General features: G+C 38.5%; 2 protein-coding genes across 2 annotated transcripts; one reads left to right on the top strand and one right to left on the bottom strand.

Annotated features, from left to right (window-relative positions):
* Positions 1-3,809: 3,809 nt before the first annotated feature.
* On the top strand, positions 3,810-26,727 carry LOC133654093 (cyclic nucleotide-gated channel cone photoreceptor subunit alpha-like). The gene is made up of 8 exons (XM_062054100.1): positions 3,810-4,024; positions 20,235-20,288; positions 20,394-20,477; positions 20,585-20,641; positions 23,135-23,311; positions 23,652-23,753; positions 23,832-23,938; positions 24,015-26,727. The coding sequence occupies exons 2-8, from the start codon at positions 20,239-20,241 to the stop codon at positions 25,361-25,363; spliced, it is 1,926 nt and encodes a 641-aa protein (XP_061910084.1). The 5' UTR covers positions 3,810-4,024; positions 20,235-20,238; the 3' UTR covers positions 25,364-26,727.
* Positions 25,827-57,298, bottom strand: ube3a (ubiquitin protein ligase E3A). The gene is made up of 11 exons (XM_062054099.1): positions 56,995-57,298; positions 56,353-56,397; positions 49,227-49,531; positions 41,720-42,969; positions 41,494-41,638; positions 37,415-37,620; positions 37,145-37,309; positions 36,911-37,066; positions 27,664-27,737; positions 27,444-27,587; positions 25,827-27,339 (listed from the first exon to the last, which is right to left on the bottom strand). Exons 1-11 carry the CDS (start codon positions 57,069-57,071, stop codon positions 27,219-27,221), a joined length of 2,688 nt encoding a protein of 895 aa, XP_061910083.1. The 5' UTR covers positions 57,072-57,298; the 3' UTR covers positions 25,827-27,218.
* Between the last annotated feature and the right edge of the window lie 6,470 nt (positions 57,299-63,768).

The following is a 63,768-nucleotide window of genomic DNA, read 5'->3' as shown; positions in this document are numbered from 1 at the left end:
GTTCAAAAGTTTGGGGTCACATTGAAATGTCCTTATTTTTGAAGGAAAAGCACTGTACTTTTCAATGAAGATAACTTTAAACTAGTCTTATCTTTAAAGAAATACACTCTATACATTGCTAATGTGGTAAATGACTATTCTAGCTGCAAATGTCTGGTTTTTGGTACAATATCTACATAGGTGTATAGAGGCCCATTTCCAGCAACTATCACTCCAGTGTTCTAATGGTACAATGTGTTTGCTCATTGGCTCAGAAGGCTAATTGATGATTAGAAAACCCTTGTGCAATCGTGTTCACACATCTGAAAACAGTTTAGCTCGTTACAGAAGCTACAAAACTGACCTTCCTTTTAGCAGATTGAGTTTCTGGAGCATCACATTTGTGGGGTCAATTAAATGCTCAAAATGGCCAGAAAAAGAGAATTTTCATCTGAAACTCGACAGTCTATTCTTGTTCTTAGAAATGAAGGCTATTCCACAAAATTGTTTGGGTGACCCCAAACTTTTGAACGGTAGTGTATATATATATATATATATATATATATATATATATATATATATATATATATATATATATATATATATATATATATATATATATATATACATATATATATATATATATATATATATAAATATTAATATATATATATATATAAATATTAATATATATATATATATATATATATATATATATATATATATATATATATATATATATATATATATATATATATATATATATATATATCACTGCGTTCGCACTTGATGTCGCATTAAAAATGGGAAAATGCATTTTTAGACAATATGATTTGCCTGAGCGGCTAGGAGACCCCAAGAGTAACAAGCGGTAGAAAATGGATTGATGAATGGGCGAGAAAGGACATATTGAAAAATAATAATAATTTTAAAAAATTAAAAAATGAATAAATAAATAAATAAATATATATATATATATATATATATATATATATATATATATATATATATATATATATATATAATATATATATATATATATATATAAATATATATATATATATATATATATATATATATATATATATATATATATATATATATATATATATATATATATATATATATATATATATATATATATATATATATATATATATATATATATATATATATATATATATATATATATATATATATATATATATATATATATATATATAATTTGTTTTAACTTGGGACTTCCCGCTGGCCAGATTTTGGACGCTGGTGTGCCGCAGACCAAAATGGCTGACAACCGGAGAGTCTTACTGTTTATGGTCTTTGATGATTTCTGTGCTTCCTGTCATGATGAACATGTCGACAAATTTCTTGCAAGATATAGCAAGTTCCGAGTGTGCTTAAGCCCTCAGAAAGGTTTCAGTTGGCAGAATAATATTATTGGTAAAATATCTCAAGCGGGTTATATTAGATTTTACACTAATTTGCGTGGTTACCTACAACACAAAGCTAAGTTGTGGATGTTTTTGTGGTAATCTGAAATTCCTTGCTCAAACTGTTTTGTCTGCACACCTGTTCACTCTCTCTCTCATCCACAGTGCGGGGTGAAGCTGGCGGAGGCAGCAGCACACACCTGAGGACATTTAAGTGGCAGCCTATTTAAAGGCCTACTGAAACCCACTACTACCGACCACGCAGTCTGATAGTTTATATATCAATGATGAAATCTTAACATTGAAACACATGCCAATACGGCCGGGTTAACTTATAAAGTGCAATTTTAAAATTCCCGCCACACTTCCGGTTGAAAACTCCTTTGGATATGATTTATGCGCATGACGTCACAAAATCCACGGAAGTGGTTGGACACCATCTGATCCGACATAAAAACCTCTTGTTTTCTTCGACAAAATTCCACAGTATCCTGGACATCTGTGTTGGTGAATCTTTTGCAATTTGTTTAATGAACAATGGAGGCTGCAAAGAAGAACGTTGTAGGTGGGATCGATCGGTGTATTAGCGGCTAAGTACAATACTTACAGCAACACAACAAGGACTACTTACTACGCCTAGCCGATGCTTGCCGCCAAACCCACGGATGAAGTCCTTCGTCCCGCCGTCGATCGCTGGAACGCAGGTGAGCACGGCTGTTGATGGGAAGATGAGGGCTGGCTGGCGTAGGTGGAGCGCTAATGTTTTTATCATAGTTCTGTGAGGTCCGGTTGCTAAGTTGCTAAATTAGCCTTAGCGTCGTTAGCAACAGCACTGTTAAGCCTTACCAGGCTGAGAATTTTTAACCGTGTAGTTACATGTACATGGTTTAATAGTATTGTTGACCTTCTGTCTATCCTTCCAGTCAGGGGTTTATTTATTTTGTTTCTATCTTCATTTGAGAACGATGCTATCACGTTAGCTCAGTAGCTAAGTATGTCACCGATGTATTGTCGTGGAGATAAAAGTCACTTTAAATGTCCATTTCGCATGCTCGACTCTCATTTTCAAGAGGATATAGTATCCGAGGTGGTTTAAAATACAAATCCGTGATCCACAATAGAAAAAGGAGAGAGTGTGGAATCCAATGAGCCAGCTTGTACCTAAGTTACGGTCAGAGCGAAAAAAGATACGTCCATCACTGCCTCTCTAGTCCTTCACTGTAACGTTCCTCATCTACGAATCTTTCATCCTCGCTCAAATTAATGGGGTAATCGTCGCTTTGTCGCTCCGAATCTCTCTCGCTCCATTGTAAACAAAGGAAAATTATGAGGAATATTACCTCCTGGGGCGTCACGCTACTTCCGGTACAGGCAACGCTTTTTTTTATCAGCGAGCAAAAGTTGCGAACTTTATCGTCGATTTTCTCTACTAAATCCTTTTCAATAAAAATATGGCAATATCGCGAAATGATCAATACGACACATAGAATGGATCTGCTATTCCCGTTTAAATAAATAAAAATATTTTCAGTAGGCCTTTAACCTGGCTGCTGACAACATGTGAGCACTGGAACTTCGTCTACTGCTTTCAACAGATGCACATGTCAGTGATCTTGCCAGAGAACTTCCTAGTTCGTCTTGTGCCCATCTTTTCAGGTTTGCTAGCGTTTTTATTTCTACTTTGTTATTTTCTGTTTTACTTCTTTCATGAAGTATTTTTTCCTAGCCTCGTCTAGCGCTTTCGGTTTTTGGGATATCGTATCTTTTAGTAGTTTTTTTGCATGGTGTGTTTTTTGCATTTTCCACCATCGCTTTGTTTTTGCTATTTTGTGCTACCTCTTGAATAAAGAGAAGAACTCTTGACAGCACGCTATACGTCTCTGCATCCTTTGGATCCACTCACCTATTCCTAACAGTTTTGTTCTGATAGTTAAGCACCAATTGAATGACATTGTATTGGTTTTAGTATCTTAAAAAATGTATCAAGTGGCCCCCGCATCCCTTGGTTTTTCTGAATACAGTCCTTGCTGGGAAAAGTTTGAACAACCCCGGGCCAGATAGTAGGCTTATTGTTATTTTTGGGTGAAATTAAAATTGTAGTTCATCCCAATTTTGTAAATTACATATTTTGTTACTTATCTGTTCCAAAATGTCTGACCAAGGCTGTATACTAAAACAACTCTTCCCTTTGGAAAAACATTCTGTTAAAAACCGAATCATACCAAAAGTGGGGCGTATGAAAACTGAGGTACCACTGTATCTATATTAGTTTTATTGAAAGCTGAGAAGTCTATCAGTAAAGATAAACAAAATGGTTCCAATATGTTGTTTATCCTCTTTGGTGTTCAGTCTCCTCCCCCTCCCTGCTGCTTCCTCCACACATTGTTGGCTGCTGGCAAGCAATGCAGAGCGCATGATCATAAGGGGACAAATCAACAGCAAGAGAGGGAAGATTTTTTTCATCTGCTCTATTATATAGCGATACATCATAACAACCCATCCTCATATCTAATGTGACTGAGGTCACTCGGCGCTTACGGTAAATGGAAGTATTGCAGGTCGCACTTTGACCCGTCACATTGGGACTGCTCCTTTTTGTATCTAAAATACAGGTAAAGTTATGCACTTCATTTTCTGTTCACTTGTATATTACCTTTGAAGACAAAAGCTACTTTTGAGAATGGAATGCAAAATGCAAGACACCAATTCTAATTTTAGACCTAATCTTGGTGAAGAGGATCTGAACTGAACTAACCGTGATAAACATAGGCTGTGTCTCAATTCGTACACTTTTTAATTTACACTTAAGCTGTGTCTCAAATCAAATCATTTACAGGTGAAATTCCGAACATTTGAATATCAAGCAAAGGTTTGTTTATTCCAGCAATTATTTAGAAGATTAAACTAATATATTACACAGGCCAATGCAACTTAAGATATTTCAAGCCTTCTTTTTATATAATGTCAATATTATGGTTCACAGTTTATTCATCCATTTTGTACCGCTTGTCCCTTTCGGGGTCGTGAGGGGTGCTGGAGCCTCTCAGCTGCATTCGGGCGGATCCAACACAGACAGACAACATTCACAACCTCAAATTGAAAATCTCAGAAAATGTGGGGTTTTCAAAAACTGTATGATCACCAAAATTATAACAAAGGCTTGAATTATCTCACTTTGTATGTAATTAGTTTATCACATTAGTTTCACGTTTAAAGTTGAATTGCTGACATGAATGCTTTTGCACGATATTAAAATGTTTTGAGTTTCACCTGTATTGGGGATGTAACTATAAATGTTAACTGTGCTAAAACTCCAGAGGGTTAGTATTACCGTAAAAAAAAAAAAAAAAAATTAACTGTGACTGATAACTGTACTTTCATGAACTCCCAGACTGACTGGTGCCAGCTTGCTAGCTTAAATCATAACATGAGTAAAAAAAGAGAAATCAATCTTTTTTCCCATTAAGAAACGACAGACCACAATCTCAATTTATATAAACACATTACTATCACAGCAACTAAGCTATTTAATTGTCCACAATAAACCTACAAGGTGTTTTATGGCGTGTCAAGGACTGTTGAAAAGAGTAGGATACCACAACTCCTGCCAGAAATAATAAATAATGCATATAGATTTAATATAATACATATAGATTTAATTTGTTTTTCACTTTTCATTTAAATTCATCTTAGTTTTACAGTACAAACCTATGTTCAAAACAAAAACAGTTTAGCCATTAAAACTGATAAAATACTAAGAATAAAACACTATCAGTGAAGCATAAGAAACAACACAGGCAAAATAGTTTTATGTTTGCAAAACTATTTATCTTAGCTATTTTGTTTTTAAAATAACTTTGCCAATGTGTGCATATATACTTTTAGAGCACATAGCAATACTGTGATAATAATTATAACCATGACATGAAATCCCTTTCCTGTATAGATATTGTCAGGTTCAAACACTGATGACATCTATTAAACAAGACAAGAAGCAAGGAATTAAACAGAGACATAATTAAATTTGGCTCAGTGAGGAGAAACGCATACATATGTACCCTTGTAAAGTGTCACTACGCTCTGCCGAAAGATTGTACGCCTCCTCTTTTATTTGGACATTCCCTGATTACATGGCAACAGCTGTTTCTAAAGGGACGGGAGTCGTAAACAGCCATTGCCTTTGATTACAAAACAGTTCAAAGAAAAGGTTGGTTCAAAGAAAAGGTCGTAAAAGAGTTCAAAGAAGAGGTCGTAAAACAGTTCAAAGAAGAGGTCCCTGGAGGGGAGTCAGGCCCTGCTTCCTCTCCGCTTTGTAGTTCGGGGGTCAAAACAAAATCTTTCTGTGGATTACAATACATCAAAGAAACAGAACACCTTCATGTTGCTTCCCATCCTACACAGTGGAGTTTTACAAGCCTTCTTCTTGGTAGGTTCAAAGACAGCTTTTGTCTTCTCGCCGGGAACTCATGGAAACACAAAGTTTTGTGATAACTTAGATACAATTATTCTGACAGATATATACACACATGCACGCAAACACACGCAAGCAAACACACACACACACAGAGGAACTCTTCAAAACGATATAAATGAGGTACGAAAAAATGTCAACAATCTCCATGAACAGATTATCAATGGTGTACAAAAAGATGTCGCAGATCTCCAAGAACAGGGGCCGTACTTATCAAGCTTCTTAGAATTACTCCTAAGAAGTCTGCTAAGAGTTGACTTAAGAGTAAATAAATTCTTCGCTGAAAGCTGCACTTAAAAGTTAGTTATCAAGCGTCTTACTCACACTTTCAGCGAAGTGTAGGACTGAATATTAAGTGTCACACTCAGAGCTGAATTACGACATTATTATGTGCCGTAAACGGAATTTTAGGTGACGTAATTTCTGTGTCCATAGAAATGACCAATCACGGAAGGGAATCCGTTGTCTAAGAATAAAGAAATATCTTGGAAATATTTAAGTGGACAATGGGAGTGTATATTTTGACAATAAACTACAAAATAATACAAAACAAACTAGTCCCCGCCGGCACTCACGCTACCGCTCCCTCTCTTCTATCGCCCACACACTCACTGACGTCACTCACCTCACGGCCACACACATACGCTACTGTCATAACATTTTCTTTCCAATTCATTAATTAGGCAACTAATTTGAAACTGGTGTGGGTGGCTCTATATATACTAGCCCACTGCAGACATATGCAGAAATCAACAAGGAATCGAAAAGTATTAAATCTGTGACAAAAATAATATCCGCTCTGTCTAAACAATACCGTTTGATCAGCTGCTCGTCATCAAAAAAAAAAAACATTGTTCCGTTCCCTGAACGTTCGCGCACGTCTCTCTCGCCTCAGTGCCATCCCCTGCTGGCAACTCCTAACCACTTAAGACACCTCTGAAGGTCTCTTAAATATTGTGGAGAGTAGGAGTGATTCTTAGACTTAAGAACATTGATAAAAAGCTTTTATCTTAAGTTTGAGAGTAGGACTAAATTTCGCAAATTCTCAGGACTTAAGTGTAAAATGGCACTCTAAGAAGCTTGATAAGTACGGCCCCTGGTTTTCAGAGAGACAAGAGAATCTTGTGATCATATGATGGAATTTAGAAAGTTCAGAGAAGAAATTAAGATTCTCAGTGAAGACTACACAGCATTAAAAGGGCAGGTGGAGAAACTGAAAGAGGAGAATGCAACATTGTGCCAACAGTAGAGTCCCAAGCATCCATACAACACCCTTTGGGACCACAGCAGTGTTGTTGAGAACATTAAAATGGAGATAGAAGCATGCGCCAACAGCTGCAACTAAATAACACTGAATTTAAAAATATTTTAGGGAGGAGATGGCTGCATTGACACAACAGCTCAATGGCAAACAACCAGATATCACCAATCTGGGAAATATCAGTGTTTTGGAAAACATCAATGAGGAAATGGATCAGTTTACACGAAAGAATGACTTCATCATTGCAGGACTACGTATCAATCCTCGATCCTATGCAAGAGCAGTTGACATTAGAGAAGAACCAGATGACATGGACGCTGCTTCAACGGAGCAACAGGTGGTCAACTTTCTGCAATCAAACGAAATTGATGTCGATATTAACACCATTGATGCGTGCATTTCACTGAATAGAAGAGGCAACAACACCACGCCAGTCGTCATCTTGAAGCTTGCCAAGAGGAAATCCAAAATGGCATTGCTGACACAGGGAAAAAAGCTGAAGGGTACATGAACAAACACCTCACTAAACGCAATGCTGAAATCACGAATATTGAAACTTCCAGAGCGACCCAAAACAACAACGATAATGGAGTCTGACGGAAAACGAACATCGACATTCAACTACAAAATTACAACACTCCAAGGGATTACCGAACAAGAAGATATGTAGTCAGGTGCAGATTCATTTACACTTATGAATATTCATAGAGCAACACATAGATTACTGGACAGGAAAGTATGAAACTGAAAACCTTCAGCAGCATAGATTACAATAGTCCAGAATTAGATAAGGATATAGATCCAGATACAATTTTTTTGTTTCATACAAGCAATAATTGTTTTTATTATACAGACGAACAATGTAACGGAAGCATTAAAATCGACAACAAACTGTCGATTATTCATTTAAACATCAAATGTTTTTATGCTAACTACAACAATTTGAAGCATTTTTGGAACAATTCAATAAACCCTTCAAAGTGATCGCTATCTCAGAAATATGGATAGATGCTAAAAAGGAATGGATTTTGACCTGAAAGAATATGAACTAAATTATATCAACAGAACCAACAAAAATGGAGGGTAGTAACTGTGTGCGCGATGAAGGACTTAAAACTACAAAGTGGTAAAAAATATGTCATTGGCTATTGATAATATCTTCGAATGTATAACCATTGAAATATATAATGAAAAAAACAAGAACATATTAAATCACCTAAGTCAAACATTGATATGTTTGAGAACTGGATTAAGGTAACTTTCACTGAAATCAGTCAAAAAAACTTTCTTATGTAGAGACTTCAACATTGACCTCTTGAACCCTAACAAACAAAAGTCGATAAATGACTATAGACACAATGTATAGCCTGAATTTACATTCTAAAACCACAAGACCAAGCAGAATCTCAGGACACAGCGCCACACTTACTGATAATATTTTTTACTAATGATTTTGATAATACCACAAGTGGCCTGCTAATATCTGATATCAGTGATCATCTGCCAGTTTTCATAATCTACGACGGAAACTACAAGAAGAGGAACATTGATGACAAAAATACATTTCTAAGAATTTGCACAGAAAAAAGTATGACAGTTTTCAAGAATGATCTGAGAAATCAAAGTTGGGACAATGTCCACAGTGAAAATGATGTAGATGATGCAGGTGGTAATTTTTTTAATACTTTTGAGATGCTTTATGACAAACATTGTCCATTGAAACAACTTAGTAAGAAGCAAAAGAAAAACAATCAACCGTGGAAAACAAAAGGGTTGAAAAATGCTTGCAAAAAGAAGAATACTTAATACAGAGCATTTATAACAAAGATCTACAAAGACAGAAAACAAGTACAAAACGTATACAAACAAGCTAAGGAAAGAATATAACAGTCAGTTGTTAGACCGGAACAAAAACAACATGAGAGCATCCTAAATAGCATTATTATAAATGGTGCTAGAAAGATTATCCTAAATACTTCTTAGATGGAAATGTAAAAAATGACAAAATGAACAAAGTTTACTTTGTAAACGTTGGAGCAAATCTGGAGGAAAAGATTCCAGATCCCGAGTCAGTTGAGGACTTGAATGACACTATAGACAGAAATCCCAACTCTATGTTCCTAGGAGTGACATAAAAGGAAATTATTAATATGGTGAAAAAAAGTAAATCCAAGACCTCAACTGATTGTAACGGATTTGACATGGAAACGATAAAAAAAAGGTTATTGAAGAGATTTCAGAACCTTTAACATATATCAGCAACCTATCATTTCAAAGAAGCACATTACCAGATCAAATGAAAATAGCAAAAGTCGTACCAATTTATAAGACTGGAGACAAACACAAGTTTACAAACTACATACCTGTTTCTCTACTTCCACATTATCCACTAAAATTATTGAAAAACTGTTTAACAACAGATTTGGACAAATTCATAAATTAAAAGGAAACACTCACAGGCAACCAATGCAAATAAAGAGCCAACATCTTAACATCAATGGCATTAATCAAAATAACAGAAGAGATCACCAATGATATAGATAACAAAACATGTGCTGCTGCAGTGTTTATGGATTTAACAAAAGTATTTGACACAATTAATCATAATATCTTAATAAACAAATCAGAACGGTATGACATCAGAGGGTTGGTCTTGAACTGGGTAACAAGCTACTTACCCAACAGGAAGCAATACGTGAAGATAGGCGAACACACTTCTACAGAGCTGGAAATATCTTGTGGCATCTCTCAGGGATCAATACTCGGACCAAAATTGTTCAATCTTTATATAAGATAGATAGATAGATAGTACTTTATTATATAAACGACATTTGTAAAGTTACAAAGGACTTAACGTTAGTATTATTTGCAGATGATACAACTGTGTTTTGTTTAGGAGAGAACACACAGAAGCTAATGCAAATAATAACAGAAGAAATTAACAAATTAAAAAGATGGTTTGACAAAAACAGACTATCTTTGAATCTCAGTAAAACTAAAATAATGCTATTTGGTAACAGTAGAAGAGAAAGATATAGATGGACCTGGAGCACATCGAGGCTTGCCACCCACTGCCCATGAGGAACCAGAGACCACCAGCTGTCATCATGAGATTCACAAACAGGAAAAAGAAAATCGCACTATTGAAGCAAGGACGCAAACTGAAAGGTACAGATGTTTTCATAAATGAACATTTGACAAAGAAAAATGCTGACATCGCAAGGATCGCACGACAACTTAAAAGGCAAAGCAAGATTCAACAAACCTGGGTAACGAACTGTAAGATCTTCATCAAACTAAATGGGACGCCAGAGGAAGCAAAAGTCTTGGTGGTGAAGAAAGTATTGACATTGATGCAGTACTTGGTATCAATGTAGCTTTGTGACTTCTACATCATCTCAATGCTACCCACACCAAGAACACAGACCACACCAAGTATTGATATGGACATGTTACAGAAGATTTTTTAGACATCTTTACTTCCCTGCATAATAAACATTGCCCTGTAAAAGAATATTTTATAAAAGGAAAAAATAAAAATAGCCCTTGGATCACAAAAGGGATAATTAATGCCTGTAAAAAGAAAAACAATCTGTACAAACTTTTCATCAAAATAAAAACAAAAGAAGTTGAACAACGATACAAGTACAAAAATAAATTAACTGATATTATAAGAACAGGCAAACGGTTATATTATCAAAAAAAAACTATATGAAAACAAAAACAATATAAAAGGAACATGGGATGTTTTAAATAGTCTAATCAAACAAGGATATTCAAAGTTGACCTATCCGGATTACTTTATTGATGAAAACGGTGAAGATTATAATATGAGTAATGTAGTGAATAAGTTCAATAGTTTTTTTTGTAAATGTTGGTCCTAAATTGGGTGTTGATATCCCACACAATGGAGTTACAAAATCAACTATTGAACAGAATTCTTCGTCATTCTTCCTCTCAGCTACAAATAAGCAGGAAGTGGCAAACATTGTGCGGAAGTGTAAAAGTAGGTGCTCCACTGACTGCCATGATATCAACATGATATTGGTTCAAAAAGTTATACTGAATATTGTAAAACACTTAACTTATATATGTAACCTATCATTCCAGACTGGCTGCTTTCCAAGTCAAATGAAAATCACTAAGTTAACTCTGCTCTTTAAAAGTGACAACAAACACGCTTTCACCAATTACAGACCAATCTATCTTTTGCCTCAGTTCTCAAAAATCTTAGAGGAACTATTTAACTCTAGACTTGAATCTTTTCTTGAGAAGCATCATATAATGAATGACGGTCAGTATGGCTTTAGGTCCAAACGAACAACCTCAATGGCGATAACTGAAGCTATTGAAGAAATTACTAATGCACTGGAGCATAAAAGATATGCAGTTGGTATTTTTATTTATCTAAAGAAAGCCTTTGATACCATTAATCATTCAATTCTACTAGATAAAATGGAAAGATATGGAATTAGGGGGCTGGCTGGTGACTGGTTAAAAAGTTATTTAACGGGGAGGGTACAGTTTGTAAAAATGGGTACATTTTTATCTGATACTCTTGGCATTGCTTGTGGTGTCCACCAAGGGTCCGTGTTGGGGCCAAAACTGTTTAATGTATGTATTAATGATATGTTTAATACATCCAAAGTACTGAAATTTATACTGTTTGCAGACGACACAAATATATTCTACAGTAGTGATGATTATAATGAGCTCATAAATACAGTAAACATAGAACTAAACATAGTAAAAAAATGGATGGACACAAATCAATTATCTTTTAATATAAATAAAATTAAGATAGGGATGTTTGGAAATCGCAACATAACGTCTGAACAGAAAATAAGTATTGATGGTACCCAAATTGAAATCGTAAATGAGAATACATTTTTGGGAGTATTAATTGATAGTAAACTATCATGGAAACCTCACGTCAGACACATTAAAACAAAAATCTCAAAAAGCCTCTCAATTATAAACAAAGCAAAACTATACCTCAATGAAAATGCACTCCGTACTCAATACTGCACCTTGGTACTCCTATTCCTTACATACTGTGTTGAAGTATGGGGGGGATACTTACCACAACACAATTCATCCTCTGATCGTATTACAGAAAAGAGCAGTGCGGATCATTCACAACGTTGGTTATTTAGAACATACTCATAATCTGTTTATGCAATCAAAGTTGCTCAAATTTGATGACCTTGTTAAATATAATACATTAATAATCGTATATAAAGCATTTAACTAATTATTGCCGCCTAATCTACAAAGTTTTTTTTATAAGACGAGTGCAGGCTCATAACTTGAGAGGCTTTGGATATTTCTTATTGCCGAGAGCTCAAACCACTCGTAAATGTTTTTGTGTGTCTGTATGCGGAGTAAAACTATGGAACAAACTGGACTTACAACACAAGCAATGCCAAACTATTAATCGATTTAAACTATTATACAAACATGGGGTCTGGTTCAAATATAGAGATGAGGGTCTTTCATTTGACCTGCTGTTGTACTCTGTCTCAAAGTGTTAACATGTGCTCAATGTTTCCTTACCATTATTGCTATGTTGTCTATTACCATTGTTGGTATATTCATTATTCCTACATTGTTGATACAAATTATTGTTACAGTGTAATAATTATTGTTACCTGTGGTAATGCCACTATGATACAACATCTGTATTATAATCCTTCAACAAAGTAACAGTGAAACTCATGTGAATAATCACTGAATGGAGAACTGGGTGGGATTAAATAAATTATCTTCTTCCCACTCCCTTTCAGGCAAAACTGGACAATCATGCATTACATACTATACATTACCTTTTTCACTATATTAATTTATATTATTATGTGTTGTCAACTTTGTACTTTTTTATGTCATTGCCTGAAATAAAAAAATAAATGAATGAAAAATGAAAAGTCAAACACAAATACGGATAGACGGAGTAGATATTGAAAGGATAAAAGAAAATACATTTTGGGTGTAATAATAGATGACAAAATGAACTGGAAACCTCATGTAATAAATATACAACATAAAGCAGCGAGAAACACATCAATAATTAATAAAGCGCTTCATTCACTACTGTGTTACAAAAAAGATCAATTAGAATAATACATAATGTTGGATATAAAGAACATACAAACTCTTTATTGAATCACAAATATTAAAATTAACGACTTAGTGCATTTGCAAACAGCTAAAATTATGTACAAAGCAAACTATAACCTGCTACCTAAGAATTTACAACAATTCTTCTCAACAAAAGAGGAAAAATATAACCTTAGAGAAAAATCTAATTTCAAACATTTGTATGCACGTACGACTCTTAAAACCTTTAGCATATCAGTATGTGGAATTAAATTATGGAATGGATTAAGCAAGGGAATCAAACAATGCACTAATATGACCAGGAGGTAAGACATCACACTTAAGAGACTGTTCAAAATACAAGTGTTCACAAAGTACAAAGAAGAACAATTATCGTAAAAAGCTTGATTTTTTTTTTTTTTAAAGGAGATAATTATTTTTGTGTTTAATATTTGTTTTACTTACTTGTGGTATATTTATTTATTCACTGTTCTGTTACAATCAGAGAACAAAGAAATGGTATAAAACTGTCATGATCCGATGCCTGGATGATGGCTTGATTTATGTTTTGTGGATTTTGTCCTATGTTAGTCTGTTTCCATGCTCTAACATCTTTCCTTTTGTTTACTTTTGGTTTCCGTGGAAACAAGTTCTCCACACCTTCCCTTGTTTCAGTAGTTAGTGTTCCCACCATCTGTTGTGGTTAATCACTACCCTTTATATTATTCAGTCACCCAGCACAAGTCGCTGGGTCAACGCTCGCTCCTCGCAACGTTTAGTCTTGTGTTCACCACGCTCAAGTGTTTTCCCTTCTTATATACTTTCTCGCTGTTCACACTTGGCAACTATTTGTTTTTTTGGCTTCACGCTTTATTAGCGTCTGAGTTTTTGTATTTTCGTTCTGCGTCAAAGAATTAAAACAGACTCCTCCCTGCTTGTCCTTCTGCATTCGAGAGAACACAACCATCGCAGCCATGCATTTCAAAACCTAACAAAAACTGCTATGGTATGAAAAGGGGTAGGGTTAATTAAATAAGCTCTGCTTCTTCCTACTGCTTTTCAGACGTGCTCTAATGAAACAAGTGGAAATATGTGATGCATTACATTGTAATTGTATTGTATGCATGTTCGAAATAAACTGAAACTGGTCAGTTAGAATAATACGTAATGTTGGTTATAGAGAACATTCAGAACAGTTTTTATTGAATCATAAATATAAAAATTCAATGAGTTGGTGCATTTACGAACAAATAAAATTATGCACAAAGCAAATTTTAATCTGCTACCTAAGAATGTAAAAAAAAATATATATATATCCTCAACAAGAGAAAAAAATATAACGTTAAAATTAAACTGAAAACATTTGTATGCATGTACAACACTTAAAACCTTTAGCATATTTCCATTTCACTTTTTTTAAAATGTATTCAAGGTCAAAACAAAAAAAACAATCAACATATCATTGAAATAAATCCTGAATGAAAAGGAGCAGAAAGAAGTATAAACTTATATCAGCTCCTATTCACACAGTTACATTTGTTGTTCAACTCGGAAAACTTATGGCAATATTTCTATTTCATAACATACAACAAAATAAACAAACATGAAAACTCGAAATTACTTCAAATCATACCTATTACATCATCATGATTTTTTTTTTTTAATATAGAAATATATTTACTTCATATTATTCCACTGTCCAGTTTGTTCCACCTTTGACTGAAATTATTATGTCCATTGTCGCCGTTCTCAATATCAATTTACTAAACATCTCAATTCCTTTTAAATTATAGTTACTTTCTCTTTGAACAAATCTCTTAGAATCTTGTTTGGTAGAAATTTTGTATGTGCTTTGTACATGATTTTGAAGATATTATACGCTACCAATTTGTTACATTTCAATACGTTTACTGTTTGAATATTGGGTTTGTGGGTTTCCTGTATGCATTTCCAGTAATTATTATTATAGCTCTCTTTTGTAAAAGGAAAATTGGATTTAAATACTGTATGTTTTACAGGCAATCGAGGAATTATACAAAATATACAATGCTTTTTGATTTAGCAATTCCTTCACTTAGAATAAAATAGCAATAGATTTAGACATTTTACCTTTGTATCATTTATATTTTCAGCAATCATAACACCCAAAAACTTGATCTCCTTTGTTCTTTGAATCTCAACTCCTTCAATGTATAATGAGACATCCGCAATTTTCTACTACTACAAAAAAACCATAAACTTAGTTTTACCAGTATACAAGGACAGCCTATTAACATCAAACCATCTTTTTATTTTGATAAATTCATCTAACCTCTAACACATCTTCAATATGTTGTCCTGGATAAAATAAGGTTGTGTTGTCCCTAAATAAATCACACTTAAACAATTTGGAAACCATAGTAATATCATACAGTACATGAGAAACAGTATTGGTCCAAGGACCGATCCTTGTGGCACTCCACAAATAATATTATGTAAGGCAGATTTCTTATTATTAACTTCCACACACTTTCAGGTAACTTTTGACCCACTCATGTGCCACTCCTCTTATTACATATTTGTACAATTTGACCAATAATAACTTATGATCGAGCGTATCAAATGCTATTTGAAGGCCTACAAATAGGCCTTTTTATCTATTGCAGTTGAAATTTCTTCTGCCATGTCAGTTATTGCTGTTGCAGCTGAGTGATTAGGATGAATCCCATATTGATTGCTTAAAAAATATATATTAAATAAATGTATTTAACCTGATGGCAAACAATTTCTCTATGACCTTTGAGAACTATGGAAGCAGTGATATTGGCCTGTAATTGGAGTACACGTGTTTGTTTCCACCTTTGTAAAGTGGTATCACCTTTGTAAAGTGGTATTATTTTAGCAGTTTTCATATGGTCGGGAATACAACAGAGCAACGCCAGAGAACATTTAACAAGTAGATCATCCAGTGTTGCCATGACAACACTTTTCCTCTCCATTGATGAATCAACTGCAGTATTTCAGAACTGAGTGTTTAGGTTAAGAAAGGTATTAATAGATTTAACTTCATATTTGGTTGTTTGTGTTTAAAGCCATTGAATCCACAAAATGTTTGACGCTCAGCACTGACACAACGACAGCACTAATAGACTCAATAGAAGTGCAAAAGCTGGTCTTCCAGCATCCACGTGCACATGGGAAAATAGATACTATATATATGCAGATTAAGTACTATAAATGGGCAAATGAGGTACTATACATATGTACATATACAAACCCTGTTTCCATATGAGTTGGGAAATTGGGTTAGATGTAAATATAAACGGAATACAATGATTTACAAATCATTTTCAACCCATATTACGCATATTAGGTACTATATACAGTATGTGCATATTAGGTACTATATATGTGCAAATAAGGTACTATATACTGTAGATAGATAGTACTTTATTGATTCCTTCAGGAGAGTTCCCTCAGGAAAATTACAATTCCAGCAGCAGTGTACAGAGTTGAGATCGAATTTAAAAAGTAAAAAGTAAATAATGGGGGTATAAATGGAAACAAAATAGAAAAATATTACAATAGAATAAAAATTAAAAGCAACAATGAGAAAAAAAATATAACAGTAAAATAAGAATATAACAAGACAAACTAGACCGTAGTGACCATGTTATGAAAAATTATTGCACTGTTATTGTTTTGCATCCCCTGTCATCCTAGTAACCCCCCTACCCCCAGAGAGGAGTTGTACAGTCTAATGGCATGTGGGACAAAGGAGTTTTTTAGACTATTAGTCCTGCACTTAGGATGAAGCAGTCTAGCACTGAACAGGCTCCTCTGGCTACTGACAAAGGTATGCAGAGGGTGACTGGCATCATCCAGGATGCTCACTAGTTTTTCCACAGTCCTCTTCTCTGCCACGTCACCAGTGAGTCCAGTTTTATTCCGATCGTAGAACCGGCCCGCCTGATCAGTTTCTCCAGTCTGGAGCTGTCCTTCTTAGATGTACTGCCCCCCCAGCACACTACGATGTAGTACAGAACACTGGCAACGACAGACTGGTAGTACATCAACATATATGTGCATATTAGGTACTACATACAGTATGTGGCATGTGCATATTAGGTACTATATATGTGCAAATTAGGTACTATATATGTGCATATTAAGTACGATGTACAATATGTCCATATTAGGTACTATATATGTGCATATTACGTACTATTTATGGGTAAATGAGGTACTATGTATATGTACATATTAGGTACTATATACATACAGTATGTGCATATTATGTACAAATCCTGTTTCCATATGAGTTGGGAAATTGTGTTAGATGTAAATATAAATGGAATACAATGATTTGCAAATCTTTTTCAACCCATATTCAGTTGAATATGCTACAAAGACAACATATTTGATGTTCAAACTGATAAACATTTTTTTTTTTGCAAATAATCATTAACTTTAGAATTTGATGCCAGCAACACGTGACAAAAAAGTTGGGAAAGGTGGCAATAAATACTGATAAAGTTGAGGAATGCTCATCAAACACTTATTTGGAACAACAGGCAAATTGGGAACAGGTGGGTGCCATGATTGGGTATAAAAGTAGATTCCATGAAATGCTCAGTCATTCACAAACAAGGATGGGGCGAGGGTCACCACTTTGTCAACAAATGCGTGAGCAAATTGTTGAACAGTTTAAGAAAAACCTTTCTCAACCAGCTATTGCAAAGAATTTAGGGATTTCACCATCTACGGTCCGTAATATCATCAAAGGGTTCAGAGAATCTGGAGAAATCACTGCACGTAAGCAGCTAAGCCCGTGACCTTCGATCACTCAGGCTGTACTGCATCAACAAGCGACATCAGTGTGTAAAGGATATCACCACATGGGCTCAGGAACACTTCAGAAACCCACTGTCAGTAACTACAGTTGGTCGCTACATCTGTAAGTGCAAGTTAAAACTCTCCTATGCAAGGCGAAAACCGTTTATCAACAACACCCAGAAACGCCGTCGACTTTGCTGGGCCTGAGCTCATCTAAGATGGACTGATACAAAGTGGATAAGTGTTCTGTGGTCGGATGAGTCCACATTTCAAATTGTTTTTGGAAACTGTGGACGTTGTGTCCTCCGGACAAAAGAGGAAAAGAACCATCTGGATTGTTATAGGCGCTAAGTTGAAAAGCCAGCATCTGTGATGGTATGGGGGTGTATTAGTGCCCAAGACATGGGTAACTTACACATCTGTGAAGGCGCCATTAATGCTGAAAGGTACATACAGGTTTTGGAGCAACATATGTTGCCATCTAAGCAACGCTACCATGGATGCCCCTGCTTATTTCAGCAAGACAATGCCAAGCCACGTGTTACATCAACGTGGCTTCATAGTAAAAGAGTGCGGGTACTAGACTGGCCTGCCTGTAGTCCAGACCTGTCTCCCATTGAAAATGTGTGGCGCATTATGAAGCCTAAAATACCACTGTAGTGGATTGTCCGAAGCTTAAACAGGCAACAAAAGTAGTTTAGTACAACAAATTTATTTACCCATTATCAGAAGAGCAGGTTGAATTAAGTTGGCCGTGCAGACAGACCACATGTTACTCCGGAGTAAACAAGACACACACAAGCCAAAATCACTGTCGAGTTCCGGTCTTCTGCCATTTTTTATATGTCTCTTGTGCGTCATTGTTTGTTATCTAATGCGTCATGATTGTTTTGTTTTGGTTTTGTCTGTTCCAAAACAACCTTGTATCTCTTAGTCATATTTGGAAATTCTAAACATTCTGTAGACAGGTTGGCACAACTCCATATTCACCTTTGTCCCACTGGCACAGAATAGAAGAGAAATTAAATGAGCGTACATTCTTGACAGACATGCAATATAGGTCAAAGGTCAGAAATTCTACTACACCGCAACGGAGACCCCCGGACTGTTGAACAACTTAAGCTGTACATCAAGCAAGAATGGGAAATAATTCCACCTGAGAAGCTTAAAAAATGTGTCTCCTCAGTTCCCAAACGTTTACTGAGTGTTGTTAAAAGGAAAGGCCATGTAACACAGTGGTGAACATGCCCTTTCCCAACTACTTTGGCACGTGTTGCAGCCATGAAATTCTAAGTTAATTATTATTTGCACAAAAAAAATAAAGTTTATGAGTTTGAACATCAAATATCTTGCCTTTGTAGTGCATTCAATTGAATATGGGTTGAAAATGATTTGCAAATCATTGTATTCCGTTTATATTTACATCTAACACAATTTCCCAACTCCTATGGAAACGGGGTTTGTACTATAAATGTACATATTTGGTACTATGTATGTACACATTAGGTACTAAATATGTGCATATTAGGTCAATCAATCAATCAAAGATTATTTGTATAGCCCTTCATCACAGATGTCTCAAAGAGCTGCACAAAACACAATGACATGTACTATATACTGTATGTGCATATTAGATAAGGGCAAGACCAAAGATCCTCAGTCAAAAGATCAAAGAGCTACAAAAAGGTTAGAATACAAGACCATTTCCAAGAAGCTAAAATAATACTGAGTCAATGCCCTCACTGTGGAGCTCTTGGGGAAGGGATGATTCTAAGAAGGTTGAGTGGTAAGCTTAGAATTACACAGGAGTTTATGATCTCAAACTGCGAGCTGAGACCACATGAATAAGTCAGACAGGTCTAAGGTAAATGTGATGTGGTGACATAAGAGCATATTTGAGGTCTTTGGCATTAACTCAACTCTAACATCATCCCGACAGTCACACATACAGGTAGAAACCTTCTCCTTTGGGGTTATAGCGCCAAGTACTAAGTCATGTTTTGCTAAGGGATCAAATACTTTTTTTGATTTATAGACTTCAAACGAAAAAATATTTTTGTTGGTAATCTGTTTCACTCTGTTAAAATGAACCTAGCAAAAGAATATGGACTGTTCATGTGTTTGTTGTAAATTATTTCCCACACTGTTCAAAAAAAGTCACTGACACCTTTTTTCTCAGGGCGATGGACATTCAGAATCCGCACACCTTTTCGGAAACAGGACTGCTATACAGGTAAGTTTGGGCTCACGTAGTAGCAACTACTACTATTCGTAAAAACACTAAGCAAAACTGAAGTCCATATACATTGTGTTTCCCTCATGTGTTCTCTTTTGCAAGATTGGCTCACATAATGCACTCTGGTCATAACCGGCAAAGACCTCCAGAGTTCAACCGGCGCCACCGTAGAACAAAGAACATGAAGTGAGCTTTTTGGAAGACCACATTGGACACCTTTGGTGTAATTAATTGTTTAAATAATTTTAAAAAAGAATTACTTATTTTAATTAACATATTTGTTGTTCTTCTAGCAACTCTCTGTGGCCTTTGGCTGAACAAAACATGAACAACTGCAACAACAACGACGGGTACGATTACATTGATATATAACAATATACAATCGTGGTCAAAAGTTTACATACCGGTACACTTGTAAATAACATAATGTCATGGCTGTCTTGAGTTTTCAATATTTTCTACAACTCTTATTTTTTTGTGATAGAGTGATTGGAGCACATACTTGTTGTTCACAAAACATTCATGAAGTTTGGTTCTTTTATAAATTTATTATGAGTCTACAGAAAATGTGACCAAATCTGAGTCAAAAGTATACATACAGCAATGTTAATATTTGGTTACATGTCCCTTGGCAAGTTTCACTGCAATAAGACACTTTTGGTAGCCATCCACAAGATTCTGGTAAGCTTCTGGTTGAATTTTTGACCACTCCTCTTGACAAAATTGGTGCAGTTCAGCTACATTTGTTGGTTTTCTGACATGGACTTGTTTCTTCAGCATTGTCCACACGTTTAAATCAGGACTTTGGGAAGGCCATTCTAAAACGTTCATTCTTGCCTGATTTAGCCACTTTTGACGTGTGTTTGGGTCATTGTCCTGTTGGAACACCCAATTGCGTCCAAGACAAAACCTGATGATTTTAGGTTGTTCTGAAGAATTTGGAGGTAATACACCTTTTTCATTGTCCCATTTAATCTCTGTAAAGCACCAGTTCCATTTGCAGCAAATCAGGCCCAGAGCATAATACTACCACCACCATGCATGACGGTAGGAATGGTGTTCCTGGGATTAAAGGCCTCATCTTTTCTCCTCCAAACATATTGCTGGGTATTGTGGCCAAACAGCTACATTTTTGTTTCATCTGACCACAGAACTTTCCTCCAGAATGTCTTATCTTTGTCCATGTTATGTCAGATGAAACACAAATTGAGCTGTTTTATCAATAAAACATCACATTTTATACAGAAATTAGGCTATTTTCAGGAAGAAGTACGTCATGCATAGTACAATATCACAACAAATGGCAATTATATGGTTATTGTCAGTACTATCAGAAAACAAAGACTAAAACGAACTACAACCAATGCTAGCAATGGTTATACTGGTGAAAATAAGTAGAGCATGCTTAGCAGCCTAATGTACGCCCAAAACTAAAGAGGTCTTGAGCCAAGACCCGAAGGCCACATCTAGCCTCCTTATCATTTTAAAAGCCTGGAAGTAATACATTCACTTTCTGTTCTTACTAAAAAGTATTCTTTCTTTACATTTTGACCGAAAAAACTGAGGGCTGTCAAACAGAACTAGTTCAATGGTGCGATTAATCACAAAAATGACTGCATCAATCATGTGTATACTCAGATTTATCACGCATTAATTGCATTTGTGTAAAAATATTGGGGTCTTTTCTTGAGTTAATTTCAATTATGAAATCAAGTAATAACCTGCAGTTAATCAATATTAATATGATTGAAAAATACTCATTTCACAGCAGTAAACAAATCCATAATACTTCTTGCAATTGCATACCTTTTAAACTTTAATATTATCTAATATGCAACAAATATAAAATATGTACAGTACAGGCCAAAGGTTTGGACACACCTTCTCATTCAATACATTTTCTTTATTTTCATGACTATTTATAGATTGTCACTGAAGGCATCAACACTATGAATGAACAACATGTGGAGTTATGTACTTAACAAAAAAAGGTGAAATAACTGAAAACACGTTTTATATTCTAGTTTCTTCAAAATAGGCACCCTTTGCACACTCTCGATGAGCTTCAAGCACACCCGTGAAATGAAAACCATTTCAGGTGACTACCTCTTGAAGCTCATCGAGAGAATGCCAAGAGCGTGCAAAGCGGCAATCAGAGCAAAGGGTCGCTATTTTGAAGAAACTAGAATATAAAATATGTTTTCAATTATTTCACCTTTTTTTGTTAAGTACATAACTCCACATTCATAGTTTTGATGCCTTTAGTGACAATCTACAATGTAAATAGTCATGAAAATAATGAAAACACATTGAATGGAGAGAAGGTGTGTCCAAACTTTTGGCCTGTACTGTACATCATACATTCAGAAAATGTTTTGTTAAATTAAAAATAAATATTTAAATATCAGCCTGACTCATAATTTCAAAGCAAGTTCTCCATCAAATTGTACAATTGTAAAAATGTCAACAGATTTTACGGTGGAAACCCACAGCTCCTTCACCAGAGCTTTAGCGTTTATTCTTATTTTTAAAATTGAGATTTTTTTTTTTTTGCAATGAATTTACAAAAAGTCTAACATTTTCGAATGTGTAGGCAATTGTGCAATAATATCATGAGGCCAATCATGATACATCTATTATCATATATTATTCACTGTTACAACCATTCTGAGTGGAGCCATAACTGCAATGTGGCCTCAATGGTTTCCATTGTAAATAGTAAGTGGGTAAATAGGACACGTTAAATAGTGTGTGCTGTTACAGTGCCCCCTTCAGGACACCAGAGCTATTGTAAAACAAAACAACCTTACTATGCAGCTAATTATTACAACTTTCTTCTTCAGCAAACAAAACGACAAGCAAGGCGAGAAGAAGGAAGATCCAAAGAAAGATGACAAGGACAAGCAAGACGAGAAGAAGGAAGATCCAAAGAAAGATGACAAGGAAAAGAAAGACGATAAAAAAGATGACAAGAAAGACGATAAAAAAGATGACAAGAAGGATGATAAAAAGGAAGAACCGTAGGTTACGCAGGAATTTTTCCATTCTAGAAAATCTGATTCTATTCTGACCAATTTCAAAAATATAGCCTTAGCCAAACTGACTACGTGACTTCATTCAAGTGTCGTTAAAGTTTGTACAGTTAAAAATTCTGATTCATCAAGTATAACATAACCTTTAACATTGATGTGTGTACCAGATGGCATGTTCACTCACAAGGTGACTGAACAACAGGTTGACAGCCTAGAGCTTTTAGCTCAAAGCCGAGTGCAGCTGGGATAGGCTCCATTAGATTATCCAAAGAACGACGGTAGTTCTGCTAAGTTATAAATATTAAAATGGTGATGGTTATTTCTTCAGAAAGGAGGTGTGGATCATGGACCCTGCCACGGATACATACTATTACTGGTTAAGCACCATCTCCATCCCGGTCTTCTATAATCTGATGTTCCTGGTGGCCAGGTCTGGACTGATTTCGCATGAAGTAATGAAGGTATAGTTTCAATTTCACAACTTATTCAATGTGTTGGTGCACTACAGGTCCTGCTTCAATGAGCTGCAGAACACTAACATAGTGTTGTGGATGGTGTTGGACTACACCTCAGATGTCCTTTACTGTGCAGACACTTTTGTGCGAGCAAGAACAGGTTTGTGAACTTGGCTGATTGTCTGCAGTTCTTACAAGGACCTTGATAGTAATAATCAAGCTCTGGTTTCTCATAGGTTTCTTGGAGCAAGGGCTGCTTGTTCGGGATCCAAAGGTACTGAAGGAAAAGTACATGAAAACACGCCAGTTCCAACTGGACATTGTATCCATGATTCCCACTGATGTTGTCTTTTTCCAAATTGGAGTCAACAATCCAGAGTGGAGGTTCAATCGCCTCTTTAGGTTGGCTCGGCTTTTTGAATTTTTTGACAGAACTGAGACTCGCACCAACTTCCCAAATATTTTTCGAATTGGCAATCTTGTACTTTACATTATCATAATTATCCACTGGAATGCTTGCCTCTATTTTGCAATCTCCAAGGTTCTGGGATTTGGATCGGACACATGGGTTTATCCTGGAACAAAAAATGCTGACTTCCAACGTCTCGCCAGGCAGTACATATACTGCTTCTATTGGTCCACATTGACCCTGACCACCATTGGGGAGACACCACCTCCAGTTCGTGACATCGAGTACTTCTTTGTTGTGGTCGACTTTCTCACTGGGGTTTTGATCTTTGCTACAATTGTAGGCAATGTTGGTGCCATGATATCTAACATGAACGCCGCTCGTGTGGAGTTCCAGGCCAAGATAGATTCTATCAAGCAATACATGCAGTTTCGGAAGGTCACCAAAGACCTGGAAGTCAGAGTGGTCAAGTGGTTCGATTACTTGTGGACGGAGGAGAAAACTTGCGATGAAAAGCAGGTGCTTAAAAACCTTCCAGATAAGCTCAAGGCCGAGATCGCCATCAACGTTCATCTGGAAACACTGAGTAAAGTACGCATTTTTCAAGACTGTGAGGCAGGTTTGCTTGTTGAGTTAGTCCTCAAATTGCAACCCCAAGTTTTTAGTCCGGGTGACTACATTTGTAAAAAGGGGGACATTGGAAGGGAAATGTACATTATTAAGGAAGGTAAGCTAGCGGTTGTGGCGGATGATGGGGTGACCCAGTTCGTGGTCCTTAGTGATGGCGCTTACTTTGGAGAGATCAGCATTTTGGGCATCAAGGGGAGTAAGGCTGGAAATCGAAGAACAGCCAACATTCGAAGTGTGGGCTACTCAGACCTATTTGCCTTATCTAAAGACGACCTGATGGAGGCGCTCACCGAGTACCCTGACGCTAAGAACGCTTTGGAAGATAAAGGTCGGGCTATTCTGATGAAGGACAACCTCATAGATGAGTCACTTGTCACAGCGAGAGACGCCAAAGATTTGGAAGAAAAAGTGAACGGAGTTGAGGCTAGCTTGGATGTCATGACGCTCAAATTTAAAAAGCTGACAGGTCATTACGAATCGTCCCAGCGAAAACTCAAACAACGACTTACTAATTTGACAAATCAAGTCACAACCCTCAGTCGCTGATGACTAGCATGCGTTTGGGAGTTGGTCTTCTTAGCAATTCTTCTTCAGATGGGTTCTGTTTTGGAGATAGTCATCTTCAGTTCGCTATGTTAATAAAGACTATCATTTTAATATGCACGTGACAAGCTTGTTTTCTTAACTCGCTCGAGACGGATGGCCATCCCACACTGCCTGGGTTTTATCTGAGGGTTTTTTTCTCATTGGGGGAGAGTTTCCTTGCTCTCCGTCACCAAGTGCTAGATCATGTGGGTTTCAGTTGGGTCTTTCATTTTGTTGCTCATGGCACAGGTCTGGGACCAGACAACTCTGCTACTTTTGGAAGGTTGATCACTTGAGCACAATGTGTGCTTGTGAAGTTTTGACATGTTCCAAATAAAAATGAAATTGAAACACGACACATTATGCAAACTATGTATTCTCCTATTTATATGTACACACACATCTATCAATCATCAACATTTTATGGGAGGGGCATCGTACACTGCAAGTTCTTGCTACAGGGTGATCAACAAGACAGCCTGCAGCGTTTGCTTTGTTTAGTGCGCAAGAAGAGGTGAGAGTTGGGGCAGGACAACGCCATGCTGGAGCAACCTTACTCACCTGACCTGGCACCACGTGATTTTTCTCCTCTTTTCCAAATTCAAAGGAGTCATCAAGAGGATCCGTTTTGGAGTGTCGGACAACATGAAGATTGCCGTGACAAAGGAGCTGCGGAGAATCCCTGAAAATTGTTCCACGTGTGAAGGTGTGGCAGCGAAGACTGGGGAAGTGATAGACTCTAGGGTGGAAAGTTTACTTTGTATTTGAAATATATTTTAATTGACAAACTCAAATGTTGCCATACTTCTTAGTGTGGATGTATTTAAGCACTCACATGATTAAAAGCAAGTAATGGCACAAATTAAACCTACTCAAGAGTTGAATGAACTCATTCAAATCAGTTTCCTCTCTCAGGCTAAATCAACTCAAAAGTTTGCAGCGAAACCTAAGACTTTGCTGAACTACCTTTGTCAAAAAGGGAACAGGTGTTCTTCTCCGAATAAAGTTTTTCAGAAATACACAACACAATGGGCTTTACGGATTTGAGCTAATCAGCAAACTGTATTGTGTTCATAGGGCCAAATATCATATCCAAAGTGTCATCATATATAAATATTGTTTTGTTTTTATTTAAGTATCGTCAACACAGGAAGACATGGAAACAAAAAATGCTTCAGACAATCGTGGCAACCTGTGGGCCCCCCACAAAAAACATTCTGAAAAAAGTCTAAGTGCACTTACACAGCTCGGTCTAATGATGCCCTCCCATAAGATTGAAAAGAGAGAATTGGAGCAAAAAACTGTTGCTTTGCAATTGGAATTGTGAGCGTTTTCCTGTTTTTTTTAAGAGTAGCTAATGCTACTCTTAAAAAAAAACTAACTTCGAAAGATAACTTTATGTTCAGTAATGCCAGACAAAAGCAATTGGTTATAGTGCTTTGTCCCAGATTTGCATTGATTGATTAGTATTAAACTTTTTACCATGTTCTGTTTCACTGAGGATGAAAAACCCAGGTTTAACTTCAAATAAATAATTACATAAATGATTTTTTCTTTACATCAAAAAGAAAGGTGGGAGGCAGCAGCACATCCCATGTAGATGAGTACTTTGATCAGGACATCTCTGTGCTTACACGGACTGATAATGTTGCTTGACTATGTAGGCTCAGTGGAGGGACTACCATTTTTTCCCCCTCTGCCGCCGCTTACATCTTGCCGGATTAAAAAAAGAAGGGCGGGACCAAATGGGCAGACAAAGAGTCTATTTGCAGTGCATTAGGGACATGTGGTGGTAAAAGTTGTACCGGGCAGGGCCTCAGAGCATGCCAAACCCTTTGGCATAGGTGATGGCTTTCAGCAGTCGCTCAGTCAGCTTCTCCTTGCTGCTGTACTCTGGCAGCAGTAGCACATTAAAGCAAGTATGAGATGTTGGTAGTCTGTTGCAGAGTGGAGGGAGAGGGGAGTGGACATAGACATGGATGATTATGATTATTATTGCATCATCATTGCATAAAGAAAAATGCACGGCACTGAGGCTCACCGCTCTGTGTCAGGCCCATTCTTGGCGATAATCATCTTCAGTTTGCCAAGCCCACCCACTGGCGCTCTATCAGTGCCAGTGGTGAACTGCAGGAAGAGGCGCTTCTGCTCCTCGCTAAAAGAGTGCAACGTTTCCCAGAATTCTCTAAAAAAATATAAAAAAAATAAAAGGTGAGAGCGTCTGTGTCAAGGTCTCCAAGCACCTTACTTTTTTTGCTTACTTGATGATTCGAGAATCTTTGTTGTAGCCTCCATCATATTCTGTAGTTTCTTCTAGTGCCAGGAAGTCAAGGTTCTGGACAATAAACAAATCAAGTTGATATACAATGAGCCTACTGAGCAGATGTTTAAAATAGAAGTGTATAGACAGGAGTGCCTGACGGATGGCTAATCAAAATGTAACATATTCAAACTCTTTTAAGATCAAATAGTCATTGATGGCATGTCCGCAAGGCAAACAAGTTGTCAAACCATCTCAGTGGCCTAGTTGTTAGAGTGTCCGCCCTGAGATCGGTAGGTTGGAGTTCAAATCCCAGCCGAGTCATACCAAAGACTATAAAAATGGGACCCATTACCTCCCTGCTTGGCACTCAGCAGCACGGGTTGGAGTTGGGGGTTAAATCACCAAAATGATTCCCAGGCGCGGCGCCGCTGCTGCCCACTGCTCCCCAAGGGGATGGGTCAAATGCAGAGGACAAATTTCACCACATCTAGTGTGTGTGTGACAATCATTGGTACTTTAATCTTGAATCTATAAAACGTGATGATCTCTACTACTTTAAATAATGACAGTATAGGATTTAACAACTCACTTGAACAAGGGGATGGGTCAAATGCAGAGGACAAATTTCACCACACCTAGTGTGTGTGTGACAATCATTGGTACTTTAACTTTAACTTTTAACTTATTGTGCAGCTGTATGCCTAAAATTGCTCATTGGCATAGTTTTACTTTGGCCCATGGAGGCAAAAAGTTTGGTCACCCCTGCTATAGACCAGGAAAATATCCTACTCTAATTTTGAAATTCCTTTCTGTAAAAAAAAAAAAAAAGACAAAAAAAAGGCAGACAAGAAAATAAAACAGATTCAATACATCACAAAGTGAGGCACAGGAATGATAAGCAGCCATTACTGTAGATTATTGGGCCAAAATGAGCCCCGTCCAATGTTTGTCAGTTTTACTCTTGTACTTACAGTATGAATATTTAAGTAATCAGAATCAGAAGATATTGTTTATCGCCGCCACGATTGTGCAGTGTCTCGTGGTCGTTGTGTTTTTCCTCATTTCTTGCATTGAACAGAGAGTGCCAAGTCAAAATCCTTGTGTGTTACATACTTGGCCAATAAAGATGATTTTGATATAACCTGCACTTATTTATTAACACACAATGTTTTTGTCCATTTTACCACCGCTAGGAGGTTATGTATTCACTGGAGTTTGTTTGTTAGCAACATAACTCAAAGATTTTTGGCCAAATTTTGATGAAACTTTCAGGAAATTAAGAAATAGGAAACAGGGGATTATGGGGGATCCGGATCACTTTCTGGATTCAGAATTTATTTTTTAAAAGGGTTCTTTACTATTCGGAGATTGGGCCTGGCAGAACTGCACTCTCTGAGTGCTGCTCTAATTCATCATTTATTTATTTAACTTATTTATAAGGGTGCACGTTAAATATCGGACAGATAATTATCAAGCCAGTATGAGGACTTATGAAGTCATATTGATAAATCTGATAAAAAAAATAGCACCAAAAAATGAGGACAGATTACCCGAACAGTGCTTTAGGTGGGTTGTGGTGAGCAAATCAAGCGCTCCTTCTCTCTAACTGTGCCATTCTGTAAAAGTCCCCTGACCTCACTGTAAACAAACATGGTGTCAAGCATGTGGGATTTCTTAATTATTTCAGAAGAAGACTTTGCACGTGCTAATTGCACCAAATATTCTGCAAACATTCCACGAAGAGGGGAAAAAATATCAAGCTTAAACACATTAAATCTTAACAGCCACATGGAACGCTAGAATCGGTAAGACAGTGTTTTGAAAGCCTACAAAGACGCCGCGCTGCTACTTCCAACACTAAAAACTACCCATTTTTTCCCAATTTGTTTTTTTTTGTTTAGCAATCTGGGATTTTTTGGCTTAAATTGGAAAAAAAGTCAAACCCAAAGTAAACGTGAAGCTGTCATTGTTGAACTATTTAGAGAATTGATATGAGTCTAGGCTTTTTTGAAAGCTAATATGTTAAGTTGCTGTCCTCAACAGTCAGAATTGTGCTAAAAATGCTATTGACACTGAAGAATACACTTGAGAATAAATATTTTTTCTTTCTGAAAATGCCTTTAAAATAGCTCAATTGATGCTATAGACTTGAAAACACAATGGGGCCATTGATTTATCTCTTACCAAATCCCATTTCAAATTTTACAACAATATTACAAAAAATTAGTATTTAACACAGATTTTCCGAAAGAAAAAAGGTGTGAATTTGGAGACACTTAGTCAAAGTTTTTCATTAACTCTACACATACAAAACTCCATGTCTTTCTGACATACAGTATACATTGTCTTGCAATATTTTTGTCATAGCTAGTTGCAAAATAAAGACAGAAAAAAAACGTCAGAAGCACAACGTCATTGTACAGTTCACATAGTCCACTTTTCCATTTTTACCTTTAAGCACAACTTTTAATGCTATTACATTATCTGCTGCTAAGCCCACCCCTTTTGCGTGAACGTGTTCATGACAAGATTAGACAGTGCTGACTTGACTAATAAAATTGTTAACCAGCTTCTTAGAAAGGCACTTCCCACATCTTCAATATTTGGCATAGTTAAGCCAGAAAACAAAGAAAAAATCCTGGGTAACTTCAATTTGAATTGTAGCACAGTCTTCCTCTGTCTTCTACGTTTGTTTACCTGCAAGGCTGCATCTTCGTAAAACAACTTCATTATTTGATTCAATTAATAGATATAAAATAAGAAAAAAAAGTTCTTAATTTTGTTTTACTTCAAAAAACAAATTATGAAAAAACAGGTCATTATAATTTGTTTTGTGTTGGTTTCAACTGAAAAAGCAAATGAACAGATACACAGATTTTCTTTTCACTCCTTTTCTGACATTGTGATTTGTGTAAACATACGTACTTTTATGTAACTTAAACCTGAATTATGCTAGTGTCACGCCGCTTGCTCTTCTTGCTCCAAACCTTCCGCCGGAGCTTGATATGCGCCTCTAAAAACGTCTAACCTCTCGTCAAAGGCAAAGTGGACCGCAGGACTGTAATTGATCGGCTTTATTAATACACCATTTTTAGTATGTAGCTTTCCCAGTTTGCGAAAGTGCCCTTTTCAAATCCGCCTTCATCTCCGGTTTCTAAGCAAGATGCACAAAAAAAGTGACTGATATTTCACATCCATTAGTTCCAGTTCCAACAACAATCTGGATGGATCTTTAGTTCTCCAATAATATGCAATGTTGCAATCTATTTACGCAAATTCTATCAATTACCAACCAAATTATGCGCAGCTTTGCAACTTGGCCCAAAGCCAAAACATGTAAAATAAAACAGTACTTATTTGTACTTTTTTTATTGTCTAGAGCAGTGGTTCTCAACCTTTTTTCAGTGATGTACCCGCTGTGAATTTTTTTTAAATTAAAGTACCCCCTAATCAGAGCAAAGCATTTTTGGTTGAAAAAAAGAGATAAAGAAGTAAAATACAGCACTATGTCATCAGTTTGTGATTTACTAAATTGTATAACAGTGCAAAATATTGCTCATTTGTTGTGGTCTTTCTTGAACTATTTGGAAAAAAAAACAAACTAAAAACTTGTTGAAAAATAAACAAATGATTCAATTATAAATAAAGATTTCTACACATTGAAGTAATCATCAACTTAAAGTGACCTCTTTGGGGATTGTAATAGAGATCCATCTGGATTCATGAACTTAATTCTAAACATTTCTTCACAAAAAAATAAATCTTTAACATCAATATTTATGGAACATGTCCACAAAAAATCTAGCTGTCAACACTGAATATTGCATTGTTGCATTTCTTTTCAGTGTTCTTTTTGACAGACGTTTAAAAAAAATCTCACGTACCCCTTGGCATACCTTCAAGTACCCCCAGGGGTACGTGTACCCCCATTTGAGAACCACTGGTCCCCAAATTGTTTGTAACAACGCTCGAAAATGTGTCCCATGGACCGGGGAGGGGGGGGTGTATGTTTTTTTTTTTGGTCATAAAAAAATACAATCATGTGTGCTTACGGACTGTATCCCTGATCTACATTGATGTATAATATAGGAACCAGAAATAATAACATTAATACATTGTTTTTATATATACAGTATATATATATTTTTTTTTCCTTGTGTGGCCCGGTACCAATCGATCCATGGACCGGTACCGGGCCGTGGCCCGGTGGTTGGGGACCACTGGTCTAGCGCACTAAGCCTTCCGGCTAAAGTATAGAGATCAACCGATATGTTTTTTTGCAGGACCGATACCAATTATTAGTAGTCAAGGAGGACAATAACTGATATTTGGAACAGATATTCATTTGCAGTAAAAGTTCTTTAAACAATATTACCGTATTTTTCGGACTATAAATCGCAGTTTTTTTAATAGGTGCGACCTATACTCAGGAGCGACTTATGTGTGAAATTATTAACACCCATCCATCCATCCATCCATCTTCTTCCGCTTATCCGAGGTTGGGTCGCGGGGGCAGCAGCCTAAGCAGGGAAGGCCAGACTTCCCTCTCCCCAGCCACTTTATCCAGCTCTTCCCGGGGGATCCCGAGGCGTTCTCAGGACAGCCGGGAGACATAGTCTTCCCAACGTGTCCTGGGTCGGGTAGCATCCTGACCAGATGCCCGAACCACCTCATCTGGCTCCTCTCGATGTGGAGGAGCAGCGGCTTTACTTTGAGCTCCCCCCGGATGACAGAGCTTCTCACCCTATCTCTAAGGGAGAGCCCCGCCACCCGGCGGAGGAAACTCATTCCGGCCGCTTGTACCCGTGATCTTGTCCTTTCGGTCATAACCCAAAGTTCATGACCATAGGTGAGGATGGGAACGTAGATCGACCGGTAAATTGAGAGCTTTGCCTTCCGGCTCAGCTCCTTCTTCACCACAACGGATCAATACAGCGTCCGCATTACTGAAGACGCTGCACCGATTCGCCTATCGATCTCACGATCCACTCTTCCCTCACTAGTGAACAAGACTCCGAGGTACTTGAACTCCTCCACTAGGGGCAAGATCTCCTCCCCAACCCGGAGATGGCACTAACCATGGACTCGGACTTATTAACACATTACCGTAAAATATCAAATAATATTATTTAGCTCATTCACGTAAGAGACTAGACGTATAAGATTTCATCGGATTTAGCTATTAGGAGTGACAGATTGTTTGGTAAACGTATAGCATGTTCTATATGTTATAGTTATTTGAATGACTTTAACCATAATATGTTACGTTAACATACCAGGCACGTTCTCAGTTGGTTATTTATGCGTCATATAACATACACTTATTCAGCCTGTTGTTCACTATTCTTTATTTATTTTAAATTGCCTTTCAAATGTCTATTCTTGGTGTTGGGTTTTATAAAATACATTTACCCAAAAAATGCGACTTATACTCCAGTGCGACTTATATATGTTTTTTTCCTTCTTTATTATGCATTTTCGGCCGGTGCGATTTATACTCCGGAGCGATTTATAGTCCGAAAAATATGGTATATGTCACTAAACAGCTGGACAATGCTTAAAGTTGTTTTTTAAAAGTCGCCATGCCCTCACGTTCCCTAAGATCTTCTTCATCCATCCATCTCATTGTCCCCTTATTTAAACTGTCCACCGTGGGTGCCTGAGCTTTCAGCCGCTCAGTCCCTCATCTTTGGAACTCATTACCACCAGACCTTCGTAATTTAGACTCAATATCCCTCTTCAAAATCAAGACTCAAAACACACCTATTCCTGACTGCTTATTCATTGTAAATCTTATCGATCTTTGTTGATTTTGTACGGTGTCCTTGAGTGCCCAGAAATGCGCATTATCAGTAAAATGTATTGTTATTATTATTATTATTATTAAACATTATTTGTTAAGATAAATAGAGTGGGTGCATATTCATAGCAACAACAGGCATCATGTCCAATATCCTACTGCATAATACTTACAGACACTGCCCAATACTAACTTACACATGTTATTTTCATAACTGTTATTATTATTGTTGTTAATTAAAAGCTATTGTCATTGTGTAAATTGAAGCACTCTAGTGGAAAAGTGGTGCGAGGTAAGATTATGTGAGAGATTATTAGATTATGTGCCTTTAAACAGGCGTTACTGACACCTTTGACAAAATGTGTACCTAAATATATAAAATAAATATATCTATTAAAACGAGATATGGTGTATAACTATTTTGAAAAATGTTGTTTAAGACATTGTAGGTGAAAAAAAAAGTGTGTGGGTTCCTTGAAAGATTACACTTATTTAAACTAAAATACTCCGAAGGGAATAAACTAAGGTAGAAAATGGATGGATGGATGGATGGATGGATACTCTATAATAATACTATAATATATACTATATACTATAATAAACTTACATATTTGTCACATTTACAATTTAAACTTTGTAAAACAATTTCACATGAATTTAATGAAATGTTGGCTTTGATTGATTTGTACATGTACATGTAGGTAACGTGTGCACACTTACAAAAAATATACAAAAGCAGTCCCAGAGACAACAAAAATAATGTATATTGTACAAGAGGCAACATAAGATCATGTTTAAAATATATTTAATGAAAAAAGGATGTTTTTTACTTAAAAGAAGTGGGGGAATTTAAGTCCATTTTAAAAGATCGAGAAACCAGTTCTCTTGGGAAATGTACTTGCTTTTAAATGTAATTCTTACTTAGGGGCGGCGTGGCGAAGTTGGTAGAGTGGCCGTGCCAGCAATCGGAGTGTTGCTGGTTACTGGGGTTCAATCCCCACCTTCTACCATCCTAATCACGTCCGTTGTGTCCTTGGGCAAGACACGTCACCCTTGCCCCTGATGGCTGCTGGTTAGCGCCTTGCATGGAAGCTCCCGCCATCAGTGTGTGAATGTGTGTGTGAATGGGTGAATGTGGAAATACTGTCAAAGCGCTTTGAGTACCTTGAAGGTAGAAAAGCGCTATACAAATATAACCCATTACTTAATCGTTTTAAATTATTTTTGACCTGTTGTGGTATGACTGCTGTTTTTCTGTTGTATTGTCTTGTTGTAATTATTATTGTAATTTTGTTTGTGCCACCCTCTTTGTCAGGTCGCTCTTGAAAAAGAGATTTTAATCTCAATGAGTCTTTACCTGGTTAAATAAAGGAAATTGAATTGAAAAGTGCTAATCTATTAATTTGGTTTCCATAAAGGCGTGCGTATGCCTATGATTAAAACTAAATTGTCCTCCATTTAAGTGTGCGCTGATTTTAAATATTATGTACACATCATTGTACATGCAATATATCACTATACTGATGCACAGATTTGTTATGATGCCATTAAATCAGCCTAATGCGGAACTGACGGCATTCTACTCATAGATTGTGTAGTAGAAAAATGCGTATTATGCTTAAAAAGAGCATTGTTTACTCAACCCTAAAAAACAAGACAACATTCAAACTTGTACAAACCATAAAACCACATTTCTGACACATCTTTAAGTTTATTATGAACATTTTACACTATTTGTTAGATATCATTTATCGCCCCTATTTGAAGCTGGTAACGTCACATGCTTCACCCGTGACAGATTGAGTGAGACCTCCTGTTAACCAGGTTGTATTTGTGCCACAGGCAACTGTGTGTGCTGATGTTGCTAACATATTTAAGCAGGCTGCTAAAACCAGAACAAATTAATTATATCCAAATTGCCTCCTATTTCTAATTCAATTAGAAAAAAATATTTTGCGATATATATTGATATATATTTATTGCCCATCCGTAACTAATACAATGTTTTTCTAATCAACCCATGCAGCAAAAATAGCTTTTTTGAGGTAAGTCTCACAAAGCAAAGTACTGGAATGAAAAGTAGCATACAATCTCCATTAAACATGAAAAAAGTGTCTCTAACGCAAGCAATGAATACCTTTTTAACATGTTCGATTAAAACTCATTTATATAATAGATTGTATTCAGTCACGTGACTTTTGCATGGAAGTAAAGGAATGTGGGGGGGCCACCAAACCAATATGGCTACTGTGCAGCAACAGTAGGTGAAGTATCAGAGTACGCAAGGGGTCTAGATCTTGCCACTAAAAGCAGATACGAGCAAAAAATTATAACTATACAATGGAATCGATTCTTATATGTTATCAAAAAAGATTTGTAGAGTGATCTCAAGGACTATCTGTCAGTGGCGTTTCCAGATATGTCAAACTATCTGGTGCACCATATGTCATTCTACACAACAAAACAGATGAAAGCTTGAAAAAGCACAGACCTACAACTTCTTTGTATGTGGCTGGGTCAAGGAAATTGGTATCAAGATTCTCCCGGGTAAATAATGCATCGTTAATGTTTGGCTTGAGTTGCATTTCATAATTTAACTTTGCGTCTTGTGAGGAAGCGTCCTTGTAAACACACTGCTAGTAGCACTTGATATCTTTGATTCACTGTTTGTCATTTTCCCTCTATGTTAACCACTCATAAATATAATCGGTGGCAACACTGAAGGCCTAGCTCGTTGTGAAAGAGACGGAGAAGTGATCACAGGTCACCAACTGCATGGCCAGGTAAGTTTAGGCCATGTTTGTTGCACACGCCGTTACGAATATGCATGTTTTCTCTGTTTTTATTCAAGTATAACTATAGATTTCAACGTTGTGTATGTGCTGAAAGCTTCACTTATGATTACTGCCTTTGGTAAAAGCTCTTTTAGGTTTTGCTCACATTTGCTTTTTTTTTTATTTAGACTCGCCTAGTTGGTGCTTTACAAAACACTTGTAGCTAAAACCAACAACTCCAAACCAAGATAAAATACAAACACTATCAAGATAACACTAAAATGGGAAATACTAAACTTTAACGTATATCAAAGGAAACCTTTAACGACGTGATCACTTCAAACATTTTTTGACACTGCTCCCTTGAGTGGAGTGCTATTTGAGAGCCACATTTCTTGTTGTTGTTTCATAAAATCTTGACATCTTTCATCATTTTTGATTACTTTTCAAGGAATTCTGAAGAAACTTTTATCCTTTTCGTGATTTGAATGGTTACAATAGCCTAAAACAACGCAAGTATAGGGCATTTTTCCCCAGGACGCTTTGACAACTGGCCTCCCGCTTTGAGGCTCGCATAGTTAACGTGACGTCGGGTGAATCTATTAGAATGTGCAGGTGTACATAATCAAGTGGTACAGTAATGTAATGTTGCATGTATTAAGTAATCTCACCCGGCTTCCACAGATCAGCAGCTCGATTTCTTCAGGCCGAAAAAGGTACTTGAGTGGTGACTCATTGGTGACCATGTGGAAGCCTCTCCTGAATGCTTTGAACTGCTTCTCAACGCTTTTGTTAAGCATGTATTCCGCATACTGAGCCACAAATTCCTGCATTTCAAATAAAAAACAACAGTAATTGTATTACCGATTCCAACCAGAAAAAGAAAGTGTGCGTGCGTGGCTTACCTTTCGATTTTCATTCGTCACTGGAATTTTATCGCCATTTTCCCTTAAATCATACATAAGAGGGTTTCCAAAGAGGTCCGTCTGAGAAATCTGGAACGTAATCATCATATCCTCCTCCACACTGCCCTTATACTCAAGAAGTTCCTTTAGGCTCTGGTGCAGAATCTAACCAACACAATGAGGACAAATGCTCACCAAGGGCCATCTTACTATATAATTTTTATAATTACATAGTATATAATTTTTTTTCAGTGAAAACTGGACTCTTACAGGGTTGGCATCAGCAAGGTCCCTGAATGTTCCTTTCTTGCCCATTAGCTTTCTGTAGACAACCATTGGAAAGTGAACATCGAGGATGCAATTGTTGTAGATGGCGAGGCCGAGAACAATGCCAATCAGTGTGTACTGGCCCTCATTTTCAAACGATGAAGAGTTGAACCAAAAGAGTTTGGTGAGTTCATCATATGTGAACATCCCTGCCAGACAAAAACACACATTTCATTCATGTCAATTTTAATCATCCATCCATCCATTTTCTACCGCTTATTCCCTTCGGGTTCGCCGGGGGCGCTGGAGCCTATCTCAGCTACAATCGGGCGGAAGGCGGTTTACACCCTGGACAAGTCGCCACCTCATCGCAGGGCCAACACAGATAGACAGACAACATTCACACTCACATTCACACACTAGGGCCAACTTAGTGTTGCCAATCAACCTATCCCCAGGTGCATGTCTTTGGAGGTGGGAGGAAGCCGGAGTACCCGGAGGGAACCCACGCAGTCACGGGGAGGACATGCAAACTCCCCACAGAAAGATCCCGAGCCCGGGATTGAACTCACGACTACTCGGGACCTTCTTATTGTGAGGCAGACGCACTAACCCCTCTTCCACCGCTGCCTATCAACATTTTTCAAAACATTTTTATAAAATAAATAAATAAAACGAAGAAGCTGTTCAGTCCTTCAAAAGAACTGCAAAATCGACGGAAGCAACATCCAGATCAAACTAATCACTTTCATTATGATTTTTGATACTCTTTACATACTGGGGAGATGGTTCATCTTTTAGCATGACAACCCATGCACAGAACCAAGACATTAAAAGAATGGCTTAAGGACAACATTGTGAATGTATTTGAGTGGCCCAGCCAATCATATTGAACATCTCTGGAGAGACCTGAAAATGGCTGCGCACTGACCCTTCCCAACCAACCTGATGGAGCATGGGAGGTGGTGCAAAGAGGAATGGGCAAAACTGTCCAAAGATAGGTGTGCCAAGCATGTGGCATTGTATTAAAAAATACCTGAGGCTGTAATTTCTGCCAAAGGTACATCAACAAAGTATTGAGCAAAGGCTGTGAATACTTATGTACATGCAATTTCTTAGTTTATTTTTAATACAATTGCAAACATTTCTAAAAAAAAATACTTTTTCACATTGTCCTTATAGGGTATTGTGTGTAGAATTTGGGGAAAAATTAAATTATTCCATTTTGGAATCAGGCTGTAACATAACAAAATGTGGAAAAAGTGAAGCGCTCCAAATACTTTGCGGACTCAGTGTGCATGGTGAAGACACATCTACAATCTCCTCTGCCATTGTCTCCAATTGTGCAGTGCCACTTTCAATCCAACTTGTGCACATTTTTATACACAATCGGTCATGAGCGTAATCGGCTGTAGGATAGGTAAGTAATGGGGAAGAGATTTGGAATGCCTTTGAAAATGAAGCTTCTGTGGATCCTACTGCGTGACTATTTGATGAAAAAAACAGCAAGGTTATGCCCAGACTACTGTGAAATGTAGTTATTCAAGTAACGCCGCTACCGCCTACACACTGTCAAGCTTCATCGGAGAGTTTATAAAAGCTGGTGCGGCTTACACAGGCACTGTTTTTTTTTCTAAAACGGCTTTAAACCAGTCCAACATAGTTAAGCTAGATGTTATATCTAAAACACCCTGCATTTCAGACATGTATTATCATAAGTGACAAATTATATACCTGAAAAAAGTATTATATCGTAATAAATATAACAATATTAATCATTTGTCTTAACCCTCATAAAAAATGTGTGACGTAAGATGCTTTTAATTGTCCAAAAAGGCTTTTTCAACACAAAGTATATGTTAAGAAGTTTATACAAATCAGGCCACATACCAGCTTGGTGTTGATCTACTAAAGGTTTGCTTGTATTTAAGACATTAAAACATATTAAACATGTGCACACTTAATTGCGCATGCAATGCTGATCTACTAAGCTCATGCGCAGAGGATTATAGAGATCATCATAGAGAGTGCAATCCAGTCTGAAGTTTACATACACACATTAATAAGATTAGTGCCTAAGTGTGTTATCTCAGTTTAAACATACTTATCTCTGTGAAGTCACGGTTAACATTTTAGATCGTTGGCCAAACTATGGCTCAATTTGGCTCGATTTCTCCCTCCTCCCCCTGCCCTCGTCTACTAGGCACTCCACTCCCCCTTGCCTCTAGCATCTCGTGCCGTGGCGAAGTATTGCAAATACGCCCCTATGCATATGGATGTCGATCGAGTCTTGCGACATCATCAGCCCTCGCCGTTGGCCAGCAGTTATGTAGGCAGATGCGACAAATGTTTGTTTACTTTCAAGATTCCGGCGCATGAGATGCCGGGCTTTGCTTGTGCTCTTTATTTTTTTTGCCTGTCTTTTTTAAGAAGACTGTTTAGAAGACAACGTTTTTGGTGAAAAATGCTGGCGCATCAGTTTGCAGTATGTAAAATGTGTTTCAGTGTGTATTTGGGTTTGAAGCCAATATTTATGTGCAGTAGCAAAGGTTTGAAGCCTGACTAAATTCACTAGTGTCAATATTACGAAAAGCATTAATTATGTTTCATACTTAAATTTGTACGCTTCTCTGGGCTTCTGGTCTGCCATTTTTCTCCTTGTACTCGAAAGTGTAGGGAGGTCTGCGAGCTCTCTTTGTTTCGTGGGGAGTACTTTGCCCTTTGCTCCAACCTGGCGGATAATTTGAACGCCTCTTGATTGACGTGAACGCGCAAAACCAATGAGGGAGTGCAAAAACAAGGGCAAAGGAAGGGTATTCGAATTAAGCCTATGTCTGCTTGTGCAACACTAGGGGGCAGTTATGCTTCTCTCAGCTTGTTAAGCTGTGTGTTTTTTTTTTCAACATAAAATGTTTGCATGTTCTCCCCATGACTTTGTGGGTTCCCTCCGGGTACTCCGGCTTCCTCCCACCTCCAAAGACATGCACCTGGGGATAGGTTGATTGGCAACACTAAAAAATTGGCCCTAGTGTGTGAATGTGAGTGTGAATGTTGTCTCTCTATCTGTGTTGGCCCTGCGACGAGATGGCGACTTGTCCAGGCTGTACCCTGCCTTCCGCCCGAATGCAGCTGAGATAGGCTCCAGCACTCCCCGTGACCCCAAAAGGGACAAGCGGTAGAAAATGGATGGATGGATGTTACTTGTTGCTTTGTGCCAGTATCTAACTGGCTATTACAGCTCAATATATTTCTTACAAGCGGTCAGTAAATTTTTCGGCAATGTTGGCAAGATTTGTCGTTTTCTTTTCCAGTTGTAGTCTTAAAACAATTTTAACAGGTTTTTTGTTAAATTTGTGAATTTACACAAGCACCTGTGTAAATATTTCATGTTTCAATGTGTACACCTGCAGCTAATAGATGTGTGCGCCCAAAATATGTACAAAATAAAATTTGTCAGCTTAAAAACAGGTGCGTTCTATAGCCCAACAATTATCTCCCTTCCCTATTGTATCTTTAACAGAGATGCACACAGAAACAATGTGGCTACAGCTAACAAGAACGAGAACAAGAAGTTTGTTCCCAAAAAAGGAATAATATTGCCAGTGGTTTGAAACTAATTTGGGTTTTTGGCAAAGTTTGTTTAAAGCCAAATGCAACAAAAGGCAGCAGCACAATAACCTTATTCCTGTATCATAAAGTGGATTAAATAGATCCTGATAGCTTGCTTTGGTGGACTGAAAACAAGACATTGCTGCTAACATTACTTTTAAAACATTCATGAATGATGACATCTAAATCGTGTTTTATGGGCATCAGTAATACTAAATATACCAGCCTATTTTTTAATGGAATTTTAATACAAAAATTCAGCTTTATGTCATGGTTTTAAAGTGCAATGTTCTGCCTCCTTAAACAGTTACTGTATGTGTTTTTTCATTTACCTTTCAAAAATTTACTTTAGTGGCGGAAAAAGGTTTGCTTGTTGTTTAAATGCCCTTCTGGCTTTGTTTTCTGCTCTTGTGAATTTAAGGGTAATTAGTGTCTGATGTACAATATCAGTAAGACTTTTTTTTTTTTTTTACCAATATCTGGGTTGAAGATCTCCTCAACTACAAGCTGGAAGAACTCTTTGGAAACGCCTCCTTCGTCAACACCTTGCTCCCCTTCAAACTCCACATACAGCTGTTTCTTAAGGTCTGCAGGATTCTCCATTGCGATCATTTCCAGCTGTAAAGGATATTTCTCCAGTTATCAACACGATCTTACAAATCACCAGCCTCTTTAAATTGGCAGAAAGGAGACACATACCCTGACCAGAGCATCGTCGATGATGTGGTCTCGGCGGACCTTCAGCCTCAGATACGGGTTGGGCTGTTGGCCTTGCACCAGGCTGTAAAGCACCGTAATGCGGCGTTCGCTGTACATACGGATGCGGTTGTCGTAGTACAGACCCAGGTTCTTGGTGACAGCATTCAGGATGAAGGGGCATGTCATGAAGGAGAACTTATTTTCGGTTTCTACCTTAAAGAAAGTATAGTCTTTGTCCATTTCTAGGACCTCGTTCAGAGGCTCATTGACAAACTCTTCGAAGAGAATAAGTGGCCGCCGGCAGTCGTTGGTGCGGATGCCTAACTCAGTCTCTAGCGGGTCCACTCGTGGACCCTTTTTGTTCCGCCTCTCCTCACTTCGTAGCTCCTGCAGAATAAATTCACTGGACTCCGGAATGGGCTCCTCATCTTCGTCTTCGTTGTGCTCTGTATCAAGGTCACCACCAAGTACATTTGCATAGTAAACGATTTTCAAGCACCTGGTCGCTGCCACAACGGCATCATCATCGTTTACCAGGTTGCGGCTGTTGAACTCGTTGCTAATGACTTTGTAGGTAATGAGCTGCTGGAACGTCTCCACCATGCGCCTAATGTGCTCAGCGCTGTAGTGTGACCACAGTCGAGAGAGTTTGGCCTGAGCGGCCAGAGGGAGTTTACTCATGGCTTTGCAGAATTGCGGAAGTGCAATCTCCAAGTACTCTGGGCTGTGGAGGTTGCTGTTCTCCATCACTATAACAAACAGGTTTAGGTAATTTGGGTCACGAGAGTACACATTATGGTAGGTTAGGTCACACTCTACGTTAGGTGAGAGGTAGACCAGTGCATTCAAGAAAGCAGCTTCTATCTTCTCATTAGACAGGAGCCGTTCGTACACGCGTCGTACAGCTTCGATGTCCACTGAAACCTCGTCAGGGGGAAGCTTTTGGATATCGTTGTACCCTGATGATCCCTCTCCAAGCCTTAATGAAGCAGAGGTCGGGGAGTCCTCTTCCATAGCTGTAGTAGAGCAGGCAGCAGCCTCCTTCTCATCTTCATCTTTGTCCTCGTCTTTTTCTTGTAGTGACTTGAGCTCCTCCTTGGTGTGAGGCTTGGACCCTCGGAAGCTCTGCACCAGGCCCTCAGCGCTGGAGAACACACGGCCGATTACTCTGATGAGAGGGGAGTAATCCTCCTTCTCACCACAGATGTCCAAAATCTCATACACTTTCTCCTCTGTCAGGTAATTCACATCTAGAGACAGAACAGACGAGATTAAACACTTGACTGCAAAACTACAATGACATTCACAAACAATAATAAACCTCAAATCTGAATATTTAGCAAAGTTGGTCATATTTAGGTTTTTAAGAGTATATTGTGTACATTACATTAACATTGTCACTTTCATGGATTTTTGAAGGTCAACTATTGTTTCATCATGGCTTTAAAGCGACTTAAAGAGTGCTGCATCTTCACTGAAATACTTTTTACGAGTTAACCAATGTAATTTTTGGCCCATTTTGTTTGAAGCATATAAAAGCTGCCTGGTGCCTAATAATTCTGTACACCTTGGTAAAAACCATGACTATGACGATCACACGAGCACCACGCAAATATGTTTCCTGTATGTATGCATGGACCGATATTTGATAAGTCAATTAACCAACGATTAATGAAAATTAAGTCGATAAATTTTCTAGCATCGATAAATCGCTATGTGCATACTTTAAGAGCATTTACGCTTTTCGTCGCTTTCAGCAGCTACGTGCTTTCGTACCATGGTGAAATGAAAAGAAGGAAGTGAATCCTCTTGTCTTCATTAAGTGTCTTTGACTTTTTGTGCAGCAAGGCCTTGTAGCAGCTAACATGAACTAAATGATCACAAAATCAAATGCCACCGCTCAGTTTAAATTCGATCAACACAGAGGACCCAGTTTGCCGAATGTGCGCGAATACAACAAACCTGCATACTCACTTGATACACAACTACCTGACAGTGTACACTCACTTCGCGTTCAATGAACAAGCCATGTCAGTGTAAACAAAACAGTGCAACATAGTGTGCGCTAACAGAAAGTGTGGTTAGATACATTGCCAGAGACATCCATCCATCCATTTTCTACCGCTTATTCCCTTCGGGGTCGCGGGAGGCGCTGGAGCCTATCTCAGGTACGATCGGGCGGAAGGCGGGGTACACCCTGGACAAGTCGCCACCTCATCGCAGGGCCAACACAGATAGACAGACAACATTCACACTCACATTCACACACTAGGGCCAATTTAGTGTTGCCAATCAACCTATCCCCAGGTGCATGTCTTTGGAGGTGGGAGGAAGCCGGAGTACCCGGAGGGAACCCACGCAGTCACGGGGAGAACATGCAAACTCCACACAGAAAGATCCCGAGGCCGGGATTGAACTCACGACTACTCAGGACCTTCGTGCTACCATTTATTATTTATTACTATACGAGCATTTCTAAAAGCTCTGCAAACGTTTGACAGACATTTGTCATTTTTCCATGTCAAAATCTGCCAGAATTAAGTTTTTTTTTTGCATATGACTTGTCATAACATCAGCTCATACTTAAGTGTTTATATGGTTACTCTGATTTTTTTGTTTAAAAATGTTCTAACTTGTTTATCAGTTAAGTAAAGTATAATTGTACTTCTGCCTATATGTTCAATATTGAAGTGAAACTTTGTCAATACTTTATTTAATGTTTTGCTTGTGTACCGGTATATTTTTTAGTCCCTCCCCCGACCCCTCCATAACATACTTTTTTGCTTTAGTTGTAATTTTTAAGTGGAACCTTTTGCTGACAGACAAAGTATATTTTATTGTTATTTGTTTGTTTTATTTAACTTGGAGATTTTCAATCAATCAATCAATCAATCAATGTTTATTTATATAGCCCTAAATCACAAGTGTCTCAAAGGGCTGTACAAGCCACAACGACATCCTCGGTGTCATTTTAAAGTTTACTTTCCAATGACAATGTTAAAATAGACGAGAAATACAAGTTTATTGCATTTGAAAGGACATACATGCATTATTATTATGTATTATCATTACATCAACGGTTAATTTGGTCCCATAAAAATAATGGCAATAATATAGTTTATTGGCAATAAATTGTAGGTCACTATATTGTCAAGCAAAATTTGTTATTGGCCAAGGCCTACCTGTATGTCACTCTGGTACAGGTTAATGTATTGAAAGTCAAGCACAATGCTGTATAGCAGTGGTCCCCAACCACCGGGCCGCGGCCCGGTACTGGTCCGTGGATCGATTGGTACCAGGCCGCACAAGAAATAAAAAAAATGAAATAAAAATAAAAATGTTTTTATTTTTTTTATTAAATCAACATAAAAAAACACAAGATACACTTACAATTAGTGCACCAACCAAAAAACCTCCCTCCTCATTCACACTCATTCGGACAAAAGGTTTTTTTCTTTCTGTTATTAATATTTTTGGTTCCTACATTATATATCAATACAGATCAATGCAGTCTGCAGGGATACAGTCCGTAAGCACACATGTTTGTATTTTTTTATGAAGCGACAGCAGAGAATGTGCCATCTTCCGTGACTGAGGACGTTTTGGCAAAGCAGAGTGTGGTGCAAAATTTTGTGGAGAAAAATCCCCCAAACGAAGCTGTTGCAAATCTTGTCAGCAGCCTTACAACACATTGTCCCAATTTAGGCTAGTCTTATACCACAGCTAAGCCGCATTCATTTTGCACAGATGGGGTAGTGCAGAACAGAAAGTACGAGACATAATCAAAATAAATCCGGTTGATTTTCAGAAAAAAAATCTGGGTAAAAAGACAAATCCAAGCAAGTTCACCTATCTTTTCCTTCTCGAGTTGGATATTCTGCCTGTTTGTGTTTTAATTCCACATACAAATTGTCTTGTGCAAATGTGCGCAATTTCATCGTTGAGAACCGGTCGATAACGTCACTACTCCTGTCTGGGGGAGCAGAGCCGTTCTGCACTCTGCACGCAGGCAGTGAGTCTTGACGGAACACGTAGCAAACTCAAAGACTCTGTAATTCAGGGGTTTGAAAAATGCCAAAAACAGACGTGTCTGGATATTTTTGGTGTGGTACAAGGATCCAGTAAAAGACAGCGGAGTAAAGAAACACCAGACAGAGGTTAGACACCATCTAAAGTCAAACTCCTGGCCTAGGGAGGGATGTCATTTGGCCAGCAGGACCATTTGAAACTCAATGTGCATTTGGCCCGTACAGCAATTTTCAGCAAATAAAAACCCTAGATATTAAGGCTTTACAATTTGGAGAAAAAACAATTTTCTCTCCACCCCCTGTGGCCCCGAGAGGATGGCTGGATGGATGGCTGGATGGATGGGCTGGATGGATAGGCTGGGCAACGTGCATGCAAATTCCGGCGCTTGTGACGGTGAGACAAATTAGGAGCTAATGATTGGGGGAAAAAACATGTCTCCTAGAAGTTTGGGATCTCACCATGGTTGCTACTTTTTATTTGTCATAGAGCTAGTATGTCTAATCAATAATCTCTAAACTAAAAAAAAAAAATAAGGCCATATGATTTTCAAATTCACATAATTAGCCAATAAAACGGAATCAGCTGTTAAACGCAGAATATTAGGAAAATTGTGTGAGTGAAATGTTGTCATTGTGAGGAAAAGGAATATTTGTTTAGGAAAATAATGTGTCCGATACTGCTCTTTCATCCCCGAAACACTCAATCACCATGTCCTAAACTAAACGTCGATAATGTCGATACGGTCACTTGAAACAGCGACAGCACAGCACACTTTCCCCCTTCACAATAATAGTGCGGTGCGCTAACAAAAGAAAAATGTCAAAAAATTACCTTACACAAGCATAATGTACCGGTACTTAAAGCACTTATTGATACATTTACACAATTATTATGCTTTGACATAAAATACAGGTCAAAATTGTCCAAAAATGTATTGCTGGGTTGCATTGTTTCTTCTTCTTTGCAGCTTAATTCACATGATGGTCAATCAGCTTGAGCGTATCATTAAAACAAGTGAAAGTGAGTGTAGATATTGAGCAGAAAATGCCTTATAGCTGTTCTGTTCTTTGGTGTTCGAATTGTTGGTTCAATCAAAAGTATTATTTTTCTTGATTTTCATAAGAAAAACTAAAAGTTTAGTTGTTTTTTTGCAGGAAACAAATGCTTTTTTTGACACGGATGACCACAATATAACGTCTTTGGTGATATTTGTTAGCATCAAGAGAATATCCATGATTGTATTAACGAGATGAGTAAAGCTCTCGTAGGCTTAACAGCATATACTGAATGTTGATATTGCTCACAAACATTGCTGAACAACAGGAACATCAATCCATCCATTTTTTACCGCTTGTCCCTTTCGGGGTCGCGGGGGGTGCTGGAGCCTATCTCAGCTGCATTCGGGCGGAAGGCGGGGTACACCCTAGACAAGTCATTACCTCATCGCATGGCCAACACAGATAGACAGACAACATTCAACAGGAACATGTATGGCTAAATAATGAGAGAACATACGAACTTCACTCCATAAAAATAACTGCAGACATGAACTGTTGATGAGACTAATATTTCTAGCAGGAAATCACCGGCAGAAAAACGTATGCTTTTTCTCATTAGCGTCACGATCCCAGCAGCACGGCACTCGGTACGGCAATCAAATATGTTATTTATAGTGATGCACAGATAAGTCCTGTATTTCACCAATTAATGCTTATTTTGTGGACTACTCAGATGTAAAGACATGATGTGCCTCTAATCTTTCGTTCCTCTAAATACCGATGAAGTGAGGTCGTAGCGAGCAGCAACGTCTTGGTGATGATAAATGGTTTAAATCTTACAAAAAATATTTTTCTTAAGAGTGTAAAAATCCACTCCATCCTATTTTAAATATTTGTTTCATTGTGGCTTATATATTTGCCTCTAAACCTTTAAAAATTCGCCCAAATCTGCACTGATTTAGGTAAACAAACAGTAGCCTAATGGGGCTCTAGACAAATGCCTGAAACCTGGAAGTGCCCGGATGTGTCTCTTGTTCTCGTGATTGCAACCCAGCTATTGCACCAATAAATCTGATGATTTTTGCTTTTATTCAACAAACATTTTATAAAATTGTGTTTGACACAAAAAGCACACACTCTACGGTGGTAAAATTTGTGAAAAAGGTAAAACAGATTTAAAAACAATTAAAATGTAGAAACTGAAATGTATTGTTTTTATAATGCTATTGTTATTTAAAATGATTGTTTTTGCTAATATTATTTTACTTGTTGTAGTTTGTTACTAATTGGTATACATTTTTTAAACTACATTTAAAGTTCAGTTTTGCTGGTACAATAAATATTGATGTTTTTAAATTAATGAAAAATTGTGTAATTAATCGTGATTACAATATTAATCAAAAATAATTGTGATTATTATTTTTGCCATAATCGTCCAGCCCTATTAAATATATGCTTACAGCGTGTGTATAAAACGTTGTTAGGGGGTTTTTATAGTACCTATAGGCGGAATAAAGCAAATCACGTTACCTCCATTGTGAGCCACCTTATACTTGTTGTATATTACAAATTAAAATACATGGAATAGAATAATATAAAAAGAAAGACATGATCTAACATATTGTGTTGAAGTTTGGGGAAATGTTTAAAAAACAAACATAGACCCAATAATTAAACTTCAAAAAAGGGTAGTTAGAATAATACACAATGCGTGCTACGATGAACCTACCAATCCAAGTTTAATGTGTTAAAATTTTCAGATATTGTGTTTTTTAAAAACAATGGAAATTGTGTTTCAAGGAAAGAACAACAGCCTTTCCAGCTTGTATTCTTGGGTTATTTAAATTAAGAGGAGAAAACTATAATTTACGGGTATATTGATTTTTGAAATATGTAAATTAAGAACGAATATAAAATACAAATGTATTTCAGTTTTAGGAGTTAAATGGTGGAACAAGCTCAGTGATGAGATGAAGACATGTACTGTAGTTCTTTGTTAAGATTTAAGAACGCCTTGAAAGGTAAAATAATGGAAAATTATAGAATATAGCACCGATTACTTTCATCCCATTGATTTTTTGAACGTTGATGTTCCAGGCAATCTAATTTTCAGTGAATGTATAGGATAGGCGAATGTAAGACTTGGCTTCAGCCTATTCCTTTTTCGGTCATTCTTTTTCTTTTTGTGTGTGTATGTGTATGATTGTTAATATGTGTAATCTGTGCTGTTAAATTGATCACACAAAATGGTTGATTATATGACCGAAATAAAGTAATTTAATTTCATTGCTAAAATTCACAACGTGTGCAGTTTCCCTTCAAAAAAAGACCTTGGATGATTCTAATCCACATCTAACACATTCCTTCAACAAATCAACAATCAAAAACAAACAAAAAATAGAAAACAAATTTGAATGTGCGTCAAAATTTACATAGTAGAGTATAGGGTTTTATCCTTGTCACATGCTTGTTTAACTGACCTTTGAAATTGTCACGTACAGAGTGGACATCCTTGTTGTTCGTCTTGGTATTGCTGCACGGCAAGTTGCAGTGAGCGCTATTCTCCAAGTAGGCCGAAGCCGTACCTTTCTTTGAGGGGTGGGGGTCGCACAGTTTTGCATTGACCTTGTAGAGCTCGAGGGCTTTGACTGCTGCCGCATTGTTGTCCATGCGATGGAAGCCATTTGATGAGGCACACCATGGGTTGGAGCACGATTCATTCCCACAGCCCTCAGTTAACTGGTGGTAATAGCGCTCTATTAGATGCTTAGCAGCTGCTCGCTTCCTGCTTACAGTAACAAAAGAGTAAGAGCAAAACATTTTGCAAGTTTAGTGTGAAATGGTTTGCAATTTTAACATGAAGGTCTGATCTTATTCATGAAATTTAGGATGGTTTGAATGTGACTTTGACGATGACAACAAAACAGACAGTTACAATCGACAAATCATTATACCTCCCAGTGGGGCAGCAAAATATATCGTTTCGGCATCATCATCGCAATGTACAGTACGTGTCACATGCATGTCCTGCGTTCTGAGGACCAAATTAACTCACCGTGCGTGTGCCTTATACACAGGCAATAACAATGTTTCCTGGGCTCTGTGTGTGTGTTAATTTTTAAGATAATGTTCAGTTTTAAGTTCAGTTCAGTTTTAGTTTATTTCAAACATGCATACAATACAATTACAATGTAATGCATCTCATATTTGCAGTTGTTTCAATACAGCACGTCCGAAAAGGAGTAGGAAGAAGCAGAGTTTATTTAATCCTTCCTCTTTTCATATCGTAGCAGTTTTATTCCATGTCTTTGTTTTCTGTTTGTAACAGAACAGTGAAAAAATAAATAAATATACCATAAGTAAGTAAGTAAGTAAGTAAGTAAGTAAGGCAGAGTCTCCTGTAAGAGAGAGTTTCAATTCCCACCTCCGGAAGAACTTTGAACACGTCACGAGGGAGGTGCTGGACATTGAGTCCGAATGGACCATGTTCCGCGCCTCTATTGTCGAGGCGGCTGATTGGAGCTGTGGCCGCAAGGTAGTTGGTGCCTGTCGTGGCGGTAATCCTAGAACCCGTTGGTGGACACCGGCGGTGAGGGATGCCGTCAAGCTGAAGAAGGAGTCCTATCGGGTTCTTTTGGCTCATAGGACTCCTGAGGCAGCGGACAGGTACCGACAGGCCAAGCGGTGTGCGGCTTCAGCGGTCGCGGAGGCAAAAATTCGGACATGGGAGGAGTTCGGGGAAGCCATGGAAAACGACTTCCGGACGGCTTCGAAGCGATTCTGGACCACCATCCGCCGCCTCAGGAAGGGGAAGCAGTGCACTATCAACACCGTGTATGGTGAGGATGGTGTTCTGCTGACCTCGACTGCGGATGTTGTGGATCGGTGGAGGGAATACTTCGAAGACCTCCTCAATCCCACCAACACGTCTTCCTATGAGGAAGCAGTGCCTGGGGAATCTGTGGTGGGCTCTCCTATTTCTGGGGCTGAGGTTGCTGAGGTAGTTAAAAAGCTTCTCTGTGGCAAGGCCCCGGGGGTGGATGAGATCCGCCCGGAGTTCCTTAAGGCTCTGGATGCTGTGGGGCTGTCTTGGTTGACAAGACTCTGCAGCATCGCGTGGACATCAGGGGCGGTACCTCTGGATTGGCAGACCGGGGTGGTGGTTCCTCTCTTTAAGAAGGGGAACCGGAGGGTGTGTTCTAACTATCGTGGGATCACACTCCTCAGCCTTCCCGGTAAGGTCTATTCGGGTGTGCTGGAGAGGAGGCTACGCCGGATAGTCGAACCTCGGATTCAGGAGGAACAGTGTGGTTTTCGTCCTGGTCGTGGAACTGTGGACCAGCTCTATACTCTCGGCAGGGTCCTTGAGGGTGCATGGGAGTTTGCCCAACCAGTCTACATGTGTTTTGTGGACTTGGAGAAGGCATTAGACCGTGTCCCTCGGGAAGTCCTGTGGGGAGTGCTCAGAGAGTATGGGGTATCGGACTGTCTGATTGTGGCTGTCCGCTCCCTGTATGATCAGTGCCAGAGTTTGGTCCGCATTGCCGGCAGTAAGTCGGACACGTTTCCAGTGAGGGTTGGACTCCGCCAAGGCTGCTCTTTGTCACCGATTCTGTTCATAACTTTTATGGACAGAATTTCTAGGCGCAGTCAAGGCGTTGAGGGGATCTGGTTTGGAGGCTGCAGGATTAGGTCTCTGCTTTTTGCAGATGATGTGGTCCTGATGGCTTCATCTGGCCAGGATCTTCAGCTCTCGCTGGATCGGTTCGCAGCTGAGTGTGAAGCGACTGGGATGAGAATCAGCACCTCCAAGTCCGAGTCCATGGTTCTCGCCCGGAAAAGGGTGGAGTGCCATCTCCGGGTTGGGGAGGAAACCCTGCCCCAAGTGGAGGAGTTCAAGTACCTTGGAGTCTTGTTCACGAGTGGGGGGGAGTGGATCGTGAGATCGACAGGCGGATCGGTGTCGGATCGTCTTCAGTAATGCGGACGCTGTATCGATCCGTTGTGGTGAAGAAGGAGCTGAGCCGGAAGGCAAAGCTCTCAATTTACCGGTCGATCTACGTTCCCATCCTCACCTATGGTCATGAGCTTTGGGTTATGACCGAAAGGACAAGATCACGGGTACAAGCGGCCGAAATGAGTTTCCTCTGCCGGGTGGCGGGGCTCTCCCTTAGAGATAGGGTGAGAAGCTCTGCCATCCGGGGGGAGCTCAAAGTAAAGCCGCTGCTCCTCCACATCGAGAGGAGCCAGTTGAGGTGGTTCGGGCATCTGGTCAGGATGCCACCCGAACGCCTCCCTAGGGAGGTGTTTAGGGCACGTCCGACCGGTAGGAGGCCACGGGGAAGACCCAGGACACGTTGGGAAGACTATATCTCCCGGCTGGCCTGGGAACGCCTCGGGATCCCCTGGGAAGAGCTGGACGAAGTGGCTGGGGAGAGGGAAGTCTGGGTTTCCCTGCTTAGGCTGCTGCCCCCGCGACCCAACCTCGGATAAGCGGAAGAAGATGGATGGATGGATAAGTAAGTAAACAAATATTAAATACATAAATAATCATTACCTATTTTTTTTTAAAGGTTCAAGGTGTTTATCATAAATCTTCTACTTTGTACTTTGTGAACACTTGTAGTTTGAACAGTCTATTAAACTGTATAATATTAGTGCTTTGTTTGATTTCATTGCTTAATCCATTCCATAATTTCATTCCACATTTGGATATGCTAACGGTCCAAAGTGTTGTACGTACATACAAATGTTTTAAATTACATTTTCCTCCAAGGTTGTTTCTTCCCTGTGGTTGAGAAAAAATGTTGTACATTCTTGGATAGCAAGTTATAGTTTGCTTTGTACATAATTTTAGCTGTTTGCAAATACTCCAAGTCTATGAATTTCAATATTTTTGATTAAATAAAAAAATGGTTTGTATCTTCTCTATAACTGACATTATGTATTATTTTAATTGATTTTTTTGTAACACCGTTAGTGAATGAAGCACACATTTGTAGTTGTTTTCCCATATTTCTACAAATACCTCAGATATGGTAACAATATTGAGCAGTAGAGAATATGGATTGATTTTAGTTCCAGAACATAGTTTGCCTTATTAATTATTGATGTGATTCTTTCTACTTTATGTTGTATATTTTTTTACATGAGGTTTCTAATTCATTTTATCCTCCTTTCTATTTGTATTAGCGCTTGACTTTCCCTTCTACTGTGACCGAATAGCATTATTTTTGTTTTACTAAGATTCATCAATAGTTTGTTTTTGTCAAACCATCTTTTTAATTTGTTCATTTCTTCTGTTATTTGTATTAGCTTCTGTGTGTTCTCTCCTGAACAAAACACAGTCGTGTCATCTGCAAAAAATACTTTACAAATAAACTTTAAGTCCTTTGTAACTTTACAAATGTAATTTATATAAGGATTGAACAATTTTGGTCCCAGTATTGATCCTTGAGGTATTCCACAAGATGATTTCAGCTCAGTAATTTGTTCTCCTATTTTCACGTATTACTTCCTTTTGGTTAAGTGGCTTCCTACCCAGTTCAACACTAATAACCCTTTGATGCCATACCGTTCCAATTTGATTAAAATATTGATTGTGTAAAATGTTTTGTTAAATCCATAAACACTGCAGCAGCAGAATTGTTGATATCTATTTAATTGGTAATCTCTTCCGTGATATCGATTAATGCCATTGATGTTGAAATTTTGGCTTGTATCCATATTGGTTGTCAGTGAGCACATTGGTCACTCAGCTTATCAGGGAAGCCAGGGAGAACAAGGGGAACTTGTTCACAATCATTATAAAAGACATGACGACGGATGGATTTAAAAAAAATGCATTCTAAATATTAAAAAAATGTAAATAAAGGGCTCCATTATTTCACCCATAAAATCTGATAACCATTCAAAAAGCGCCAGCAATACGCCATTTACATTTCGTGATTTTAATATTAACCTTTATATTATTAGTGATATTGTTTTTATAAGCTTTAAAACAGACAATTTATAGCGGTGACGTGATAACTTACTGTGTGCCATTGTTTACATTAGGGGTGTCAAACTCAAATACAGAGTGGGCCAAAATTTAAAACTGAACAAAGCCGCGGGCCAAGGTTGAACAAATTAACCTTTTAATAGGGACCCAAACAAGTTTTGCATTGAATATTGAACAAGCAAGGCTTATATAACTTTATAGTGACTTGCAAAATCAAGTTTCAAATAATAATAATAATTAAAAAATATCAATGGCATATCAAATACAATTTAAATTAAAATGTAATGCCTCTTTTCTATTTGCAGCCTTCTGAGGTAAATATCAACATTAACTTTTTCCACAGGCTAATAAATTTGAAAATAAAATAACAATGAATAAACCAACCATTCAGGACTTTAAACTGCTCAGTTTGCAACACACTGATCTAATCTGATGTGCCCAAGCCAGATACCTGGCATCTTTTCTTGGATGCTAGTTCATTAATGTCGGGGCTCAGGCTTTGAGCTGAGGCAACCTTCATTATCGAACGAAGGTGTTCATCAGTCATTATATCTTGTAGTTCACCCGGATCACAGTCTTGGGGGCGTGCCTTAAAGGCACTGCCTTTAGCGTCCTCTACGAGCTGTCGTCACGTCCGCTTTTCATCCATTCTAACAACGTGCCGGCCCAGTCACAAGATATGTGCGGCTTCTGTACGCACACACACGTGAATGCAAAGCATACTTGATCAACAGCGAATACAGGTTACACTGAGGGTGACCGTATAAAGAACTTTAACACTGTTAGAAATATACGCCACACTGTGAATCCACACCAAACAAGAATGACAAACACATTTCTGGAGAACATCCACACCGTAACACAACATAAACACAACAGAACAAATACCCAGAACCCTATGCAGTAGTAACTCTTCCGGGACGCTACAAAACACCCCCCCGCTAACCCAACCCACACACACACACACCTTGTAGCGTCCCGGAAGAGTTAGTGCTGCAAAGGATTCTAGGTATTTGTTCTGTTGTGTTTATGTTGTGTTACGGTGCGGATGTTCTCCCGAAATGTGTTTGTCATTCTTGTTTGTTGTGGGTTCACAGTGTGGCGTATATTTCTAACAGTGTTAAGGCTGTTTATAAGGCCACCCTCAGTGTAACCTGTATCGCTATTGATCAAGTATGCATTGCATTCACTTGTGTGTGCGTGCAGAAGCCGCACATATGTGACTGGGCCAGCACTCGTTGGACTGGATGAAAAGCGGACGTGACGATTTTCGGAAAGGGCACTGAAATTTGGGAGTCTCCCGGGAGGGTTGGCAAGTATGAGAATTAGCGGTGAATGCGGTGTTACCGCGGCACCGCCGCTGTATATAATCGGCGGGCCAGCTCTAGTGTTAATTTGATATCACCTCAAGGGCCAAGTGAAATTACACGTCGGGCCAAATTTGGCCTGCGGGCCAGAGTTTGACACCCATGGTTTACATCATCGAGTGGTCTGCTGCTTTCTTGTTCCTACATTACATTTATACTTACATCATGGAGGTGTTTTTAGGGGCTTTATAGGCAGACCTGAATGGCTCCCACAGGCCTCCTTGTTGGCGAAATTCTGATCGAATTGATTAAATATTTAAAATGCATAAACAAATAAAATAAAATAAAAAAACATCCGTCGTCATGTCTTTCATAATGATTGTGAACGATGGGCAAAATTCCAAAAAAAGTGCAGTTCCCCTTTAAGTCCGGTTCCACTTCCGTTGACGACTTCTTGTCATGCTAATGGTCGCTCGGCAGCGAAGTGAAGCCATTGGTGTTGTTAGCTTCCGCTGCAAGCAGCAGCTCTAAAGTGTTTTTTTCATGTACCTTGCACCAGCCAGAGCTGCGTCAGCATTTCTTGCAGATCACATGTGTGGTCAGAAGCGCTGACCACACATGTGATGTCAATGTAGAGGTCATTGTAAATGTATATCTTATTATATAGATATACATACATATACATAAATCCATCCATCCATTTTCTACCGCTTGTCCTTTTTGGGGGTGGGGGGATGAGGGGGGGCAGTTTTTTAAAAGACGAAATGTGCATGACAGCGGGTAAGGAATTGTCTGTAGCACAAATTTGGGGAAGGTTACAGAAATATATTTGCTGCTTGGAAGGTCCTAATGAACACAGTGGCCTCCATCATCTGTGAATGGAAGAAGTTTACAACCACCAGGACTCTTCCTAGAGCTGGATAGGTGCAGCCTATCCCAGCTTCCTCCTGGACAAGTCGAGAAAAATAAATGTATGTCTACCCCAAAAATGCAAATGATTGGGACAATCATTTGCATTTGTGTAAATGCCTTAAATTGGGACAATAACAATAAACATTACATGCGATACAATTGTGCAACTATACCCATTCCAGCTGGATGTGAGATAACATACTAATCCACTCTACAATTTAAAGTCAAAATCAATATTGTGTTTGTATTATAGGTTATAAGGTTTCATCAAAAAATAGACACTTCAGAAAAAGAAAATGACAATCGAAAAAGGTGGATGGTCATCTTTAGTAGCATTCCCACCTACTGAATGCATACATTATGTAAATGTTTGGGAAAATTACTTACATTCGGCTTGCTTCTGGGTTTTCTACTTCAAGCTCGTCGTTTTCTCTGATAGAACACAAAAAAGATACATACAAACAGATTAATAAAAGAGGCCCCAATGTTATAAACACAACACTCAATAAATAAATATTGTTTAATCTTGATTCAGTTTAATATTTAATCTTAAAATCAATTAGGGTAATTGTATTGCAGATTATAAGCATCACTTTAAAAGTGTCTAAGTGCAATCGCGAGCCGTCCGATTCCAACGTTAGCCTTTGGCTAAATTGGAATATAGTACACATGCTTTAATTCATTAAAAAAAATAATTTTAAAAGACATCAGACAGAAAACGAAAACGTGATAATAGGTGGTCAAAGGTAAGATGGATAATGTGTAATTTAGGTGACATTCTGACCCCTGATTAGCAAGCTGGTGTAGCAAAAGCTGTACTAACGACTGTATTGATTATTAAGAATAACCATTAATCTAGCAATGGTTAGGTTACACGTAGTTATACATCTATATTGGCACCAGATAAAACGTAAATTAGAAGTGTGCGAATAAGGAGGAAAACAGAACATTCCTTTCTACCAAACTAGCCTGCTACAGCTTACAGCTAGCATGTCGGCATCCCCGACACTTTCCTAGTAGCGAACCCACCTGTCAGCTCCTCCTGCTGGGCTAATGTCGGCCTGTGGTGGCGCACACTCACAGTCCTCCTTCGCGTCGGGATTCATACGAGACTTTAACCTCACTTGTTTGGAATTGGGATGCGGTAAATTACTGCGTCAAGTCATCCACAGATTGATCGGCACGACTGTTGCAATTTACACGTACAGTTTGAGGCAATTTACAAATAAAAACTTCATTCATAAGCTTCCAGCTAAGGGATCTCTACGAAGCCTGAGGTAAGCAGCCATCTTTGGCGTCACTGTCAGCCCACTGCCCAGAGTGCACTGCGGCTAAGCAACACCGTCTACGCTTGATGGAATGCATGAAACATTATTTTTTGTTTGTTTGTTTCCTTAAATTGAACACAAAATCTATAACAATAGGGCATAAAGAAGTAACAAACAATAAAATTATGGTTTATGGTTTAAGTTTATTTCGAAACATGCATTCAGTGACATTATGACACATCACATATTTCCAGTTTCTCTTTACAGCATGTTCAAAAAGGAGTAGGAAGAAGCAGAACTTATTTAATTCTACCATTTTTCTATTCCACAGCAATTACTAACACATTTAATTAACTTCCTTTTCTTAACCTAACTCCATATATAATACAGTTCTCAATAAATAGTTGAATACGTTTTTATTCATATAAAACGATGAATAATATTGCAGTAAATTATTACTTTTCAATATTTTTTATTCAATAAATCTAGGCTCTGAGTGTTCTGTATTATTCTGTCTGACCGTTTTTTGTAACACAATTAGTGAGTTAAAGGCCTACTGAAATGACATTTTTTTATTTAAACGGGTAGCAGATCCATTCTATGTGTCATACTTGATCATTTCGCGATATTGCCATATTTTTGCTGAAAGGATTTAGTAGAGAACAATGACGATAAAGATCGCAACTTTTGGTATCTGATAAAAAAAAAGCCTTAATTGCCCCTACCGGAAGTAGCGTGACGTAGTCAGTTGATAGCCTCCTCATATTTTCCTATTGTTTTCAATGCAGCTAGAGCGATTCGGACCGAGAAAGCGACGATTACCCCAATAATTTGAGCCAGGATGAAAGATTTGTGGATGAGATTTGTGCAAGACATATCTTTTTTCGCTCTGACCGTAACTTAGGTGAATTGTTTTTGTTTGCGGATGACTCTGCCTTGCTGGTATCCGGCAAGGACAAGTCACAGGTGGAGAAAATCCTCAGAGCTCTGTAGAACTTACACCTGGCTCGCTGACAACAAGCTATCCATACACTTGGGTAAAACAGAATCCATCCTGTTTGGGTCCCACATCAACCTCAAGAAAGTCAATGACTTCACCATAAAAGTGGGTGACATTGTTATCAACAGGAAAGATGAGGTCACCTACCTAGATTCCATTCTAGAGGCTAACCTTTTCTGTGATAAAATGGCAACCAAGGTAATCAAAAAGGTTAACCAACGAACGAGATTTCTCTACAGAATCTCCTCTCTGGTCAACAAAAGCACCTTGAGGATTCTGGCGGGAACTCTCATTCAACCCTTTTTCGATTACGCATGCACCTCCTGGTACCCTAGCACCTCCAAAACCCTCAAATCTAAACTCCAAACATCTCAGAACAAGCTAGTCAGGTTACTGCTAGACCTCCACCCCAGATCCCACCTCACTCCTACCCACTTCTCTAAAGTGGGCTGGCTCAAGGTGGAGGACAGAGTTAAACAACTAGCACTGAGCCTAGTGTATAAAATCCGCTACACCTCCCTGATACCGAAGTGCATGACCGCCATAACCACAACACCAGGGGGAGCTCCACTAACCACGTTAAACCCAAATTCCGAACTAACAAAGGTCTTAACTCATTCTCTTTCTATGCCACATCAATGTGGAATGCGCTCCCAACAGGTATAAAAGAAAGGGCATCTCTATCCTCCTTCAAAACCGCACTAAAAGTTCACCTCCAGGCAGCTACAACCCTAAACTAACACCCTCCCCGGATTGCTAACAATCAAATGTAAACAATCAAATGCAGATACTTTTTCTTATGCCTTCTGATCTCTCTCTCTCTCTCTCTCTCTCTCTCTCTCTCTCTCTCTCTCTCTCTCTCTCTCTCTCTCTCTCTCTCTCTCTCTCTCTATGTCCACTACTTGATATCCATATCCTAACCCCCCCCCCCCCCCCTCCACACCCCTGATTGTAAATAATGTAAATAATTCATTGTGATTATCTTGTGTGATGACTGTATTATGATGATAGTATATATGATAGTATATATCTGTATCTTGAATCAATTTAAGTGGACCCCGACTTAAACAAGTTGAAAAACTTATTCGGGTGTTACCATTTAGTGGTCAATTGTACGGAATATGTACTTCACTGTGCAACCTACTAATAAAAGTCTCAATCAATCAATCAAAAGGTACAAGCCGGCTCATTGGATTCCACACCCTCTCCTTTTTCTATTGTGGATCACGGATTTGTATTTTAAACCACCTCGGATACTATATCCTCTTGAAAATGAGAGTCCAGAACGGAAATGGACATTCACAATGACTTTTATCTCCACGACAATACATCGACGAAACACTTTAGCTACGGAGCTAACGTGATAGCATCGTGCTTAACTGCATATAGAAACAAAATAAATAAATCCCTGACTGGAAGGATAGACAGAATATCAACAATACTATTAAACCAGGGACATGTAAATACACGGTTAATGCTTTCCAGCCTGGCGAAGCTTAAAAATGCTGTTGCTAACGACGCCATTGAAGCTAACTTAGCTACGGAGCTAACGTGATAGCATCGTGCTTAACTGCATATAGAAACAAAATAAATAAATCCCTGACTGGAAGGATAGACAGAAGATCAACAATACGGTACATTAAACGAGGGACATGTAAATACACGGTTAATGCTTTCCAGCTTGGCGAAGCTTAAAAATGCTGTTGCTAAGGACGCCATTGAAGCTAACTTAGTATAACGGGACCTCACAGAGCTATGAAAAAAACATTAGCGCTCCACCTACGCCAGCCAGCCCTCATCTGCTCATCAACACCCGTGCTCACCTGCGTTCCAGCGATCGACGGAAGGATGAAGGACTTCACCACGATCATCCGTGCGGTCGGTGGATAGCGTCAGCTAGCGCGTCTGCTATCCTAGTCAAAGTCTTCAAGAAATGCTTATTAAAGTGTAACAAAATAGTGCGTTCATTAAACAAATTGCAAAAGATTCACCAACAGAGACGTCCAGAATACTGTGGAATTATAAGATGAAAACAGAGCTATTTTGTATTGGATTCAATGGGGTACCGATACTTCTGTTTTTTGATTGATTGATTGATACTTTTATTAGTAGGTTGCACAGTGAAGTACATATTCCGTACAATTGACCACTAAATGGTAACACCCGAATAAGTTTTTCAACTTCTTTAAGTCGGGGTCCACTTAAATTGATTCATGATACAGATATATACTATCATATATACTATCATCATAATACAGTCATCACACAAGATAATCACATTGAATTATTTACATTATTTACAATCAGGGGTGTGGAGGGGGTGGGGGGTAGGATATGGACAGCAAGTAGTGGACATATAGAGAGAGCATACTTGCCAACCCTCCCGTTTTTAGCGGGAGAATCCCGGTATTCAGCGCCTCTCCCGACAACCTCCCTTCTCCCGACAAACTCCCGGTATTCAGCCGGAGCTGGAGGCCACGCCCCCTCCAGCTCAATGCGGACCTGAGTGGGGACAGCCGTTCTCACGTCCGCTTTCCCAGCAGCTTGCCTGCCCAATGACGTCATAACATCTACGGATTTTAGAGAGTAGAGTGCACAACAAGCAGAGAGAGTTCTTGGTTTCTTATGTGGGTTTATTGTTAGGCAGTTTCATTAACTTCCTCCCAGCGCGGTAACAACACACAACAACAGCAGTCACGTTTAGTCTACTGTAAAGCAGTTCGTCTGCCATAAACAGCAATGTTGTGACACTCTTAAACAGGACAATACTGCCACCTACCGGATAGCCTGCAGAATACTGAAATTCAAGTATGTCTTTTATTTATATGTATAATAAAATTAAAATAAAATATATATATAGCTAGAATTCACTGAAAGTCAAGTATTTCATACATATATATATATATATATATATATATATATATATATATATATATATATATATATATATATATATATATATATATGTGAAATACTTGATTTGGTGAATTCTAGCTGTAAACATACTCTCCTCTTAACCCCGCCCTTGGCCACGCCCCAACCACGCCCCCCGCCCCAAACACGCCCCCCACCTCCCGATATTGGAGGTCTCAAGGTTGGCAAGTATGAGAGAGAGAGAGAGAAAGAGAGCGAGAGAGAGAGAGAGAGAGAGAGAGAGAGAGAGAGAGAGAGAGAGAGAGAGAGAGAGAGAGAGAGAGAGAGAGAGAGAGAGAGATCAGAAGGCATAAGAAAAAGTATCTGCATTTGATTGTTTACATTTGATTTTTAGCAATCCGGGGAGGGTGTTAGTTTAGGGTTGTAGCTGCCTGGAGGTGAACTTTTAGTGCGGTTTTGAAGGAGGATAGAGATGCCCTTTCTTTTATACCTGTTGGGAGCGCATTCCACATTTATGTGGCATAGAAAGAGAATGAGTTAAGACCTTTGTTAGTTCGGAATTTGGGTTTAACGTGGTTAGTGGAGCTCCCCCTGGTGTTGTGGTTATGGCGGTTAAGGAAGTAGATTGACATGTACTTCGGTATCAGGGAGGTGTAGTGGATTTTATAGACTAGGCTCAGTGCAAGTTGTTTAACTCTGTCCTCCACCTTGAGCCAGCCCACTTTAGAGAAGTGGGTAGGAGTGAGGTGGGATCTGGGGTGGAGGTCTAGAAGTAACCTGACTAGCTTGTTCTGAGATGTTTGGAGTTTAGATTTGAGGGTTTTGGAGGTGCTAGGGTACCAGGAGGTGCATGCGTAATCGAAAAAGGGTTGAACGAGAGTTCCCGCCAGAATCCTCAAGGTGCTTTTGTTGACCAGAGAGGAGATTCTGTAGAGAAATCTCGTTCGTTGGTTAACCTTTCTGATTACCTTGGTTGCCATTTTATCACAGGAAAGGTTAGCCTCTAGAATGGAACCTAGGTAGGTGACCTCATCTTTCCTGGTGATAACAATGTCACCCACTTTTATGGTGAAGTCATTGACTTTCTTAAGGTGGATGTGGGACCCAAACAGGATGGATTCTGTTTTACCCAAGTGTACGGATAGCTTGTTGTCAGCGAGCCAGGAGCAAGTTCTACACAGCTCAGCACTGAGGATTTTCTCCACCTGTGACTTGTCCTTGCCGGATACCAGCAGGGCAGAGTCATCCGCAAACAAAAACAATTCACAGTCGCATGCAGATGACTTGTCATTTATGTATATTAGGAACAGTAAAGGTCCCAATATACTGCCTTGGGGGACTCCACAGCTCACCGAGAGGGGGGGGGGGGACACGGTGCCGTTCACCCCTACCACCTGCTCCCTCCCCTCCAAGTAAGATTGCATCCAGCTCCATGAGGTTTTGTTAAATCCGATTGCTCTGAGCTTATCCAACATTATAGCGTGGTTAATGGTGTCAAAGGCCTTCTGAAGGTCCAGCATGACCATGCCGCAGTATTTGCCCGCGTCCACCTCATGTTTGATGTGGTCGGTCAGATAGAGAAGACATGTGTCAGTGGAGTGGTTAGTTCTGAAGCCGGATTGGAATTTGTACATGAGTTTATTAGTGGCAAGGTAACTATCGACCTGTTCATAAACTATGTTCTCCATTACTTTCGAAATGGAGCTGAGAATAGAAATAGGTCGGTAGTTGCCAGGTTCCAATTTGCTTCCTTTTTTAAAGAGGGGAGTTACTCTTGCTATCTTAAAATCTTTTGGTACTTGGCCTTGTGTAATTGATAGGTTTATTATGTGCGTGATGATCGGGGCAATGATGGAGGCAGAGTCCCTGAGGAATCTGGAGGGAATATTATCAAGGCCGGTGGCCTTATCGGGTGGAGCGCGCTCAATTTTTTAAACACCTCATCAGCTGTGACCATTTCTAATTTGAAATCATCGTTGGATACTCCTAGCTTTCTGTAGAAGGCTTTAATGTGTTCTACACCAAAGCGACCAGAGTGGTGGGACAGCTTGTTGACAAGAGTTGCGGCTATGCTGGTGAAAAAGATGTTAAGTCTGCTAGCTACCTCCATTTTGTCTGTAATGAGGGAGTCACCCTCCTTGATGCTGATGTTGGTGAGTCTTGTTTTAAGTTTCTGGCTGCAACCAGGAAGCTGGTCGTTGAGAATTTTCCAGAGCTCATGTGGCTTATTTGTGTTTTCCTCTATTTTGTCGTTAATGTAATTTTTTTTTAAGGATTTAGTCAGGTTGGTTGACTTATTTCTTAATTTATTGCATTGCTTTTTGAGAGTTGAAAGGAGTAATTTGAGGTTGATGTTATTGGGTTGTTTATCTACTTCTGTTTTGCATTTTTGGTATTCAGAGTATTTTCTGTCTCTGTCTTTAATGGCAGCTAATAGGTCCGGATTCATCCATGGTTCCGAGCGGGCTTTGATCCTGACTGTTTTCACGGGAGCCATGTCATTTAGTATCTTTAGGAACGCTGTTTTGAAGTGATCCCAAGCAACATCGACCAGGTTGCTCGCGAGCACAGGGGACCAGTCCCACTCATCTAATTTTAAATTGAAATTGTCATTGGAGTATTTTTTGAGGGATCTGGATTGGGCTGTTATGTGGCCATTGG

Source organism: Entelurus aequoreus, linkage group LG07, assembly GCF_033978785.1.
Source record: "Entelurus aequoreus isolate RoL-2023_Sb linkage group LG07, RoL_Eaeq_v1.1, whole genome shotgun sequence".
NCBI classification, from domain to species: Eukaryota; Metazoa; Chordata; class Actinopteri; order Syngnathiformes; family Syngnathidae; genus Entelurus; species Entelurus aequoreus.
Note: the sequence above shows the minus strand (reverse complement) of the source record. Positions and strands in the feature narration are given on the sequence as shown.

What these genes read in the sequence shown, in the direction of transcription:
- LOC133654093 (XM_062054100.1), top strand. Translation starts at nt 20,239, where the DNA reads ATGGACATTCAGAATCCGCACACCTTTTCGGAAACAGGACTGCTATAC. An exon ending in GAAACAGGACTGCTATACAG is followed by an intron (nt 20,289 to 20,393) that starts GTAAGTTTGGGC and finishes CTCTTTTGCAAG; the next exon opens with ATTGGCTCACATAATGCACT. An exon ending in AACTGCAACAACAACGACGG is followed by an intron (nt 20,642 to 23,134) that starts GTACGATTACAT and finishes TTTCTTCTTCAG; the next exon opens with CAAACAAAACGACAAGCAAG.
- ube3a (XM_062054099.1), bottom strand. Translation starts at nt 57,071, where the DNA reads ATGAATCCCGACGCGAAGGAGGACTGTGAGTGTGCGCCACCACAGGCC. An exon ending in AAAGATTCTCGAATCATCAA is followed by an intron (nt 27,588 to 27,663) that starts GTAAGCAAAAAA and finishes ATATTTTTTTAG; the next exon opens with AGAATTCTGGGAAACGTTGC. An exon ending in AATGGGCCTGACACAGAGCG is followed by an intron (nt 27,340 to 27,443) that starts GTGAGCCTCAGT and finishes ACTCTGCAACAG; the next exon opens with ACTACCAACATCTCATACTT.